The 71,592-nt window shown below is 45.9% G+C and overlaps 5 protein-coding genes and 3 long non-coding RNA genes across 12 annotated transcripts; 5 read left to right on the top strand and 3 right to left on the bottom strand.

Moving 5' to 3' along the window:
* Positions 1-2,597: 2,597 nt before the first annotated feature.
* On the top strand, positions 2,598-3,407 carry LOC117833595 (dirigent protein 22). The gene has a single exon (XM_034713148.2). It carries the CDS (start codon positions 2,699-2,701, stop codon positions 3,230-3,232), a length of 534 nt encoding a protein of 177 aa, XP_034569039.1. The 5' UTR covers positions 2,598-2,698; the 3' UTR covers positions 3,233-3,407.
* Positions 3,408-11,650: 8,243 nt separating this feature from the next.
* LOC117833940 (dirigent protein 22) lies at positions 11,651-12,561 on the top strand. The gene has a single exon (XM_034713533.2). The coding sequence runs from the start codon at positions 11,850-11,852 to the stop codon at positions 12,381-12,383; it is 534 nt and encodes a 177-aa protein (XP_034569424.1). The 5' UTR covers positions 11,651-11,849; the 3' UTR covers positions 12,384-12,561.
* Positions 12,562-23,763: 11,202 nt separating this feature from the next.
* On the bottom strand, positions 23,764-25,359 carry LOC117833711 (uncharacterized). The gene is made up of 2 exons (XR_004635531.2): positions 24,839-25,359; positions 23,764-24,734 (listed from the first exon to the last, which is right to left on the bottom strand). It is a non-coding gene; the product is annotated as an uncharacterized lncRNA (long non-coding RNA).
* Positions 25,360-26,295: 936 nt separating this feature from the next.
* On the top strand, positions 26,296-32,399 carry LOC117833260 (uncharacterized). 5 transcript variants are annotated; one of them, XR_004635381.2, is made up of 5 exons: positions 26,296-26,643; positions 26,750-27,012; positions 27,172-27,312; positions 30,417-30,534; positions 32,021-32,399. It is a non-coding gene; the product is annotated as an uncharacterized lncRNA (long non-coding RNA). The 5 variants fall into 5 exon arrangements; XR_004635380.2 differs by having other exon boundaries at positions 30,410-30,534; XR_004635382.2 differs by having other exon boundaries at positions 26,299-26,643; positions 26,801-27,012; positions 30,410-30,534.
* LOC117833262 (dirigent protein 21) lies at positions 27,908-29,069 on the bottom strand. The gene has a single exon (XM_034712699.2). It carries the CDS (start codon positions 28,693-28,695, stop codon positions 28,150-28,152), a length of 546 nt encoding a protein of 181 aa, XP_034568590.1. The 5' UTR covers positions 28,696-29,069; the 3' UTR covers positions 27,908-28,149.
* Positions 32,400-32,883: 484 nt separating the features above from the next.
* Positions 32,884-33,933, bottom strand: LOC117833264 (dirigent protein 22). Its single transcript, XM_034712700.2, has one exon. It carries the CDS (start codon positions 33,624-33,626, stop codon positions 33,090-33,092), a length of 537 nt encoding a protein of 178 aa, XP_034568591.1. The 5' UTR covers positions 33,627-33,933; the 3' UTR covers positions 32,884-33,089.
* A 4,407-nt stretch (positions 33,934-38,340) lies between these two features.
* LOC117866393 (dirigent protein 21) lies at positions 38,341-39,244 on the top strand. Its single transcript, XM_034750588.2, has one exon. It carries the CDS (start codon positions 38,491-38,493, stop codon positions 39,019-39,021), a length of 531 nt encoding a protein of 176 aa, XP_034606479.1. The 5' UTR covers positions 38,341-38,490; the 3' UTR covers positions 39,022-39,244.
* A 6,759-nt stretch (positions 39,245-46,003) lies between these two features.
* Positions 46,004-48,831, top strand: LOC140223579 (uncharacterized). Its single transcript, XR_011898916.1, has 2 exons — positions 46,004-47,348; positions 48,549-48,831. It is a non-coding gene; the product is annotated as an uncharacterized lncRNA (long non-coding RNA).
* The last annotated feature ends 22,761 nt before the right edge of the window (positions 48,832-71,592 follow it).

The following is a 71,592-nucleotide window of genomic DNA, read 5'->3' as shown; positions in this document are numbered from 1 at the left end:
CAGCAGTGGCGGCCAGCCCCAGGCGTGGGGGTGTGGGCAGAGGGCGTGCGGCTGGCACCAGGCGAGCGGCGCGGGGGCGCGCATGGCGGCAGCGCCTCTGCGCCGCTCGCGGGCAGCGGCCAGCCCGAGGTGCAGGCGCACAGGCAGCCGGCCCCGATGCAGCAGTAAACACAACAATAATCTTGAATCAGACATAATGTTAGATAATTTGCAATGGTATGGAAAAAAACAGAGCAATTACTAAACTGGTGAGGAAATTCCTATTGCTAGCTCAAATTAGACGAATACTAACATCGTGTGTCAGATTAATTAGGAGCATGACAATCATTCATATATGCATGCGTTCTCAAGAAATACAGAAGACGTTCCCAGAGATCACGACTGATGCTTAATTGGACGTTAACATAAAGAGTGGGAAATTTGCTAGACATATCAAGTGACTTGGATCTTGGATCTTGGATCTTAAAAACATGTAGGGAACCTAAATTCAAAAGAAACTCCCGATGAAGTTGCTGTGGGGGCATTGTGATGGGCCAATGAATAACCACGGCCACTAATTACCTTTATCCATCCCGAAAATGATAGCCGATACAAGTTTCACAACATAAAATGCATCAAAACAATAGACGCTGCATATTTTAAAGAAAATAAGATGTTTCTCGCATTTAATAGTGGATTACAGCGTAATTGTCTGCTCCACAAGCAGGAGAGATGTACGATACACTAGTAGAGAATTGGGCTTTAGTCCGGGAAATGTGCGCGTGCGCGGTTCGTGGGATTCGAACCCACAACCTCCAGCCTCGCGCGTAGCTTCCTTGCCATCCCACCTACACACCACATCTGAGTATGTAGGGGATGCTATCCTTTTGTATTAACTCGTGGGGGACCCTTTTATCCCGGTTGGAAACACCAACCGGGATAAAAGACTCCCTTTTATCCCGGTTGGTGTTTCCAACTGGGATAAAAGGGTTCGAGGATTTAATCCCCTTCCAGCCACCTTCCAGTCACCTCGTTGGGGACCCTTTTATCCCGGTTTGAAACACCAACCGGGATAAATGACCCCCTTTTATCCCGGTTGGTATTACAAACCAGGATAAAAGGCTCTTGACCATTTTATCTCGGTTGGTGTTACCAACCGGGATAAAAGGGGGGGTCTTTTTATCCCGGTTGGTGTTTCAAACCGGGATAAAAGGCCTCTCAGAGTCTTTTTTTCCCACTAGCCTTTGCAACCGGGATAAAAGGTCCCGGTTGGTGAGCCCCCACCAGTGACCGAGTTTTAGTCCCGGTTAGTGAACTTTTTATCCCGGGCCAACTTTAAACCGGGACAAAAGGGGGCGCATGGAAAGCTAATTCTCTACTAGTGATAGACCACCATATAAGTTACTATATCGTTGGAACACTCCGAAGGATCGTGAGCTAGAACATTGGTTTGCCTACTCTCTTGCAGATTTGATGCATGACACTAGGAACTTTTTTAACATAAATAGACTGTATGCACATTTGATTCCGATATGCTTTGAGTTATGTTTACACACTTTCCTAGCTAGATTTCAGTCGACTATTAAATCTTTTGAGCAAGTCAAATATGAAAGGTGATTAGAGTTGTTGGCCGGATTTCTGGGTGCTTTGAGAAGTGAAAAGTTGCCGTCGGTTGAGGGCCAGATTGGTGACGGGTGCTGGTACGGTGTAGTGGGCATGAAAAAAAACTGAAACTCTTGACGGGGTGAATCTGATAATCTTAAAACCTTAAGCCTATTGCTACCTAATTGCATGAACTTAAACTCACAAACCATGACCGTTGAACCCTACAATCTTGGCAAAACAACTCCTGACGTCAGACAAGGTCGATCATACACTTTAAATCTGTCAGGTCTTCACTATTGCAAAAATGGTACGTAGGCAGGATGAATACAACATCAAGTTTCTAAGCAAACGAGAGATATGGTAGATTGGTGCTGCAGCATAAAGACAAGGCAAGGTTGAAACATGGATGAGCTGACGAAAAGTGCATTGAAACATATCATGATTCTGGAGATCGATTACTGCCCCTCTATTACTTGATTGGTCCCCTCTCAGTTTCTATCCAAGGTCCCACACATACGCGTTTCTAGGGTCACCTACTGCATGCCGGCGGTTCAGTCCGTGCCAAGTCAATACCTCACCTACTACAGCTGCATGCAGGCCGCCGTGTGCATGTCGGTCAAAATACAGTCCAGTCACCGACGAGGTCCATTCAAATAAAATAGAAACTTAACAAAATAGAAGCTCGATAGACTCACGAGCCACAAGGATGCACACAGAAAACCAAACAAAGAAAAAAAAATAATCGCGCGCAAAGATAACATAAAAAGTGTGACCTGCCTAGATAGTATGCAAGAACGTGAAGAAGGCTCTGAACAAACGACCAGAAATCTTCCGGTCGTAGCAAGCAAGTTGAGCTGCCTGCACCTTAAGCAAGTTGAACAAACGTGAAGAAGGCTCTGAACAAACGACCAGAAATCTGCCGGTCGTAGAAAATTCACTGACACGCGTTTGACAATGCCCAAATACCCAACCACCATGGATAGATGGCACCATGCGTCCATGCCGTACTTTAAATAGAGCCATCCTCGTTGCACCCCTCACCACCCACCTCGAGCTCGAGCTCGCAAGAACCACAGCTTAGAACAATCAAGCAGAGCTCCACCTCGACAATATCATGGCCGGAACCAGCTTTGCGGCTCTCTCCTGCCTGTTCGCTGTGGCCCTGCTCGCCGCCACGGCGTCGGCGGCGGGGGAGAAGGAGACGCGTCTGCGCGTGTTCTGGCACGACGTGGTGAGCGGGGGGCCGAACGTGTCGACGGTGGTGCAGGTCGCCGAGGGCCCCAACTCCAACGCCTCCGCCACGGGGTTCGGCTCCGTCATGGTGATCGACGACCCGCTCACGGAGGGCCCCAACCTGACGTCGAGGCTCCTGGGGCGCGCGCAGGGCATGTACGTCAGCGCCGGCAAGGACTCGCTGTCGCTGATGATGGCCATGAACTTCGTCTTCGTCGACGGCGCCTACAACGGCAGCAGCCTCGCCATCCTGGGCCCCAACCCGGCCGAGCGGAAGGTCAGGGAGATGGCCGTGGTCGGCGGCACCGGCGTGTTCAGGTTCGCACACGGGTACTGCGAGGCGAGGACGCGGTGGTTCGACGCCAGGACCGGCGACGCCACCGTCGAGTACAGCATCCACGTCCGCCATGACTGAGGATGGATCATGCTGCGTGCAACCACACATTTCTGGTCGTCGTTGATCATTTAATGATTTTTTTTATGTTTCTAGAGTCCGTATATATGCTTATTTTCTCGATTCTGGCACTGCTTTAAAGTTTTGTTCTACAGGATTTTTAGCATCTTATTCAAATAAATCATTGTTCCTCCTATACGTTCACTGTTTGAATGGGATAATGGGAGTGGTCATTTAATTTTGACTAAGTCAACCACGTTCATGCTTGTCCAAGCTCTCCTGCCATAAGCGACGATATCCAAATACTCCCTTCAAAGATGACGTTTTGGGACGTGCAGTCAACACATTTTTAGTTTTGACCATCATTACTAAATTAATCTTCAAATTCTTCACCTCTGATAATGGTAGGACTAAATTAATCTTCAACGGTAGTTTAAAAATGTGACATATTTATTATATTTTGAACGGGCTTAATACTATTAGTTTATGATGAAACCAGTGTCTTTGTAACTGTGTCGCTATCTGAAACAACAATTATTTGAACACAGAAGAAATTACATATAGTGGCGAATGTTACGGCCAGTTTGGTGCGGCTTCATGCGGCTCCGGCTCCTTCTGACACGGCACTGTGCAGCACTGTACAAAATGAACTACAAAAGAGGTCCAAAATGAACTACAAAAGAGGAGGAATTGGAGGAGGTAGAAAAAGTGGCTCCTCCAACTCCGGCTCCTCCTCGCTACAGTAGCGCTATAGGAGGAGCTGCACCCTATGGCAGAAAACATATGTCCTGGCGGCTAAAACATATCTGTGCTGACAGGTTTCGCACCTGCCAGCAACTTTTTATCAGCATAAATGCGATTTGCACTGGCGGGTGCTTGACCGTCACCACAAATCACTACCGGAAATAGTAGCTTTGCCATGTGCCCACAGTGAAGCCCAAAAAACACTCGGTAAAGGCTTTGCCGAGTGTAACACTTGGCAAAGAGCACATGACGTCTATAGTGTCGGAAAAAGTTTCTTTGCCGAGTGTTTTTTATCGGGCACTTGGCAAAGATTTTGCTGAGTGCTAAAACCGACGCTCGGCAGAAAAAAGCAACATGATGGTGAGAAGTCGGTCACGGTGTGTTTACCGAGTGTTTAACGGCATGGGCACTCAGCAAAAATGGCATGTTTGCCATGTGTCCGTGGAAAAAAAACACTCGGCAAAGATGGCTTTTTTGCCGAGTGTCCACGGGAAAAAACACTCGGCAAACATGCCCTTGTTTGCCGAGTGTCCCGGCCCTAACACTCGGCAAACATGCTTCTTTGCCGAGTGTCACATCCTGGACACTAGGCAAACACTAGGCAAAGACTGGCCATTCTAGGCCCAGATTTTGGCACATGGCCTCTTTGCCGAGTGTCACTCAGCATAGTGACACTCAGCAAAGATGGCCATTTTAGGCCCAAAATGCACAGATTTTTGCCACATGGCCTATTTGCCAAGTGTATTTTGCATGGCACTCGGCAAAGAGGACTATTTCCGAGTGTTACACTTGATATATCTAGTTTATTTGGTTCGGTCACATATAAGGTTCCACACTCAAATAATATTACATCCATCACAGATAGTTCACAATAAGCATCACAGGCAGTTCATATAGATATATCGACAACACATAAATGCAAGTAAATTTTAGAATCACAAGTAGGTTTGTTCACAATCACAAATGCAAATAAACTTCAGAATCACAACTAGGTTTATTCACAGTCACTCTCCAGGCTCATCATAAATGCAAATAAACTTAGTCACTGTGACCACGGTCAGTCATAGGCTCATTCGATGCCGCAGATTGATTCTGCACAAAGGAGAAGAAATAAATCATTCACAGTGATTAAGAACAAAAGATACAAGTATTAGTAACTAGAAATAGTGATTAATTTTGCGGAAACTAAAAGTAGCTAAGTTAAAGTGATTGAGAAAGAAACAGTGAGTACTAGGTTAACTACAAACTAGAAATTAGAAATTTGAAACTAGAAACATACGCACATCACAAAGTAGAAAAGATGATTCTGCATAAACTAGAAACAGTGATTATAAGGTTGTGAAGTGACTCACAATGCCTGGTGGAGTATTTGGAGTAGGTTGAGGAGGAGGGACTAGCATCGACGGGGGAGGTTGACTGATTGCAGCTTAAACACCCCTCATCATTTGAAACATTTGCAGTCGCTCTGCCTCCATCCTCTGCTTGAGCTCTTACCGTAGCCTCCTTTCTTGTTCGAGCTGGGCCTACAATATTTCATCCCAATATTACAATGCAATGCAAAACTATGTAAAAATCAATGAATGATGAATAAAACAGAAATAACCTGGAGTTCGACCATCTGGAACCGTGTAGAGTCCGACTGAGGGCGTATCGTCAGGCTGGAACTCATGCTCCATGCTCGAAGCTGGAAGAGAGTGGGAGTACTGGTTGTGCCAATTGTGCTGTTGCTAATCCAGAACTGGCCATGCTTCTTGCCTCCTCCTGCCCTCATGATCACTTCTCCATCAAGGTCATGGGCGCTCGGATCGTACTCTAGGCCATGGACCACCCTTGCCATTGATGTGTATCCATCGAGGCAACTGTGGACGGTCTCATAGCTGTACGTCGATGGTGGGTCCTCCAGGTTGTAGGCGACGTCTGCCGTCGCCTTGCCCTTGTGGGCCAAAGCATATGCCTTGAATTGGGAGCAAGGCTCGCCACCATGTGCCGCCGACTGCAAAAAAAAGGCAATATGATTAGAAATTATGCAGAATTGAGTGTTAGAATAAAGAAATGCATTCGCGTACCCATCTAGCCGCGTATCCTGCGAGGTTGAGGTTGCCTTAATGGTGTGGTGGACCTGTCATCAGCAAACGCCGCTCCCGGCAAGCGTTGTGATTCTCCTCCCACGTGGGGTTGCACCACCTCTCCACCATCCGGGCCTAGCACTGCAGATCGTGGGCGCACCACCACGGAGGCACCTACATCATCAAGTACATGACATATAAGAAGATGAAATTAAGCATAATTAATCTCAGAAAAATAAGTATTAATGTTCTATATTTACCTACATGTATTGTTCTCGGGTCAGCTTCATGGTTCTTGCCTCACTTTTAGGGACCCTCACTCTACAGATGTCCACGTGGTATTGGATCACGGCTGGACATGTGCCTCGTAGTGCATGTCCTTGATGAGTTTCTTGGCGGCTTTGTCAGCCACAGCATCCGCCTTGGCCTCGTATCCCTCCTCGCATCTAAAGAAATCCTGCATATAGACGTGATGTATCCGGCCATTATTTCAAGAATGTCCAATCAATGCGATGAGCAATGTAGTGTGAGAAATACTTACCCAAAGCTCGGCCTTGACACACTACATGTTGTTGGCAAATACCCTACCATCCCGATAAGGGGCGTCGGGGATGGCGGCATAGTGGGCGCACGTGTAGGTCGGGGAACTTTTCCCTTATCAAAAACCAAGGATGCCGTTCACATGGCGTGCGTGATCACCCCCACCGACCTTCCTCCAACCCCTGCCCAAGTGATTAAGATAAATTATTAGTTTCTATTGTAATTTTGAACATATCAAATGAAAAATTAGTGATAACATCTAAATTTACGTACTTGTCTCCATCAGGTCGAATCAACGGGCGTCTCTCAGGAGGTATCGGTCGCCTCGGGAGGATCGAGGGATCTCGCAACCACATGCGACGAAGTAGAGGAAGAGGTACCCCTTGCCTCCTCCTCAGATAATTAGTGAGCGGAAGGTACCTCCTCAGACGTCGACGAAGGTACAGGTGACTCTAGCCTCGTTTTGCCTCCACCCTTCCCTCGACCCCTGCCTCTACCCTTGGGTCTACCCTGAGGTCTCCTCTCGGACTCCTCAGCTGCATCGGACCCTATACACATCACTATCACTTTCCAGTAAAGCGACACTATCCTCCTCATACCTCCTACCATTATTCAATCACCTGTAATACAAAAAAAACCAATTAGCACAGATAATACATCAAAATAGATGCAAAATAAATAAAACATACTTATAAAATAACATGGTATGACAAATAATAAATCAATTAGTACGGATCATACATGTATTAGAAATAATCACCATGATCGGGATTAGCTAGATCATAAGTCTCATCATCACTATCACGTGTGTTGATATAATCATCCCCATGCTCCAAAGGAGGAATGTCATAATCATCGTTATTGCTAAAATGTAATCGCTAAAGTAATTCTAAGTCCTTCACATTCTGAACCTCGTCTCCGACGTCCTCATCAGCACCACTTTCATTGTCTACTTCCATACTCTGAGCTTTGGTTAAGTCTATCTCAAAACTCCCTTCGAGCCCATCTTCTTGAAAGAACTCTTCATCATATGTGTTGGGGTCTATGTTATAATCTTCATTGTTTGGGACAGGTAGTTTACCATGTGACGATACCTTGTACACAACATCACAAACCTTAAGACGGTTGATGGTTTGGCACGGGTATAAGAGATAATAAACTTGCGTGGCATATTGAGCCACAATATAGACATCGTCTCCTGGTAAGACGAATGATTGTCGAATTTTGACTAGCCGAAGATTAGGGGTCCGTCTTACTACTTCAGGATCAAACCAATGGCATTTGAATATAACGGTATTAAGAGGTTTGCAACCATGAAACATGAGTTCGTATATTTCTTCAATTCTTCCGTAATAGTCAACCCCCTCTAAGCCTTGCATAAGAACTTCGGTATTTGTAGTTCTTCGATTGGGCTGACTGTGCTTGTGGCTTGTTGTGTGAAAGAGATATCCATTCACGTCATAACCGGTAAATGACCTGACCCTGTAGGCACAACCATCGGCAACCTATCTCAACTCAGCACCAATCATCATCAAGGGTGCAGGGCCTTCAACTACTACATCTTTCATAAAGTTCTTGATGTGATGGTCAAGAAGAAGGAATTGTTGTTGTTTGTCGAACAAAGAATACTTGCCACCGTTCATCAACCAAATGAACATCAGAGATGCCTTGCATACTAGGCATGGGAACTTCCCATGAACACACTAGCCACAGAATATCCCATACATTGGAAAGTCATGCAGGGAGTTTTGGTACCAGACATGCATTTTGAAGTTTGTCTTTGTAGCTCGGTCGTATGTCCATACCCCTTCCTTCTAAGCACGGACCAAATCATCAATCAAAGGCTCAATGTAGACACTCATATTATTCCTCGGGTATTCAGGAATTATCAATGATAAGAATATATTCTGTCGTTAAAAGAGGATGCCAGGGGGAGATTGAGGGGGATAAAAAATATGGGCCAACAAGTGTATGAGGTAGCCACCATTCCATAAGGATTGAACCCATCTGTTGCCAGCGCAACACGTACATTACCAAAGTAGAAAAGGACATGATCGAAATGGAACTAGACCAAGAAGTCGAAAACCTGGACAGGTACCAAGACGAAACACGAAGATGGAGAGACAAACTCATTCGTGAAAGGCAAATCAATGTAGGTGACTTGGTCATCAAAAGAAAGCACAACTGGGAAAACCCGGGCAAACTGCAAGAAACATGGGAAGGCCCCTACATCATTACAAGAAGCAACAGGCCAGGATCTTTTCACCTCATGGATCAGCAGAGCAAAGATCTCCCGCATACATGGAACATCGATAGCTTGCAAAAGTATTATCCATAGAGTCTCCATCACCTTCGGTTTGCACAAGTATAAGCAAAACCGGAGGCCGATAGTTTAGTTCACTTTTCTTTTTTTTATATATTTTGTAATGTTATAGAGTCTGGACTATACTCTTTTCCTTGCTAGAGGGCTCCACACTGGAGGCAAGGGTTTTAATGAGGCAAATCCATGTAATGCTTTCTCAAACTTCAGTATAAAGGAATCTTCCCCTAATTGTCCCCAACTGTTAAAAATTTAATTACAAAAGGCAACAACAAGTTGCATGACCTCGCACTAGTGTGCGGAGGAGTTTAATTATTAAAAGCAACAACAAGTTGCATGACCTCGCACTAGCATGCGGTGGAGTTTAATTACGAAAAGCAACAACAAGTTGCATGACCTCGCACTAGCGTGCGGAGGAGTTTGACTACAAAAGCAACAACAAGTTGCGTAACCTCGCATTACCGAGCAAATGAGTTTTTGACTACAAAAAAAACAACAAGTTGCATGACCTCGCACCAGGGTGCGGACAAGCTTAATTACAGAAGAAACAACAAGTCGCACAAACTCTCACCACCACACGAAGAGATCTAACGGACAAAACATCAACAAGTCACGTGATCTAGCACAAAAAACTATGGGCAACCCGGTCAACAACCAAAACGCAAACTCGCACAGTCACTCCCTGTAACGCAAAATGACCCCACACGAAGCTATCAAAACCTCGCACTAAGAAGCCAACCGCAATAAACCAACTAACATCCTCCACGAAGCCAACGTATCTTAGGGAAATGTTATAATAGAGGGAGCCTTTCTCTCGGCACCCGCCGAACCAAGACCACCGCACATCACTAGTAGTACTCTCACCTTTCCCTATCTACGCCGCGATAGGGGGGTGACTTTTTTTTATCACAAAAAATCGAAGCCAGTTCACGGTTCGCACAGGAAAAGGCAGAAGTAAACAAGCAAAGTTAGAAGCAAACCTCCTCATCACCTTGTTACGCAAATTTCCCCTGCAGCCTCTATAGGGGGAAGACCTTTTTCAAAAACAAAACCCTCTGCACTCCTGCCAGCTAAGCCTTCGGCTTTGCCTAAGCTGTGAAAAGGGGGGTGACGTTTTTTGACAAAGCATTAGGCAAACAATGTGCTTCACGGCATAGTCAGAGTTCCCCTGCGTTCCCCTGATGACTCTCCGCAGCTTCGGAAAGGGGGGTGACGTTTTTTTCGAGCTTAAACCCAAACTTACAGAGAAACAGGGGCAAAGTAATAAAGAACGATCACACTTGAACATGAAACAAATAGTTGAAGCGACTTCAGGTCGTGATATCAACAAACTTTCGCATGTTTAAGTCGACAAAACGCAAGGAGTCGCGTCTCGACCTCGACTTATCTAACTCCATAACAAATGCAACAAAAGACGAAGCTCGAAGAGCCTTTCGTCAAACAGGTAAAGACAAACAAATGATTAACACCAGAATATGCAAGTCACAGTGTATCAAGGTTACCGCACAAATTCAAGTAAGCAAATAATTACATGAGTACAAGATAGAAAGTGCACAGTGTTGTACGAGGTCAACAGAATAAGAAACGGTGATGGTACATTTCCACATCGGTTTCGCTTAATCACGACTTTCGCCAGCTTCGATCTCGGCCTCGTTGCTTGCAGGTTGTGCGTTGAGCCTTTCAAAATGCTCAAAACTTAGCAAAGTGATCACAACCCGCCCTTTCCAACAGTTCAAATACGCTTTCAAGACAAAACAGAGCGGCGTAGTCGTTGAGACCTTCCAAAACTTCAAGCAAGGCTTTGAACTCATCAAATAGCCACTCAAACATTCTGTTGCCACCTTCTTCTAACGGGCAATCATCAGGCTCCACGCGAAAGCCAGAGAGTGAAGACTTATAACGCTCATAAGCCTCCTTAAACCTCCCTTTAAGAAAAGCGTCGACATCATTCAAAAGCCAGAGAGTGAAGACTCCTATCCAGTATCGAAGCCTAGCAATCACCTTGTCTTTCTCAGAAACCTGCCCCTTAAGTCGCAGCACATCTTCCGCCAGACGATCAATCTCATCACCTCGCTTTTCATATTCGTCGCGCCGGAGCTCTTGTCATTCAGGGCCTTTCTCTTGAGCGCGGGCGGCACCACTGCCACTTTCTCGGTGGAGTCCTCGTCGCCCACCACCTTCTCTTTGCGCCGCCGGCCGTCAGCGGCAGCGGTTCCCCCACACACCGCATCCTCATCCTCCCGAGCCCCGTCACGGGATCCTTCCACGCTTTCGAGCACCTCTTCCAGACTAGTGAGGTCCCGTACCACCCCGCCGGCTACATCCCCGCATGTGGCCGTCGCCCGCGCCGTGGAGGGGTGCCGCTGAAGGAGAAGAGGGGCCGTGGGGACGCCTGTTGGATGCTACCGCCCCTTCCTTGTGCTCGTGCTCGTCGGCCAGGAGGGGCGCCGCCGAAGGAGAAGAGGGGCTGTCCTTGCACCCGCCAGCCACCACCACCCCTTCCCTGCTGCTCCTGCTCGCCGATCGAGGCAGCCCGTCCCCACGGCTGCCACCTCTGCCCCTTCCCTGCTGCTTTTGCTCGCCGGCCAGGGCGGCCTGTCCCTGCGGCCGCCACCCCTGCCCCTTCCCTGTGCCCATGCTCGCCGGCCGTGGTGCGCACCTGTCTTGTCGCAGCAACAATGGCAAAACCCACCATCAGTGGGGTGGGTTGGGGAGGGTTGATTAATTAGGTTTTTGGTCGGGGGCAGGTCTGCTTAATTATCTCAGCTGTTGCGGGTAGGGGTGCGTGAGGGGCGGGTAGAGCCCCCCATTAGCAGGCCTACCAACCACCATGGATTGGCACCAACCATGCGTCCATGCCGTACCTTAAATAAAGCCATCCTCGTTGCATCCCTCACCACCCACCTCGAGCTCGAGCTCGCAAGAACCAGAGCTTAGAACAATCAAACAGAGCTCCACCTCGACAATCATGGCCGGCACCAGCTTTGCGGCTCTCTCCTGCCTGTTCGCGGTGGCCCTGCTCGCCGCCACGGCGTCGGCGGCGGGGGAGAAGGAGACGCGTCTGCGCGTGTTCTGGCACGACGTGATGAGCGGGGGGCCGAACGTGTCGACGGTGGTGCAGGTCGCCGAGGGCCCCAACTCCAACGCCTCCGCCACGAGGTTCGGCTCCGTCATGGTGATCGACGACCCGCTCACGGAGGGCCCCAACCTGACGTCGAGGCTCCTGGGGCGCGCGCAGGGCATGTACGTCTGCGCCGGCAAGGACTCGCTGTCGGTGATGATGGCCATGAACTTCGTCTTCGTCGACGGCGCCTACAACGGCAGCAGCCTCGCCATCCTGGGCCCCAACCCGGCCGACCGGAAGGTCAAGGAGATGGCCGTGGTCGGCGGCACTGGCGTGTTCAGGTTCGCACACGGGTACTGCGAGTTGAGGACGCGGTGGTTCGACGCCAGGACCGGCGACGCCACCGTCGAGTATAGCATCCACGTCCGCCATGACTGAGGATGGATCATGCTGCGTGCAACCACACATTTCTGGTCGTCGCTGATCATTTAATGATTTTTTTATGTTTCTAGAGTCCGTATATATGCTTATTTTCTCGATTCTGGCACTGCTTTAAAGTTTTGTGCTACAGGATTTTTAGCATCTGATTATTTCAAATAAATTATCGTTCCTCCTATACGTTCACTGTTTGAATGGGATTATGGGAGTGGTCATTTAATTCTGACTAAGTCAACCACGTTCATGCTTGTCAAAGCTCTCTTCATAAGCGACGATATCCAAATACTCCCTTCAAATATGACGATCTGGGACGTGCAGTCAACACATTTTTAGTTTTAACCATCATTACTAAATTAATCTTCAAATTCTTCACCTCTGATAATGGTAGGACTAAATTAATCTTCAACAGTAGTTTAAAAATGTGACATATTTATTATATTTTGAACGGGTTAAATACTATTAGTTTATGATGAAACCAGTGTCTTTGTAACTGTGTCGCTATCTGAAACAACGATTATTTGAACACAGAAGAAAGTACATATAGTGGCGAACGTTAGGGCCAGTTTGGTGGCTTCAACTCCTTATGACGCGGCACTGTGCAGCACTGTGCAGCATGTAGCGAGGAACAGAACATCAATCGAGGTCCAAAATGAACTACAAAAGAGGAGGAGCCGGAGGAGGCAGAAAAAGTGGCTCCCCCAGCTCTGGCTCCTCCTCGCTACAATAGTGCTATAGGAGGAGCTATACCCTACGGCAGAAAACATCTATCCTGGCGGCTAAAACATAAACATATATGTGCTGCGTTGGTGGGTGCTTGACCGTCACCACAAATCACTACCGGAAACAGTAGCTTTGCCATGTGCCCACGGCGAAGCCAAAAAACACTTGGCAAAGGCTTTGCCGAGCATAACACTCGGCAAACAGCACATGACGTCTACAGTGTCGGCAAAAGTTTCTTTGCCGAGTGTTTTTTATCGGGCACTCGGCGAGTGCTAAAACCAATGCTCGGCAAAAAAAAAAAGCAACCTGACGGAGAGAAGACAGTCACGGCGTGTTTACCGAGTGTTTAACGGCATGGTCACTCAGCAAAAATGGCATGTTTGCTGTGTGTCTACGAGAAAAAACACTCGGCAAAGATGACTTCTTTGCCGAGTGTCCACGGGAAAAAACACTCGGCAAACATGCCCTTGTTTGCCAAGTGTCCCGGCCCTAACACTCGGCAAACATGCTTCTTTGTTGAGTGTCACATCCCAGACACTCGGCAAAGACCGGCCATTCTAGGCCCAGATTTTGGCCTCCTTGTCGAGTGTCACAATGACACTCAGCAAAGATAGCCATTTTAGGCTCAAAATGCACAAATTTTTGCCACATGGCCTCTTTGACGAGTGTATTTCGCATGGCACTCGGCAAAGAGGGTTTTTGCTGAGTGTTACACTTGGCAAAGCTACCATATATATCCAGTTTTTTGGTTCGGTCACATATAACGTACCACACTCAAATAAACATTACATCCATCACATATAGTTCACAATAAGCATCACAGGCAGTTCATATAGATATATCGACAACACATAAATGCAAGTAAACTTCAGAATCACAAGTAGGTTTGTTCACAATCAAAAATGCAAATAAACTTCAGAATCACAACTAGGTTTGTACACAGTCACTCTCCAGGCTCATCATAAATGCAAATAAACGTAGTCACTATGACCACGGTCAGTCATAAGGCTCATTCGATGCCGCAAATTGATTCTACACAAAGGAGAAGAGATAAATCATTCACAATGATTGAGAACGAAACATACAAGTATTAGCAACTAGCAATAGTGATTAATTTTGCGAAAACTAAAAGTAGCTAAGTTAAAGTGATTGAGAAAGAAACAGTGATTACAAGGTTAACTACAAACTAGAAATTAGAAATTAGAAACTAGAAACATACGCACATCACAAAGGAGAAAAGATTGATTCTGCATAAACTAGAAACGGTCATTATAAGGTTGTGAAGTGACTCACAGTGCCTGGTGGAGTATTTGGAGCAGGTTGAGGACTGACTAGCATCGGGGGCGGAGGTTGACTGATTGCAGCGTAAACACCCCTCATCATTTCAAACATCTGCAATCGCTCAACCTCCATCCTCTGCTCGAGCTCCTGTCGTAGCCTCCTTTCTTGTTCGAGCTGGGCCTACAATATTTCATCCCAATATTATAATGCAATGCAAACGTATGTAAAAATCAATGAATGATGAATAAAATAGAAATAACCTGGAGTTCGACCATCTGGAACCGTGTAGAGTCCGGCCGAGGGCGTATCGCTAAGCTAGAACTCATCCTCCATGCTCGAAGCTAGGAGAGAGTGGGAGTACTGGCCGTGTCGATTGTACCGTCGCCAATCCAGAACCAGCCATGCTTCTTGCCTCCTCCCGCCCTCATGACCACTTCTCTATCAAGGTCATGGGCGCTCGGATCATACTCTGGGTCATGGACCACCCTTGCCATCAATGTGTATCCATCGAGGCGACTGTGGACGGTCTCGTTGCTGTGAGCTGAGGGCGGGTCCTCTGGGTTGTAGGCGACGTCGGCCGTCGCCTTACCCTTGTGGGCCAAAGCATATGCTTTGAATTGGGAGCAAGGCTCGCCACCATGTGCCACTGACTGCAAAAAAAAAAGGCAATATGATTAGAAATTATGCAGAATTGAGCGTTAGAATAAAGAAATGCATTCGCTTACCCATCTAGCCACATATCCTGCAAGGTTGAGGTTGCCTTAATGGTGTGGTGGACCTCTCATCAGAAAACGTTCCTCCCGGCAAGCGTTGTGATTCTCCTCCCACGTGGGGTCGCACCACCTATCCACCATCCGGGCCTAGCACTGCAGATCGTGGACGCGCCACCACGGAGGCACCTACATCATCACGTATATGACATATAAGAAGATGAAATTAAGAGTAATTAATCTCAGAAAAAATAAGTATTAATGTTCTATATTTACCTGCATGTATTGTTCTCGGGTCAGCTTCATGGTTCTTGCCTCACTTTTAGGGACCCTCACTCTACGGATGTCCACATGGTATTGGATCACGGCCTGGACGCGTGCCTCGTAGTGCATGTCCTTGACGAGTTTCTTGGTGGCTTTGTCAGCCATAGCATCCGCTTTAGCCTCGTATCCCTACTCGCATCTAAAGAAATCCTGCATATAGACCTGATGTATCCAGTCATTATTTCAAGAATGTCCAATCAATGCGATGTATTGAGCAATGTAGTGCAAGAAATACTTACCCAAAGCTCGGCCTTGACACACTGCACGTTGTTGGTGAATACCCTACCATCCCGATGTAGGGATACGAGGTAGGCTACACTAGCGCAAAACAAAATTTTCTACCGCGTAAACCAAGAAAACTGCCATATATGGATCACGGGATTACCACTCGACGCACAGGTGCGGAAGTTGTAGAATTGCGTCGGGGCAGCGAAGTCGATCAGTGTAGTCGAACATGTCAATGTCCAGCAGCTCCTCAGCAGCTCGTCCATGTATAGCGAGGTCCTCCTCGTGCCGCGGCTCATCGTCGGCTCGTCGTGGCTCGTCCAAGTGCTGCAGGTGTAACACCTCCAAGGTATCCACAAGTGCAGGGAGGAAGCGTCGCAAGCCGGACTGCTAGGTCCACGAGTTGCAACAAGGCGAGGGTGTGGGAGGTGCGGCAGCTGTGGTTCGGCCAAAAGGGATAAACCCTAGGGCGCCCCCCACCCCTCTATTTATAGGGGTATCTTACGGGCCTCTGGGTCCGAGGCCCATTAGTACTCCTAAACCTAGTCCAATTCAGATCATATCCGAATTGGACTTCCAGCCATTTAAGTGTGTAACCCTATAGGTTCATATGCGTATAGACATGGCCCGAGTACTCTTACTCGGCCAATAGTTAGTAGCAGCCTCTAGCAAGATGTGCTAACTCCTATACGCACACGAAGATCATATCAAATGAAACATCACAACATCACGTACATGTTATTCCCTTTGCCTCACAATATTTGGTCTAGCTTCAAGCCAAACACTCTTTCTCGATGCTGTGATTCAGAATCCCTTTTTAGGTTAACTCTTAACCTCACGTAGCATGGCCATGCATTTCCGGATTCGATCACTCGAGGGGCCCAGAGATATCTCTCTCAAATAGAGAGGGGCAAATTCCATCTTGATTGACCATGCCCCACAGCATGCTTCTTGACAAATCCAAAAGCTACCTTTATGAATACCTAGTTACGGTGTAGCGTTTGATAGCCCCTAAGTAAGTCGATCCACATCTTGAGTACATGCGACAGTCTCAGGTCTAAGGATAAAGCGTACACGTTGTGTAAAGAGAGAACTACGTAACTTGTGCTGGGTCAATCCTAGCACATGTCTCCACATACGCCTACATTATTAGTTTGACATCTCCATGTCCATGACTTGTCAAACATAGTCATCAACTAATACATGTACTAGTCTAATATTCATGTGTGTCCTCACATGAACTCCGACTAGGGACAACTTTTAGAATAACCATACAAATAAAGAGTTTCACATACAATTCACATAATTGCAAATCAATTCAAGTAGCCTTTAATGGATATTCAAGGAACACAATATAAAACATGGATACAAAGGAACATCGTCATCTCTACGATTGCCTCTAGGGCATACCTCCAACACCCGATAAGCAGCATAGTGGGCCCACGTGTAGGCTGGCTCGACAGTTTCGCCGAACTGCACCAGGCCAGGGAACTTTTCCCTGATCAAAAGACTAAGGATGTCGTTCACATGGCATGCGTGATCACCCCCACCAACCCTCCTCCAACCCCTGCCCCAAGTGATTAAGATAAATTATTAGTTTCTATTGTAATTTTGAACATATCAAATGAAAAATTAGTGATAACATCTAAAGTTACTTACTTGTCTCCATCAAGTCAAATCAGCGGGCGTCTCTCAGGAGGTATCAGTCGCCTTGGGAGGATCAAGGGACCTCGCAACCACACACGCGACGAAGTAGAGGAAGAGGTACCCCCTGCCTCCTCCTCCTCAGAGGATCAGTGAGTGGAAGGTACCTCCTCAGACCCAGACGTCGACAAAGGTACATGCGACTTTCGCCTCGTTCTGCCTCCACCCTTCCCTCGACCCCTGCCTCCAACCCTTGGTTTACCCCAAGGTCTCCTCTCGAACCCCTCAGTTGCGTCGGACCCTGCACACGTCGTTGTCACTTTCCGGTAAAGCGACACTATCCTCCTCATACCGCCCACCATTGTTCAATCACCTACAATTCAAAAAAAGACCAATTAGCATAGATAATACATCAAAATAGATGCAAAATAAACAAAACATACTTATAAAATAACATGGTATGACAAATAATAAATCAACTAGTACAAATCATACATGTATTAGAAATAATCATCATGATCGGGATTAGCTAGATCATAAGTCTCATCATCACTATCACGCGTGTTGATACAATCATCCCCATGCTCCGAAGGAGGAATGTTGTCATCATCGTTATTGCTTAAATGTAATCACTGAAGTAATTCTAAGTCCTTCACATTCTGAACCTCATCGCCGGTGTCCTCATCAGCACCACTTTCATTGTCTACTTCCATACCCTGAGCTTCGGTTAAGTCTATCTCAAAACTCCCTTCGAGCCCATCTTCCTGAAAGAACTCTTCGTCATATGTGTTGGGGTCTATGTTGTAATCTTCATTGTTTGGGACAGGTAGTTTACCGTGTGCCGATACCTTGTACACAACATCCCAACCCTTAAGACGGTTGACGGTTTGGCACAGGTATGAGAGATAATAAACTTGCGTGGCCTGTTGAGCCACAATATAGACATCGTCTCCTGGTAAGACAGATGATTGTCGAATTTCAACTAGCCCAAGATTAGGGGTCCATCTTACTACTTCAGGATCAAACCAATGGCATTTGAATATAATGGGATTAAGAGGTTTGCAACCATGAAATAGGAGCTCATATATTTCTTCAATTCTTTCGTAATACTCAACCCCATCTAAGTCTTGCATAAAACCTCCAGTATTTGTGGTTCTTCAATTGGGCCGACTCTGCTCGTGGCATGTTGTGTGAAAGCGATATGCATTCACGTCATAACTAGTAAATGAACTGACCCTGTAGGCACAATCATCGGCAACCTATCTCAACTCAGCACTCATAGACGCATCGGTTTGTCCCTACAAGTTCAGAAGGGTAGTTCATTATATTAGTCGAACGTACGAGCAACTTGTAATGTCAAACTAAGTACAAGCCAAATTGGACAATACCTTCTATTTGAACCAAGAAATGAAATGGGCATTCCATTTCCCGCACCCTCTCTAAGAAGGGTCGAAGCTTCCTGCGGGGTAGGTTCCATTGATTCACGCAAGAATTGTTCATGAAATTTCCTGTACCAATGAGAAACAAGGGATTTGGACACAGAATTGTGATTACTTGAGAAAAAAGTTTGTTGAGAACTTAAAGCATGTACGGCTCCACTTCAGATAGGTTGGTCAACACATATAGCATAATAGTGTGCCACTCTTCATGTTTCAAGGTCTTGTTAGTCGCACCACTTGCACTTACTAGTTGCCCTTGAAAAATGCTAAGGTTCAATTCATCTTCACCAGCATTGTAATGAGGGGGTGGATTATGCACGTTAGGAAGATTGTCAGCATAGTATTTTGTTGTGAAGTTTAACACATCCTCCTCCTTTATGTATGCCCCTACTATGGATGCTTCAATTTTGCATTTATTTTTACATTTAGTTCGAAGAACCTTTTGAAATCTCTCAATTGAATAGCACCAACAGTCCTACACAGGCCCCGCATTCGTGCCTCATACGGGAGGTGCAAAATCAAATGCTGCATAGGATTGAAGAAGTCGGGTGGAAAGATCTTCTCCAACTTACAGAGCAACACATGCGTTATTCTTTCCATGTCTTCAACCACGGTACGAGATAACACCCTAGCACAAAGCTAGCGGAAGAAATTGCTCAACTCCTCCAGCACTATCCAGACATGCTCAGGGACATAGCCTCAAACCATCACCGGCAGTAGCTGCTCAAGCCATATGTGGTAGTCATGACTCTTGAGCCCATTGATTCGCAAAGTAGCTAAGTTCACTCCCTTCTTCAGATTCGTTGCATACCCATCAGGAAACATTAAAGTTTGGAAACATTCTAGTACTTCCCTCCTTTGGGCCAACGTCAGAACGAAATCGGATTTAGGCTTTCTCCATGACATGCCGCCTCTGGGAGGTGCCATGTCTAGCTTTGGTCTATTGCATAACCTTGCTTGATCCACTCTAGCATTAACATTATCCTTTGTCTTATCAGGAATGTCCATGATTGTACCAAAAATTGCCTCGGCAACATTCTTTTCAGTGTGCATTACATCAATGTTACGTGGAAGAAGAAGGTCATGAAAATAGGGGAGGTTCCACAAGCACGACTTTTGAGTCCAGGCATGTTGCTCACCATATCCCAGAAAACCATCTCCTTGGTCATTGACCTCGAGAGCATCTAATTGAGCACGACCGCAGCACCAATCATCATCTGGGGTGCAGGACCTTCAACTACTACATCTTTTGTAAAGTTCTTGATGTCTTGTCTGAATGGATGGTCAAGAGGGAGGAATTGTTGATGTTTGTCGAAGAAAGAATACTTGCCACCCTTCATCAACTAAATGAACATCAGAGACACCTTGCATACTAGGCATGGGAACTTCCCCTGAACACACCAGCTAGAAAATATCCCATACGCTGGAAAGTCATGCAGGGAGTACTAGTACCAAACATGCATTTTGAAGTTTGTCTTTGTAGCTCGGTCGTATGTCCATACCCCTTCCTCCCAAACACAGACCAAATCATCAATCAGAGGCTCCATGGACACACTCATATTATTCCCTGGATGTTCAGGAATTATCAACGACAAGAATATGTTCTATCGTTGAAAGAGGATGCCAGGGGGAGATTGAGGGGGATAACGAACATGGGTCAACAAGTGTATGAGGCAACCGCCATTCCATAAAGATTGAACCCATCTGTTGCCAGCGCAACACATACATTACGACCCTCTAGAGCTTTCTCATGATGAATCATATCAAACCTTGTCTATGCTTCACCATCAAATGGATGTACCAGCTTCTCAGGATTTTATCGACGTCCGTATTTGTGCCATGTCATCTGTTTCACAGATTCCACATTCATATAAAGTTGTTGGATCCTCAATATGAATGGAAGGTGTCGTAGGATCTTCACGAGGATTTCGAGCTGCCTCTTCAGACCATCACTAGAGTCTACCTCCAGGAACCTAGAGGATTTACACTTCACACAGTACTTTGATTCTGCATGTTCTTTCCTAAATAAGATGCATCCCTTCGAACAAGCATGTATCTGCTCATATGGCATCTTAAGTGCACGAAGGAGTTTTTTTGCCTCATTCATGCTCTTTGGAATAATGTGACCATCCGGGAGCAGGCTACCAAAAACTATCAGCATAACATCGAAGGCTTCTCGACTCCAGCTAAATTGGGACTTTACGGCCATTAGGCGTGCAATGGCATCCAGTTGAGAAACCTTGGTATGCCCGTGAAGGGGTTGCTGTACCGCAGATAACATATCGTAATACGCTTTGTGGTTGGCTCTAGCTCTTCCTCCCTACATCATTCATTGAAGTGTGCTTCATGAAAGTCATTTAACATGTATCCTACCCCAGCATCATAATCCTTGATGCATTGTCTCACGACCTCATCTCTCACACGATAGGATTCACCATGGTAGATCCACTGGGTATAGTCTGCCATAAATCCATTCTTGCAAAGATGTTGACCCATGACCTCCTTTGTTTGTCGACACGAGTTTGCACAAATACTGCAGGGACACCAAGTGACACGCAGTCCTTTAACCCTTGCAAATGCTAGTTCCAAGAAAGCATCGGTCTTCTGAATCCATTCATCAGTCAATGAACCCTGACTAGAGCAGCCTATGTACATCCACTCACGGTCATCCATCCTCTAATATATCAGCAAGTAATATAAAAATCAATTGCATCTACAAGTTCCTATATTGTCTAATAGGTGAAGATAGGTCCTAATCCCACCAGAGGATGTATAGATGGGGTTAATTTCCATGCTCTACTCCTATCCGAGATAGAATTTCGGCAGCACCTCCCTAATGTTCTCCAAATACATGGCCTGACAAATACAAGCAGGGAGATTGTGTATCAGGAGAACAACAAGAAGATGCTGCTGAAACTCTATCTTGGATCAAAGTAGAGCATGAAAACTAACCTCATCTACACATCCTCGGGCTATCCAAAAAACGTGGACAATTCGAAATAGATACGGTTATAGATATGCAAAGATCTACATATTTCCAATCGGATCTCTTTCGAACGGGAGACGCCTAGCTAGGTTTCACATCATACAGAAAGAGGGGTGTAGGATGCCTCACCTTGCTGTAGGGCAAAGTGACAAGTCAAGGACGGTGGGAAATGATCTTTGCAATAGCCTCTCCTGCAACAAAGAAACATAATAGTGTCAATTCTAAATTTCGGCACCACCTCCCCTGCACAGTGAGGTAACCACAACTAGCAACAAACCAACGACACGATGACCAACAACCACATACACAACATTACAAGGCAGGTGGCCAACAACCACATACACAGTTTATACCTTGCAAAACCACGGCAGAGAGAAGGTTGGGGGGCGGCAGGAGGGTGAGGCACGGAGCGGCGGCCACATAACCTATTAAAACATAAAACAAGTCATGTCACTTGTATTCTGAAATTAAATGTGCGTGTAGCAAGAGAAGAACTTGTAATTTCCCAATGAGCATTTAAATGATTATAGGTTACAATTTTAATTTAGTTGTGATTATTCTTGAAGACAATCCCAAATACAATACTTGGTCCATGCTCAAGCTTATCCCAACACCCAAAACACACAGCAAGAAGGCAAGACTGCTCTTTCCCTTTGTTCACTTCAGAACATATATATATCCAATATGAAGAATTTGCCAATTACAATCCATGGATAAAGAAAATAAAACACGGACCCCATATACCATATCTTCTGCACTACTAACCCTAGTTAAAATTAGGACTTCAATTGCATTAAAGTTTAGCATGAAAGTATGAGGTCAATGACAAACAATATACCAGTATTTTTTCCTCAACCAGCGCATTTTCAAATATTTACAACTTTCACTACATCATCTGTTAAGTTTCACACACAAGATTACAGTAGAATGCTAGTATTTTTAAAAAATAATTAGCTAATGAGAAAAGTTTTGAATTCGATACCTTTACCTTAATACTATTGAGTTGCACCGGCAGGGGGAAGTGTGGCCGGGGGCGAGGGGCCGACACAGGGGCCAGCGGGGCCGGAGGCAGAGCGCTGGCACAGGGGGCGCGGGGGCCGGCACAGGGGGCGGCAGGGCCGAGGGTAGGGGCTGGCGCAAAGGGCTCAGGGGCTGGCGTAGGGGGCCAGCCGCGGCGGGTGCGGCGCAAGGGGCGGCGAGGCCAGGGTAGGAGGCTGACGCAGGGGGCCGGTGGCGTGGCGTGGGTGCGGGAAGTGTAGATAAGTGTGCATGCATGTGAGCGGGCCAGTGCAGGTGTGGCGGTTGACTGCATATTAGGAGGGTTTGCTGAGTGTCCGAGATCTGACACTCAGCAAACCCCAGCTTTGCCAAGTGTCGGATCAGGGCACTAGGCAAACCCCAGCTTTGCCGAGTGTCAGATCAGGGCACTCGGCAACCCAACTTTGCTGAGTGCCCTAGAGTGCCCCAAACCCTAGACACTCGGCAAATATACTAATTATTTTTTCATTTCCTTCTTTTCCACGATGTGTTTTTCTTTTTTTTATCTACTTTGAAAATACCATGTCAAATTGACTCAACGCTATATATATGATTTTTCTACAAATATTATTCCATTATTTTATGCCGTTACAGCTCAAATTTAATTTATATCACTTAAAATTCTATAATTGCACTTAATAAATTAAAATTATCAAATGGATCCAAAAAATTACCAAAATTTCACATCAAACAATATATGTTCTCTATTGCCTATACAAAAAGTTTTGAAGTCTTACCGATTTCTTCTCAACGCTACGAATCTTCTACTGAGATGATTCGGTTTGTAAACATCGTACCTGACAAATTGTGCGAAATCTTCTCAATTTTTTTACCACAGCATCAATGATATCATCACATCATGACAAATCTCATGATTTTCAGACTTCGTTTGCTTTTTTTAGAATTTAAAACCAATTGACCACACGTTTGTGGTCGTGTTTTCTGAACAAGATATTCGAAATTTATTTTCATTTCCCGGGTAAGGCCTAACACTGAACTCAATAACATGAATATCATTTTTATACTCATTTTATTCTATTATTTGAATCACTTACAGTTCAAATTTGACTTATACCAAAAAATTCATAGAAATGCAATAAATTAATTAAATATAGCAAACAGATTCAGAAATATACCAAATTTTAACATGGAATACCACATGTTGTATGTTGAGAGTAGAAAATGTTTCAAGGTCAGAAGAGAAAAAATAAAATTATTTGCCGAGTGCCACAGGTTTACACTCGGCAAACATGATAATAGTTGTACACGTGGCACGTTCTTTGCCGAGTGCCTCCCTTTGCCGAATGTTTTTTTGTCTCTTTTGCCGAGTGTATTTGTTTGCTGAGTGTTTCCACTAACGGACACTCGGCAAACGTACTAACCGACAGCAAATGTACTAATGGATGTCCACGTGGTGGTTCTTTGCCGAGTGTTTTTTTTCTCGTTTGTCGAGTGCCTCTGTTTTGCCGAGTATTTTGTTTTCTTGTTTGCCGAGTGCCAAACTTTGTCGAGTTTTTTTTTTGCCTCTTTTACCAAGTGTAAATATTTTGCCGAGTGTTTTTATGTCGGCACTCGACAAATAGCTTATTTGCCAAAAGCCTGATAGAATGCACTCGGCAAACATTTTAGCACTCGGAACACCCTGTTTCCGGTAGTGAATGCCATCTCCGCTAGTGGATGCTTAAGAAGCAGCGACTCGGCCTACGTCTCTATGCCATGCGCTACCCGCGGAGCTCCACGCGAGCGCGTTGAGCTCAGAGGCGGCGGCGAGCCTCTGATGCCTCCTTCCCCAACTGGAGTCACTGCCGGGCGCATAGGTCCATGTAGAGCTCGGCAGCGGCGGCGTGCCTAATGCCTCCTTCCCCAACCGGAGTTGTAGCTAGCTGCAGCGGCGGCCAAGGACATAAGTAGCACAATCACCTCGTCGGTAGTTCGCTTCATCCCCAGTGCGCATCCGGCAATCACCCTCCACATCCTTGCCAACCTGAGCAATGAATATGAATGGAACAAAAGTGTTGCCGTGATTTTGTTTTTTCATCTACTACAATTAATTCCGGTGCCGTTGTTCTTGCAAGATTGAGCACATACCTCGGACAAGCTGCATGAGCAGCGGCAGAAGCTCGTTGTTGCGCACCGGAGCTGCCCATGGGTCTGCCGACCGCAGTGCCTCTGCGTTGCCAGAGCTGCCTGTGGCTCCAGCCGACGCAGCTCGTGCCCGCACCAGACACCAGCGTGGGGCCACCAGCAGTGACTCCGCCGTCTTCAGTTTGCCGATCATCCGAACCGGCCGCAGCTTCATTGTGGAGATAGATAAGGGAGAGAGATGTGAGGATGGGAGAGAAGTGTGCGGTGAATGTGATAAGGTTGAGCAATGCAAAGAGATAAGGTAGGGATGGAGGAGAGGCACCGGGTAGAGATAAGATATATAAGGTATGTTCGCTTTGCTAGCTTGGTGTCGTTTGGGCTGGCGGGCCACCTAACGTGCTCGCCAGCATAGATGTGTGCCAGCACAGATGCATCACATCCTTAGATCGCCCGCCAGCACAAAGCCATATGTGCTGGCAAGCACTAGTCCGGTGGCGCAGTCACCTTTGTGCTGGCGGGTGCCAATTCCGCCCGCTAGCACGCTAATTTTGACGTGCAAGCACAAATCGTTTCTAGCGTAGTGGCACCAAACTAGCCCTAGGAGGTGAAGCGTGCACTTCAAATTGTAGAGAGCTTCACGTACCGGTAACTGCCACAAATGTCAGCCACATCTAGGAATTGGATGACGCGCATCAGGTGCTGGTCTGTCACTCGCGACATCAGCAGCCTTCCTCTCCAACTCTAAAAAAAATCATAACTTGTAAAATTTTTTTGTCCAAAATAAATTTCAATTACACAATCCTGTCTCTTAGGGCACGTTTGGTTGCAGTCTGGCCCTGCCAAACCATCATCGGCCAGCCAATATTTGGCGGCCAAATCGGCCGCTCCGGAATCAGCTGCGTTCTAGCAAAAAATGAACGCCATGCGCACGGGAGCTAAAGGGCCAAATCACGGCTTGGATGCAAACGCAACGCTTGCCCGCAGTCAACTTCCAAAATTTGGCTAGGCCGGCGGTGGCATCCATCCAAACGCACCTTTAGACAAGGTTTTCAAAATAAGATAGCACTTGCATATGTTTCAAAAACTGTTCTTTACGAAGGTGTGGTGTTTCTTTATAAAATTGGGATGTTTTTTCTTTGAGTGGAACAATGGGGTAAGACAAAATTATTCTAGCTTATTGATTAAATTTTTTTGGTTTTGGAGAAAAAAAATCAGTTGAGAACATGTTTCTAGCTTCATGAGAAAATATTCCAGCTACATAAGAAAATGTTCAAACATTTGGAAAAATAAAGAAGTAGATTGGATCGTGTTTTATCATATTAATTCCAAATAACTCAAAGGTTTTCCAAACAACCATAGAGCGTGTGTCCATCCAAGTATCCAACGACACAGCTGGTCCTGAAGAAAGGAACAATATTGGGCTAAGACCAATGTTGTGCTAGTTGGGTTTTGGCCCGGGTCTGGCTGGTTACACTACATAATATGCTTATTAGTGTTTGCGTGGTTCCTGACTCTTCTTCTTCCTTCTGCTAGCTCTCTACTGTAGCGGCGGAAAGGCTCTTCATCGATCCGGCTTGTCCTCGCCGGTTCCCTGCGCTTCTGGATGCCTTCCCGGCTCCGGTGGTGTGGGGAACCGGGGATCTGGCATCCAGATGCATAAACCTCTTCCTAATAAGTAGTTCTTAGCTAGGTTAGGGTTAGTTACCCATGGTAGAGTCGATGTGGTATGGCCATGGGTTCTTCTCCCTCCCGTCATTCCTTGGTGATGGCATCAATTATGGTGAAATCTCTGATGGATTAGCTGTGAGGTATGTATTCCACTGCTTGATAATGTTGAAATCGGGTTGGTGTGCATGGATCCCCTTTCTGAGTTATTCGTTGCTCCTCGATTGGGTCTTGCCATTGAGGTGGCAGGCGTCTGTTCCTGTTCTTTGTGACGGAGTTACGGGCGATGGCCATCTGCAGGAGCGTTCAGTGGTTCAAGTGCACGGTCACTTGCTTACCGTGCCACTCTTGCCGTTTTCAAAAATTGAAGCATCTTCGTCCGCTAGGGAGTCGGCTTCCAACCTCTTCCTTGGTGCTTTTCTCTGCTTCCTGCGATGGGGAAGTACCGAGCAGAGGCGGATCCAACCGGCGGCACCGGGGACAAGCATGGAGCTCCATAGAAGGACTTCAATGTAATTTATTTTTCTTTGAGGGGTTCCCTTGCAAGGAGCTGAATGTAAAAGGATTTTGTCATATATAATACCAGTCCAACCGGGTTTTCTCAAAAAAAACACATAATATGCTTATTTGTGGCTCGATAAAATGACCTGCTTTGCTCGGTCCAATTTCAGCTGCTTATGTACTTCGCCGGCTTCAACAAGCAGATTTGGGCTTTTCCTCTGCTGCATCAGCAACATTGGAGAGAGACGAGGGCAATGGGCCTTCAAGTTACTCTGTGCTAGGCTGATGGGCAACAAGTCAGCTGGAAAAGGGTAAGTTCATCTCTCTCAAATGTTCATCTGACTAAATTCAACAACCCACTTTGTCCACTTATATTCTATATAAAATTTAGTTTAACTTCTCCAAACTATTTCAATGGATCTAATATATCCTCAAACGAGATTTTTCTTTTGTTTCTCCATGTGGGCAAGGATCATATGGGGTGCTGACTCATCAGGACATGTTATCCTATATTAGAGAAATCCTTCAATTTTTTTTAAATTCTTTCGTACAATTTTTATTTCTATGGTTAATTTCATACTAGATGCTCCTAACCTAGCTATGAAGATGATCATGAAACAATCTTATTAAGTCCGTTATCACTATACTCAAAATTCTAACTCCTCAACTTGTACGCAAAAAACAAAAAAGACACAAATCTCATCAAGACTATATTAGACTAATTGAAGTAGTGTAGGGCATAAATGGAGCCAAAACTTTATCCACAAGGCTAAAGTGCTACTACACTTCCTGACGTGGACCACTCACCTGTTTGTTTGTTTTCCCTGAGCACAGCTCACTTGACGTGTAGACCACTCAACAACACATCAATCATTGTCCGTGCGAATCATTCAACGGCCACAAAAGTTGGCAACAATTGTTTTCCCCCTTTTCCGGATATGAATGAGAACCGTGAGTTCGTGAGGCGAGAGATTTTTTTTTTTTACCAAAGAAGACGAAGAAACCAGCATTACAGATAAAATGTGACCTCTTTTTTTCTGGATAATTTGACAAGAACAAATCACGAAAACGATGGAGGTAGACGACGTCGAGAGAGTGCCAACGCGCGCGCTCTCGCTAGCCACTCACGGTGTGCGCTATCCATCGATCTAGTACTTGCCATGGTGCATGAGCACGAAGAGATCGACCTCGTTGACGTCGGTCTCCGGCGTGGGCTTGCTGATCATCTTGAAGAGCATGTACCCGCGGGCGAGCCTGAACTTGCCGGTGCCGCCGACGACGGCGCGCTCGATGGTGCCGGTGAACCCGAGCACGGGGCCCTGCACGGACAGCGTGCTCCCAGCGTGCTCGCCGGCGGTGAACACGAGCGTGACGGACGACAGGTACCCCGCGCCGAGCTGCAGGCTCGTGCCGAAGAAGACGGCCTGGTACCGGCCGACGAGCTGGGAGGAGCGGTCCGGGCCGACGCGGATCTCGTCGTCCACCACGCCGATGCTCCCGAACGAGGAGTTGGCGCCGAGCGGGGACTGCAGCACCGCGGCGGCCGTCGCGTTCGCGCCCGTGTACGTCTCGTGCACGTAGAGGTGGATGTGCGTGAGGCCGTCGTGGCCAGCGTCGCCGGCGACGTGGACGACGGCGACGGAGGCCAGGAGGGAGAGGAGGAGGGGAAGCTGAAGCTTGGGTGGGGCCATCATGGTGACTGATGCGGGTGCAGGACAGGAGGAGGACCATGTTAACTTGCCAGCGGCTTTATGGGCGTGCACATGGTGTGGACGTGTGTAGCAGTTGCGCGCCAGCTGCTTGCCGGCCGCCGGCCGGTGAGCTTCGCTGGCTGGTGGACCCCGCGTCACGGCGACTGGTTGACCCGAGATGGTGGGGGAGCCATGACGGGGTGGTACAGGACGAGAAGCCGTCCGCTTTAGGGCCGTTTGACAGGCCGCTCGGCTCAGCTTTATGGGCCGGTAAGAGCTAAGGGGCTATTCCCTTCTCAACTGTGATTTTACCCTCGCTTTTTTTCACTTTAAGATTTTACCCCTATTATTTGAAGATGAAGCCTCGTTCACCCTGTTAGTTCCATTTGTAATAAACCAATTTAAAAAAATAGAAAACCCATTCACAGTATGATGAAAAGACACGAATACCCTTGAGGTCCACCAGCTCACCGACGGCCTTGAGCAATGAGCTGACCCACGTATCAAAGCAGCCGGACCTCACGCCGCCGCCGACGAGAGGGCGGGGGCGGCGGTATGGCGTGGTCAGCCTGCGCGGGAACCACCGGTGGCAGGGACGAAGTCGGCATGCACAGTATAGTGCCGCTGGCAGATGATCACCGGGCGGAGACGCGGCGAGGACCAGCCCCCCGACGCGTGAGATGGGGCCGCGGCACCTGGAATCCAATCGCTGGGGCCTGGGGGAGCATCGGCAGCAGGCCAGTCCGGAGCGGCCCGCGCCAGGCTGAAGCTGGGCATCGGGGAACGAGAGACGGCATGCGCGAGAGAACCGGATAAAGAAGAAGAATAAAAGGTAGGAAAGAGAACAAATAGAACTGGATAAAGAAGAAAACTTAAGGGGAAAAACAGTACAGGAATCCAATTATTAGCTACTATATAATCTACTCCTCTGTCCCAAATTACTATTTGTTTTGTTTGTCTAGATACATGTCTCTTGATCTATACGAAGATATATATTATGTCTAGATACGTTGCAATAATGATGTATCTAGAAAAACCAAAACGAATAGTAATTTGGGACAAAGTGAGTATTCATTAATATTATTTTATTTTATATAAACATGCCCTAAGTGTCGGTCAGGCTCGGGAGGAGGTGGTGGGAGGAGAAGGAAGAGAAGAAGAGGAGGGCAAATCTGTTTTTTTCTTCCAGCTCATTTAACACCGTTATATGCTATTCACGGAGTAGGACGAAACTGAAGAAAAAGTAAGAGTAGAATCACAAAGTGAAGAAAAATGAGGGTAAAACTACAATTGAACTTCAGATTAGGAGTAAGAGTGCAATAGCCCTAACTACTATATAGAATACCTATCCAATATGTCTAACTAACTCATGAATTGCTATAACCCGGCACCGCCTCCTGCCATTTGTTCGATGACCCTACCCCACCTGCTTATCATGGCTCTGCTTTGGCCTCGTCACGCACTCACCATCTCTTTCAACCCCGATGCACCACTCCACTCCAGCTCCAGGGCTGCCAGCCCGCGCGCCTAGATTAGGCATGGCAGGTCCCATATTATGATCACACCGACATGCGTATTTTGGGTGTAATTTTTGCGAGGTTAAGGAACATCCTAATAGAGCAGGTGGGAGAGGGGTGAGGAGCTGGTGGGAGCTAGTTTTTATTTTGTCTCCGTGAACGCAGTAGTACTAAAATGGCTCATTTGCATCATTTCCAAGGTTTCAGGAGAAGTCGGTGCAGGAGCTGCTCACAAAGTCCTACCAAGCAATATCTTAATGTGGCTATCTAGCCGGCACATATCAAAATAGACTAGTTATAGTACATGCTCCCTCCGTTTCAAATTGTAAGTCATTTTAATTTTTTTTAAAGTCAAAGCATCTCAAGGTTGACCAAATTTATACAATAAAGTACTAAGATTTATGATGCCAAATAAGTACTATTAGATTCTTTATTAAATATATTTTTATAGTATATCTATTCAGTGCCATAAATTTTCGTAATCTTCTCTATAATTTTGATCAAACATAAAATGGTTTGACTCTCCAGAAAAATTAGAATGATGTACAATTTGAAATGGAGGAAGTATGATACATGAACACGGTCGGTAGTCTCACCTTACAAATTTAGGGTCAGTTGCCTGCTAGGAATCATTTCAACCCTTCGAACTAAGAAAAAATTTGTGAATGGGTTAATTAGTTTGAGTGCGTGGTTTATAATTTACACGACATTTTAGGCAGTAGGCACCTCACATGTAACACCCACCTCAAATTGTTAGGTGGACGAGACTTCGTACTTTTAAAAATGTGACTAAATTTTTAATCCCCTGCAAAAATATACATTGCTCAAGTAAAACACTGATGAAAATAAAATTTATTAAAAACCAATTGATAATTTTAATGTTTGTACTTTGACGATTTAGTTGTTTGGCATCAATTAGGAGCACAGGACCTTATAGGTCGAGCATGTATGCGAGCAATCTCTATTCGTGAGAAAGAGCCTGGCTTTAACTCAGCCATTAAGTAGTTGTGTAGTACTCTCACGTAAAGAGTATTGGATCGTAAGGAGTATTGGATTGTATTTGCAGTAGTACTGTATGTAACTAATTATAATAAGGAGTATTGAATTTTCATTTAAATCATCTACTTATAAAACGTACTCGCGTACCAGAATGGATTTCAGATTTGAAATGAAAATTCTTGTCGCAATGCTATTTTTTGTTTTTTCAACTAAATTGTTTACCAACAAGATAGTTTCCAAAAATCCAAGAAAAAATCACTTAAATTCATGTTTGAAAAGAAGTCTTTTAACAAATTAACTCCTATTATAGTTGCTACTATGGTGTAAATTTATTTACCTTCACAAATCACATGTTAAAAAAAGGTTGTCAATTTAAAATTAAGTCTTAAAGCATTCCAATAAGGCTGAATTTTTTTTCGATATATGCTACATATGATCTCATGTATACCTCGTGTCACATGCTTATTACGATTTTTGTGCTGGTGCACACAGGCTTCCATAGTGAGGCTTCCGTAGATAGAGATTACTATCAACTAAGATTTTTTTACTTTCTTTTATTTTTAGTGGCACATCTCGGTTATTTAGTTGAAGATTGGATTATTACTTTAGATTATTTTATTTATAGTGGCAAATATGGGTAATTTATATGTAAATTTACGGGATTATTTTAGAATCTTTTAATAAGTGGGTAATTTACAAAACTTAATAGATCTGGTGGCTATTATTATTAATCGTGATTAAAGTCTACCAGATTGATGGCCGGATGTTTCTAATTTTTGTGAGAATTTTTATAATTTTTCTCTTTTTTCTAGAGTATCTACTGTGGAGACTTCAAAAGAAACCTCTAATTGGTAACAGTGAGTTCTCCAGATGAAAACATAACACCAATTCAACAGTAGTAGTTGAGAAAACAAGCATATACAGGGACAGACGGACTCTGACGAACAGAAATACTGTGGTTTCACACGGCATGATCCATGTCAGTCGTGGCGGATGTGAAGGTTGTACTCGACGGTGACGTCACCGGTTATTTTAGAACCTTTTAATAATAGTAGAATAATAGTAGAGGTGGGTAATGTTTTAGAAAACATAATAGATCTTATGGCTATTATTATTAATTGTGATTAAAGTCTATAGATTGATGACCGGATGTTTCTAATTTTTATGAGAATTTTGTAATTTCTCTCTTTTTTTTAGAGTCTCCACATATGATCTTTGGTGGCTTGGGTTTGCATCATAGGTGGCTTGGCTTTGCGTGGAAACGGCTTCGTTCTCAATAAGCAGATGATGCTCAATATCTTAATCTGGGAAAACGAGAACGGGAAAGTGTCAAAGTGTTGTTGATGCATGTGACTGGGAGGGACGGGAAGAAACGGATGCTGCTCTAGCTAGCTCAAGGGCCTGCCGCCTCGGCCAGTACAGTACTACCAGCAGTGACGACGACTTGACAGCCGGAGGAGGCTTGGGGATGAGTCGTCTCATCTGCAGTTACTACAGGATGGCAGTTGGTCTATGAGCCCCCTTGCCAACCATGCAGTTCCTTGACTTCCTTCTGAACGCCCGAGGGGAGTGGCTCAGGAAAATGTTATAAAGAGCAGCCACACTTTGTGGAGAAAATCTCTTGACTAGCATGAACATGAGTACACGATTGACGAAGTCAAAATTAAATGAGATATCACTCCCGTTCAAACGGCGAAGGTATATATGGACGGAACAATTATATTTATATGAATACCCCATTATTCTGCATCATCTCACGAGCTCAAAACTTAAAACCAGTGCTACAATCGAGAAATTAAGCTCATATACGAACTGCCATGTAAGAAATCAGCAACCAGAAATAATAGCGCGGTTGCACGACGAAGCATGCATGATCCATCCTCAGTCATGGCGGACGTGGATGTTGTACTCGACGGTGGCGTCGCCGGTCCTAGTGTCGATCCACTGCGTCCTCGCCTCGCAGTAACCATTGGCGAACCGGAACACGCCGGTGCCGCCGACCACGGCCATCTCCCTGACCTTCCGCTCGACGGCGTTGGGGCCCATGATGGCGAGGCTGCTGCCGTTGTAGGCGCCGTCCACGAAGACGAAGCTCATGGCCATCAGCAACGACATGCTGTCCTTGCCGGCGCTGACGTACATGCCCTGCGCGCGCCCGAGGAGCCTCGACGTCAGGTTGGGGCCCTCGGTGAGCGGGTCGTCGATCACCGTGACGTAGCCGAACCTGGTGGCGGAGGCGTTGGAGTTGGGGCCCTTGGCGACCTGCACCACCGTCGACACGTTCGGGCCCCCGCTCACCACGTCGTGCCAGAACACGCGCAGGCGCGTCTCCTTCTCCCCCTCCGCCGACGCCGTGGCGGCGAGCAGGGCCACCGCGAGGACGCAGGAGAGAGCCGCCAAGCTGCTGCTGCCTGCCATGGTGGTCGAGGTGGAGCTTTGCTTGATGGTTCTAAGCTCTGGTTCTTGCGAGCTCGAGCTCGAGCTCGAGGTGGGATGGTGAGGGGGTGCAACGAGGATGGCTCTATTTAAAGTACGGCGGCAGGGGGTGAATCCATGGTGGTATTCAGTGAATCCATGGCTCTATTGTGAAACGTGTTCAGTGAAGTTTCTAAGTTCTCCATACGGATTGTTGAAATGCATGCAGGTATAGTTCAGCTATGGCTGGAAGCTTCCTGGTCGTATTTTCAGGGTCTACTTCACGTTCTCGCATCCAGACGTCACATTTTGTGTGATATCGTCGTCGTGGCTGAGTTATTGTTTTTCTTTTCTTTTCTTTTGTGTGTGTACATGCATGCGAATGAGTTGATCCTGGAATTATTCGGATTCTCTTAGATTTCGCTTTTTGAACGGACTTGGTCGGTGACTGGACTTGGAGCAACACAGCGGCATGCAGGAGGTGATCAAGCTACGACTTGGCACGGCATGGCTGTGAACTCCGATTACGTCGTCGGCGAGCCGCGTGCAAGTTAATTAGTTGACTGATGATACTATGGGCAGTTTTTTTGCTGTACCGTACGTCCGTACCCTTCTAGATGACAAAATAAAGAAACCTATCGCCATTCGTGTAGCTGCTCTTTCCTCCTGGCTCCCTCCATCTCCTTTTTCCTATTTTCATTTATTCTTCTCCATTATTTAGCTCGTGCTTCAGCAAAACCGTCTATCCCAGCAAGATGTGCTCTGCTCTCACGTGGCCGGAAAAAGATTCGTCAGGGCTCTCATCTCTGATGGATGAGGCTAACGCTTTTTTTAGAAATTTTTTTATTACCAAAAATCTAGTTTTTATTAATTTTTTAGAAAGATTCGTAAAACTAATTTTTTTTATTATAAAAAACACATCGATACAATCGAACTTTGATTTTCAGATGTTCAGTTTTGGAAACTATGGTACAACTGTTGACATCATGAGAAAAAGAAATTATTCTTTTAACACATGAAAACTGCTTCATGCAACCTTCTAAGACACCTTGACTCCTAACACTACATGCTACGTACGACACCCCCAGGATAACCAAACTCTAAACAGTTGGATCATCCACGTAGTAATCGATCTAAGGAAAGGTTAAACCAGGCGCTCAGAGAAGAAAGAAGAAAGCTGCAGCCTCGGGCCATTGTTGGGCCAAACCCAATATTATTGCTAGTTGGAATTTGGCCCGGGTCTGCTCCACCTATGTTTTTTTGTGGCTGCTTTGCTCGGCCCGGTTTCACAGTTATTAAAGTATTTGGGCCTTTAGCTGAGAGTAGTAGTGCATGGTTTATGGGCCCTATTAATCTTCAACCAAAAAGAAAACAGTTAGCCTGCTACACTCTCTCTTTTGGGCAGGGTCGACTTTAATTGATCTTGGCTGAAACAACGGCCTCGCGTTCCAGTTGTGTTAAATGAATATTCCTGGGTGCATAAAACTTTTTGTTAAAATTGTAGATGGATAGTGCGTGCAATCATTATCATCATCATACAAAATTTGAACTTGAACAGAGACTTATGCTCAAAGTGGGACTTATTATTTTATTATAAGAAAGTATGCACTTTTTAGAGGTGGTGCAACCTCAAGTTGGTAACACAGCAACATCCTAAGATAAAAGCATACTAGTGAACTAGCTTCTTCCGTCGCGAAAGGAGCATGGCTCAGCCGATAAGATTTCTAGGATTCGAGTCCTTGTTGTAAAGTGGCATACCGATATGTCAATTGTCTAATCTTTTTCATCAGATTTAATGTTTCAGTTGATCGGTTTATACAGCTGAACACAGTATTTAAGAGCTGGAGATGTTGGATTGAAGTCACGGCCAACGCCTTATACATACTGATGTAAAGTCGCATTGCAATATGTGAATTTAATTTCCATTCTTTTTCGTGGCTTTAAGCTTTCAGATGACGATCGGTTTATGGCTCAATATAATATCTAGAGCTCGAGATAGATGTTGAATAAGAATCTCATTACAAATGCCAATGCAATTATTAATAAACAAAATTATTCGTTCAAAAAAATTAATAAACGGAATTTGGTTTATTAATTGGTGCATAGGCGTGGTAGTAATGAATTTGAACCGCAAGCAAGCAAGGTAAAGAGACCCTTTTTTTATCATCGGTTTGTGTTTAGTTCATAGGATGAGATATGATAGGATCATTATTTCATCCAATTTTGTTTCATGTGTCTGATTGATAGATCAGTTGTGATGCTAAATACTACATCAGGTCTCGTAAATTGATAGAATCAAGCCATCAAACTTTGGATGTGAGAATAACAGTGGATGTGGAACGGTCCCATGCCGCAATGCTGTCTAACCAAACACATTGCTCGGACGAGAGGATTATAGGCAGTGACGGACCAAGGCCCGGCCACCGTGGGCCGTTGCCTGGGCTCCCCGGCTCACCGGAGTTCTGCTCTGCCTATGCGGATGAAAACGGGGCGAGGCAGGGTGGTGGCTTTGGCCTTTATCCACCTCGTTGCCGCAGGGTCAAAGGTGCCAGCAGCTGCTTGAGTTCTTGCTGCAGTTCAACACGTTGCTGGAGACGTGGCACGCCAAGCTTGATCCGTTGATCGGCTGTACTTGAGCAGCAAGCAGGCTTGTAGATCATGGCTGAGGAAATACCAGTGAGGGATCGTTCAAGACGTGATGGATTTACCATTACTAATCTTCATTATTATCGTATTGAGATTTTCTATGTTGTTCTTGATAAAATATGTGCTGAGATGAATCATCGGTTTAGTGAAGTGACAATGAAGCTATTGATGTGCTTTTCTTGTCTTGATCCAAAGAACTTTTCTCTAGTTTTGATGTCAAAAGCTTGCTCGGCTTGCTGACATTTATGATGAAGATTTCTCAAATCATGATCATGGAGTCATAAGGGGACAATTGGAGACCTATATTCTTCATGTAAGGAGGCATGCTGCCTTTGCTAATTGCAAAGATATTGCAAGTTTGTCCCAGAAAATGGTTGAAACTGAAAAACATTTATTTTTTCCATTGGTCTACAAGCTCATTGAATTGGCATTGTTGGTGCCTGTGTCAACAACTGTTGAAATGGCATTGTTGGTGTCGGTGTCAACAACAACTGTTGAAAGGGATTTCTCAGCTATGAAGACTATCAAGTCTAAATCCCGCAATAAGATTGCTAATGATTGGTTCAACAACTTAATGGTGTGCTATATTGAGCGAGAACTATTCAATTCACTTGATGAAGCTACTATTCTTCGACGGTTTCAAAACTTGAAGAGTCGCAAGATGCAGCTGCCTCGTAACCCTGCTCGTGTGCAGCCGTAGTTACCAAATAGCATTAGATTTATCTTTTGTGTTTCATTATCTAAGTCTTGAAATTGTGTACTGAAAAATCATTTAATATCTTAATTGAATCTATCATGGTTTTCTAATATTATATGTATGTTATATAATAATAATGTACTCATGTGCATCACTTGTCATTGTTAGCTTAACGTATTATAGGAGTATGAACATGAGGTAATTAAAGGTCGGCGGCAAATGCTTGAAAGCAGGACAGCTCTACTTTGGTAAGGTGTGTAAACTGTACGAGCAGTACTGCCGCTCTCTATTGGAGTTGGTTCCTTGCTTCATGCACAGGGTTCGTCGTCAGGGGAGATGCTCAAGGACAAAGACAGCAACTACCAACCACTCAATACAATACAAGAACAGATGCACCCCGGGGTTGGTTACCCTACAAGAGATCGAGGCACAACAGATATAATACCAAAGTACAATTATTGTGCAGGGTCGTCATCATGCGTTCCACCAAATCTCTGAATGATTTTCTTTACGCTGATGGATACAAACAGGGACACCAATGGATACTTGCACCCCTGCTTGACGCGCGTCCGATTGGTACAAATATAGCAACCTTATAGTTATGAATTAGGTAGTGACTCTTTTTTAAGCTTCCTGCTATAAAATAGAAGCATCCTAGAAATTCTTAGGAAAAAAAGTCAAAACATACAACTACCAATTGTGTATGGCAACCATAGGTATCAAAACATACAACTGCCAATTGCTTCTAAATTATGCTCCACTGTCATTAAGAAAAATTTATAGTGAAAACGTAAATTTCTGATAAACTAGTCACTGTTGTGATGATGACAACGAAGATGACTACTCTATAATTGTGTAGGTAAATTAACCATTATATAATAATCTAAAATAATTTCTAAATCTATCTGCCATCATTAATGACCTAGAGACTAACTTACCCATCTCAGCCTCTATAATACAAAAAAAATATGAAAAGTATCTAATTATATATATATATATCTAAATCAGCCACTTGTACCATTACTAATATATGGAAAAAATAACTTACATGGTGTGAGAGTAAAGATAAGAAATTTTCATTAGCTAGAAATGCTAGTTTCGTAAATTGGTACTACACGGAAAGCTAAGTTTTGGTTGCGTTCCCGGTGACCCACCTCTGCCACGGGCCGACGGGCGTCATGCCCGTGACTCGTCAGTGCCCAGTGCCCTTGCAGCCTCCACCAATGCCGTCGTCAACGCATCGTTGTTGCTGGACAGCGTGGGAATTGAATAACTACCAAATAAAGTTGCCATCCATGTAAAGGAAGAAGACAATCCATGGCGACCTCACCTACCGGCCCCAGTAACAACAGCAAAGCTGGCGACCTGCCGCAGAGACCCGCCAGACCGCGACTGCTTATTCACTGTATCACCAACCACTCCCACAGTCCCACCCTTACATATCCTGTAGCTAGGTGCCTCATCTTCATCTCGGCCACCTCCTGCCGCAGCACCCAGCCATCCATCACCCACACTTCCACCACCATGGCCATGGCCACCACCGTTCTCCTCCTGTGCGCCGCCGTCGCGCTGGCACCCACCCCGTCCTCCGCGGCGGACGACGCCGCCGGGTTCACGACGTTCAAGCTCTACTTCCACGACATCGTGGGCGGGACGAGCCCGACGGCGATCCGCATCGCGCAGGCTCCGTCCTCCAACTCCTCCTCCACCTTCTTCGGCGCGGTTGTGGCCATCGACGACCCGCTCACCTCCGGCCCGACACGCGCCGCCGGCACCGAGGTGGGCCGCGCCCAGGGCACCTACACGTTCGCGGACCAGAAGACGTTCGGCCTCCTCATGGTGATGAACTTCGTGTTCACGGCCGGGGAGTACAACGGGAGCAGCCTGTCGATCCTGGGCCGGAACGAGGTGCTCGACGACGTCCGCGAGATGAGCATCGTCGGAGGCAGCGGCAAGTTCAGGATGGCGAGAGGGTACGTCCAGGCACACACCATCGACTCCGGCGCCACCTCCGGCGAGACCGTCGTCCAGTACACCGTCAACGTCAAGGCCTAGTATAGCTGGTAGAGCTCTCCGGCCGGCCGCCGGCCGTGGCTCCGTGGCTGATGGCCGTGTGTTTATATGGTTTGCAGTCTTTGTATTGTGTATCGAGCTGGTTTCTACACCGTGTCGTTCTTCAGTGTTACTAGCTTGAGATGAGAGAATTCAGATGAATTCTTGCCGGAACAATTTTAACGGGATTCGGATTTGCAGAAATACGAAATGATTCTTCGGAATATTTACAGAGCTGGACGAATCGAATCGGCTGCAAAAGGACGAGCATGTGGCTGTTGATGATTGCATCGACTGTCCAACCGAAACAGCATGTGTGCTGCAAGAAAAAGGTGCCCAAGTAGTAGGTGAGCGGCGACTCCAAAGTCAGTCAGTGAGCCGTGCATGCCGGTGGTGCTGTCGGCGGGTCACTCGCTTTCCAGATCCGATCCAATCGCATTGCCCAGAAAAAGCAGGGGAGTCCAGCCGTCCAGCGTGGGGTGCTTTCATCGTTTCTCCGGACAAGAGCTGCTTCAATATCTGTGAAATTTGCGCAAAAAAAAACTTGCCTATAAACCACGGGGATTTCAGAAACCCCTACAGTTTCCTATCAAAATTTAGTATCTCATCCATGTTACGCTGCGAAAGTTTGCTCTCACTTACTACTACCTTAGTGGCTCCGTGCCAAATTATAAGTCGTTTTGATTTTCCTAGATGTGTAGATATCATTATGCATCTAAATATATAGCATATCTAAGTTCATAACAAAATTTGTGAATTGAAAAAAAAATAAAACTACCTATAATTTGAAAAAAAGGGGGAATAGTTGTTAGTATGTCGATGCTCCAATGTTGCCGACTGTGCACCATGTACCTTTTTCTTGTGGGCTGCAGTAAGTGGCAATATTGCCTTATCTTTTCTCTGTCTCACTCATGGCGTTATCACTACAATATTTTTCGGATTATTTTGCCGAAACTAAATGATACCTTGTTCACGACAAGTATGCATTGGGAATCGTGTACGAGATTTTATTGGTTTTGCAGGTTAAATGGAAAAAACGAGTATGAAAGAAAAACAAAATGAAAATGACTTAGCCTGCTTTCAATAGCTTATTTCGAACATTGTTGTTATAGGCCAGGATTTTATCGTGGTAGAGGCCTTTATAGCGCGGTCCAAGCTAGCTAGGTCCAATTCTTTCTCCCCTATGCCCAATTTCCTCCGAGCAGCACAATTGGCCATGAAAATCATTCCCAACCCAGACAGGATTCCCTTCTCTTTTTGTTTTTAGTTTTCGAACTAAACCCGCATACGACTATTCTGAAATTGATATCTAACTCATCTGAACTCTGAATGACTTTATTCTCTTTGAAATTATTATCCTTTCGTTCTAGTTTCATCCAAAAAAAGGTTCATTTTTTATTGATTTGTGCGCATTTAGTCAAAACATAGATTGGTAGTGTTATGTTTAATAGTTTGATGTTCTTATAAACATCGTTATCATCACCGAAACATCACTTTGATAATTTTTATCGTTATCAATATGCTTTAGATTGAATAGTTTTGTTTCCGATATCTTACCAAAGACATATTAGTTTGTAAAAGTATCTTTTTGGGGCATTTGTGTTCATACCCTATTTTGAAATGTAATTGCGATTTTACCCTTTTTTAACTTTGTGATTTTGCCCTCGACTATTCACAAGTCAACACAATTTTACCCCTAGTCAACGGTAAAAACATGGGAAAATACGCAAAGATCAAGAGCAAAATCACAATGACTTGTGAATAGTCGAGGGTAAAGTCACAAAGTTAGGCTGCGTTTGGTTTCCCCTTCTTTATTTTTAGGGACTAGACTCCCCTTTAGTCAGGGACTAAAGTTTAGTCCCCCCTGTTTGGATGTAAGGACTAAACAACATTTAATGTTTGAACAATGACCACATTACCCCTAATCATTGCTACCTCTCCCTTTTTACCCTCCTCCCAGGTTGTTTCTCTCCTGCCAGAACTTCCTGGCGCTTCGCGCTATCTTGCTGGCGCGCGCCCCCTGCGTGCACGTGCGCTGCTTCTCTTCCTCGCCGCAAACTTCTGTGCCTTGCCACGGTGCTGGCCGGCGTAGCTATTTTTTTTTCATTCAATCCAAATAATGTTAAGAGAAACACAAATCTCATTGTTACAAAATAAAGGAGCTATGACCTATTGAACAATCTATCGGCTATCCAATCTTGAAACTGATTCGTATTTTGATATCTGTCCCCGTGTTGGGTAGTACCTTCATTTCCTTGAGACGACGATGCTTCCGTCGGTGCAACATAGTTCTCATCATCATCCGCCATCTCGAAGTCCACATCCCCAATAGCACTCTCTCTAATGAAATTATGAATTGCCATGCAAGCGATAAATATTTGACTTTGCTTTGCCATTGGATAAGCCGGTAAATCGCGCAAACTCCAAAAAACCGCACGATGACATTTCTTAATGACGAATATGCATAATTGAAGAGCTCCTTTGTACCTCTTGGAGCTGGTCCTTATTGAAACTTCAGGAGATGATACTTTGTACCCTTGTATGGTGAAAGATAACCTAGTCGGTTTGGGTACCAGAGTCCACAAGATAAAACTTTTCTGCATATCCATATTTCTCATGTTACTTACATGCAAAGGATTGCAACTATGTGAAGGATTGGAGCATAGAACAGGAATGTGGAAACTTGCCGCCATACTTGTTCAACACATCTTTGAAGACTCTCATGTCATGGACCGACCTAGGCCATCTCGCAACAACAAAAGTAAATCTCATATCAAAGTCACATATGGCTAACACATTCTGACTGGTGTACCCATGTCGTCCCGTATGTTGGACGACCTTGTCAGTTGGTACTACAACAGGCACATGTGTCCCATCTATTGCTCCAATGCAATTATCAAAGTATGGAGAAAACCGAAGAGGCTGTAACCTCTGGTGCACAGTACTAAACGTAGGGTCTACTGGCCTAATGATATTAGCTGCAAGCTTGCTAACACTGCGCAGTAATTTGTCAAACTTCTTACTGCATGTCTCGGTTAACCTAACAAATCAATCTTCAGCTTGTCTCATGCTTTGAGGGCACTACAAATCCATAGAAACATAGCTAAAGACTCTACTAATGACATTTTTCTCGTTGACTTCAATCCATAAGACTCGACAAATACATTGTGAAGCCTATCTGTTGACGCCAGATTTTTTCTAGCGCCAACACTATCAAACACATCCCTATTCATCCTAAACATGTTGTAATAAGATGTCCTATTTCTTAGTGTTTTAATCACCCATTCATAACCAGATTTTGAAGGAACCCTATAATCTGCTTTGTTCAGGTATGTATCATAATAGTACATACCGAGCATGGCACCAACAGCAGCAATTTCTCTCCTCGTATTTTGACTTCTCATCAGGTACTCATCATTGGAATCAGAATCAGAATCCTGTGCAAACATAAGAATTTTGATCAGACATCATGTACAAAGCTACGAAAAAGTTAACATAAATATTCAAATAGTTCACCGAAGACATCACATAGTTGACATAGACATGCAAATAGTTCATACAGGCCATCACATAGTTCACAAAATATTGAAATAGTTCACACACACATGACACTACATGGGGAAAAACTAAACAGAACAATTTTAGTCGACAGTTCAGCCAAACCAACAACCAACTTTTATCTATTGTTGTCCTTGCAACACCTTGCTAACCAATAGAACCTTGCTTCACTTATCTTCATGGAGCAAAATATGATTCGGTTATACTTTTTTTCAAACAACTTTGTAGCCATATAGAACTCTTCTGCCTCTCCTGTTGCTCCACTTTCCTCAGCCAATCTAATGCATTGTTTTATCTCCTCATCCTCCTTTTCTTGATTCTTCCTCCTTTCTTCCATCTCTATTTCCTTTCGCTTCCTCCTAAATTCCAACTCTATTTCATTTTGCTTCATCCTTAATTCCATCTTTATTTCTTCTTTCTTCATTAAGGTGCTGGTATCTAGGGAGCTGCCGGCTTGCAAGGTGTCTATGAGCCCCTTGAACACCTTTATAAATGGACTCTTATTCTTCTTGGGTGGGCCTTGTTGCTGTATCAGTTGTGCTGCTTCCCCTCTTTCGGCTGCTATTACTCATTGGGTTGTTTTGGATGCCATTTCCATCTCCAAGGTCCTCATCATCAGCAGCAAAGTCCTCATCCTCATTCACACCTCCAAGGATGCATGAGCTCCTTCCAACAACAACCACACCATAGAACATCTCCTGTAAGAAATCAATATAGGCAGGTATGCTAACCCTGAATTTCCTACACTCTGCTCTTTTCTGTAATGCATACAAAATAGGACCTCTGTAAGCCACTCTTCTCTTTTCAGTAATGCATACAAAACAGGACCTTTGTAAGCAGTAATGCATACAAAAATGAGAATGCAATTCATTTGCAAAACAGTACCTCTCTGTCTGTTTTCCACCAATCTTCATCTGCAATTATTGCTCCATCTGGGGCTCTACGTAATCCTGATTATAGCAAGGACCATGTGTGAAAACTATATGGTGTCTTGCATTGTGTCCATCTGTTTCTGAATTGTTTGACTTTATGGTTGAGGTTAGTCCTTTTTTTGAATCTTTTTACTATTTCCTTGTTACCTCTACTAGTCATTGTCCCACCAGGGCAATTCCCTAGCCGCATTTGTTCAACAGTAAGTTCACAAAAAATATACGTGTTCTTTTCGCTCCAATTTGTCTTCTAAAACTTATTCTAATACACAAAATGTTCAAGACATCTCAGTTGAAACATCTTACAGATAACTACGCTAAGCAAAACAGCAGTAAGATGAACATTAGCATGCAAAGATAGAAAGGGAAGGATGCTTACCGAAGGAAAGGAGTCCTCAGCTTCATCATCCATGTTTTCATCATCCCCTGGGTTCCTGACCGAAGGAAAGGCGTTCGTACTGGGAAAGGATGCTCCACGGACAAACAACCTCCCACGACCTCCACCTCCCATCCCACTATCGGAACCCAGAGGCGAGTCACCAACGCGGAGGGGAGGACTTCCACCATGGGGGCCGGAACCCAGGGGTAGTGGATGGGATGCAGTGTTGATGGTTCCATGGCCACGGCGACCACGCGCAGCCACACTTCTTCCATGGCTGGATCCAACACCACCACCGCTCAGTCGAGGTGGTTGGAACGTGCTAAATCTACCGCCATCGCCACGACCTCTTTCACGCTGTAGGATACCCGAGTACTCTTCGAGGAAGGGGAAACCGTCATCCATGTGCACCCTCCCAACCAAGAGGCTTGGGGCCGCCGGTGCGTACGACGACACTTGCGACAGGAGGTCCAAGTCATCGGATTAGGGGATGGCGGCGAAAGGAGGGAAGGCGGGAGCCGTTGAAGAAGATGCTCCCTATGAGAAGTAGTCACGGTAGCCATTGCCATGGCCGTCCATGGTGGATCCGGCGGAGGCGTGGGGAGGAGCGGTGGCGGTGGTAGCTTAGGGAAACAGAGGGGCAGTGGTGGCGGATTCGGGGGTGGTGTCGGCGTAGGACGCGGTGGGAGCGGATCGGGGGGGGAGGGAGCGGGGGCGCGGTGGCGGAGGTGTAGGGAGGAGCGGGGACGCTGGCGGGAGCAGTGGGTGCGGCGGCGGGGAATGGAACAGGGCAGAAACGGATCGGGACGGGTGGGTGTCGAGGGGTGCGGGGGAGGGGGGTTATAAATGTGGGCAGGAGGTGTCCAGGGTACAAGTACCCGTAAGCAACCCCTTGGTGACTTATGGACTAAAGTTTAGCCCCCATAAGCAAGTCTGTTTGGCACTTTAGGGACTAAAAGGGATTAAACTTTAGTCCCTAAAGTTTAGCAAGGTGAAACTAAATAGAGCCTTAGAAAAACAAGGGTAAAAATATAATTGCACTTCAAAGTAGAGGCAAGATCACCAAAACATCTAACACTTTTGTTTTGTTTTTTATGGAAAATTTTGAAAGTGAAATATTTTGGGCTCTAATTTAGAGTGGCATGCGGAGCCATGGTAGCGGCAGGAGAGTTGTATTGCACATTTAGTTTTTTCCTAGGGGAATCCGGAAAATATCTAACAACTAATGTTCTTCCTTTATTTTAAGCAAAACAGGGCGGGAGTCTGAAAAAAAATGGCAGCAAACATTAACGCCGTGCGCCATCCACTATGCTTGCATATGCAGGTCTGCTCCACCTCCTGTTGCTATGCGGTTCAGATGGGTTGCACGAATCTCAAACAAGTAGTGAAAAAAATTCCGAAAGCCACGTAGGTTTGCTGCAAAAAGTTGACTCTGTACTTGGGCTTTTGAAGTACAGCGGCCCGACAACTTTCCACACGGGCTGCTTTAATTCAAAAGGCTAGTCATCGTCGACAGCAGCCCGACGACACACAGCACCACAGTCTTTCCAGACGGCTCGAAAGCCTAAGCCTACAATGGGCCGCCAGTTTCGGAGGTAAAATGGAAAGCCTAAGTTCCAGACGGCCCGTTAATGTTCATTTTATATGGGTCACGCCCAATTAGATGCCATCCGGACCTCCAGCTGCCCCGCCCGATTGCTCCACTGTAAACTAAACAAATAAACTACCTCCCGAGTCTCGAGTGCCCGAAAATTCAAATCCAAAATTCACTCGAATTCAAAAACTCCAAAACCTATTTTCTAAATTTAATTTTAAAATATTGCACAACTATCCCTGAGCTCAATTCCTTTTCATCCAAAATCCATACCAAGTCTAATGTCCCCTTTAATTCATTTGTCTTTCCAAATTAGTGCCAACAACTTCTCTCTAACCTTCCTATTCTCTCGAAGCCATCACCATCAACCTGCTAATCCCTTTCTTCATCCGTGCTCACACGCACAAGCTTGCCACCTTGCCGCACACAGCTTGAGCATGCACACAACATGCATCGAATGCACATACAAAGCAGCACAGAGCCACGGACAGCAGCAACACTAACGCCGCATGCAAGCTCCACACGCTAGCCCCTTGCCATGCTCGCTCTGCCCTGCTCAAGCGGTAGCCCAGCCCCGCTAGGTAACCTGCACTGCCATTCGGCACCACGCCGTGCCGCCCCTTGCTGCGTTCCCACCTCAACCACGCCGCTACGTTCAAGCTTGCCAGCCCTGTCGCCTCGTCGCGCGCGCCGTCAACACCGCCATCGCCTCAACACCACCGCCACAGCAAGCGGACGCCCGCTGTGGCACCACCGCAGGAACGCACGTCACCTTGCTCCACCTCCCACCTCTGCCACGCCGTTGCCTCAGCGCCACTATCGTCGCAAGCTGCTGCTCACAAAGCCGACGCCCGACCACAGCGCGCCATTAAAAGCGAGCGGTTGAGCCGCTGCCACAGCTCCGCCCTCACTGCCTATAAAAGCCACGCTAAACTGCTCTTCGTTGCCATCCCAAGCTTGCCGAGCCGCCCAGCTCCACCGCTCATCTCCCTCCTCGCTCCAATTTCTCCCTCCTCTGTTCTTGCACAGAGGAAGGTCTTCCTCATCAATCTCTGACGACAAGCTGCCACAGCTCGATTAGTTCATCAATGAGCACCTCCATACCCTCCCCCTACCCTACCCAAGCAACAACCATCCCTATCCTTGCCTACACCAAGCTCCCCAAGAACTCCAGAGCCGCATCCATGGCCTCCTGTGGCCGACCTCCTTCCACCCTCTCACCCCAGCCAAGAACCCCCCAGAACCGACTCCCTTTATTCTCCTCCCTCTCCCTATACCCTTGGATTTGAAAGCGGTGGCCGGAATCACCCTACGGCAAAGCTCCAGTGTGCTTCGACCACCTCCCATGATGGACGAGCTTGAGGAGCACAAGCTCCTTCACCTCCCGTCTCCCCCTGTTATTTCTATCGTGGACCCTTGTTGCTCTTGTACGTACCTCACTAGCTCAAAATAAAACCATAGCCCAAACCAGCACCTCAAACCCATCACGGGTGAACCAGAGGCCATGAGCTCCTCCTGGAATTAAGCTATTTTATTCATTTTCGAAATTTAATTAGTAGTCAATTTTTACACAGCCATATCTCACCTATCTAAACTCCGATTTCACTAATTCTTTTTCCTAAATTCCTCTAAAATCATATTCTATCTAATCCAGCTATTCTCATCTCTGTTTGAGCTCATTTTATTTTGTGTTTATGCTTGTTTTGTTCATTTATCTTTCACACCATCGTTGCTGGAGCCAATGGAGTTACCGAGGAGGAGAACGAGTTTGGAGGCCAGTACCGTGAGCTGGAATACGAAGGCCAAGATTGCAAACCAGAGCCAGAAGACCCGTACCGCGAGCAGGAGCTTCCGTAAGGCTTTGAAGATGGCAAGTCCAACCTATTCCCTTTTGGTCATATTTATCTCAGTCTTCAAACACAACCTGTAGAAGTCTTTTTATAAATTGCATCCAGTTATATATATGATTATTTTACTACTTGATTTAGTTAAAACCCATTTGGATAGCCACTCCTTGAATTGATATATCTTGATTATACCTCAATGACATAGATTTATCGCTAGACATGATACACTGTGTTTAGCCGAGAACCTTGATATTAACAGGCTTAGAAACTGATTACTCAACATCATTACTACTCGTTTTACAAATGCAATGGTTTTACAAAAGACAAAATATGTTGAGTGTGTTGGTGTGAGTATGGATTGAGATTTTGGAAAAGTGATAATAAACAACTGGTGTTGGTGATTATTTAGATGGGGCGGATTAGGGTTCCTTGTGTAGGATGCCTTGGAGTATTGGCTCGTGCCTGTGTGACTGAGTATGGAAGATATCTGTCTTGTCTTGATTAAGGACCAAGTTGATGTGTTATCTTGCCTAACCTAACTTATCGTACAACCACTCGACCTTTGTGTGTGGCAAAGGCTTAGCATAAATCCCATTAGCAGGTGCGCAACGGGGGGCCAAGGAGCAGGCGTAAGCAAGTACTGGATTAGTGGCCCGGTTGAAGACCTCGTAGGAAGGTCAAGGACCCCTTGGTTAGCTCGTGGGCGACTAGGCAGGACTATGCTACGGTGGGTAATGGCTTTGATGGATCTGCACCGGCACTACGGTGATCGTATTGCGGTACCCTACTTGTGGGTAAAGTGTACACCTCTGCAAAGTTAAAACCGATTCGAATAGCCATGTCCACAGTCTTGGACAAGTTATAGCTTGGTCACATAACTAGTTATTTAAGATGGGCAAACCTTTTGGTGTAAATTGGATTTTGGAAATATCCAGCAAGTGTGCTGCGTGCTACTGTGGACGGGGTGTCCAGTAACACTTAAATTTGAATCCTTTGTGTAGGATCACCCCACTCTTTCATAAATATTGTAATATGAAAAGTACGTGTCTTGCAAAAATCACTTTATAAAACCAAACCTTGCATGTGTATAAAATATTGCTTTCTGCAAAATAACCTCGACCTATTCCTTAAGTATCCTTATGCATGTATTCTTATACCCCTTCCGTAGGGTGGGGTTGGATTTCCTGAGTACGTATGTACTCACCCTTGCTTTGTTGATACAGAGGAAGACCCAGACTACGTCGCTGGTGAAGCTTTCGAGTAGAAGGTCGTCTCCGCACCCAACTTGCCTGTGGCGTTGGTCTATTAAGGATGCTTCCGCTGTCGTGCGGTGCTGCTTGCTGCTTATGGACTTGGATGTCCATAGGTTGCATCTACAGCCTGCTTGTGTTATACCTCTTTTAGGTCTATGTTACCCGACCGTTTCCTAAAGAGTTGTGCGGCTTTTGAACTATCTGTTGAATAAATATGCGTACTAGCCTTTCTAGGACTAGTATTTGTATCACATTTAGTCATGTGCAAATGGTAGCGGTACATAAAGTGAGTAACGCTTGCATTCTAATCTATCTGGTAACCAATCACTAGTCTATGCTATAAAAAATAAAAAAATTAAAAAAAATTTCACCTAATTAATACACCTCACACCCACTTGGGGTGGATGGGGCGGGAGAGACTGCAAACCCATCAAAATGGTAAGATAGAGATGTTTCTATCAAAGACTAATTATTTTCGCTCCATACCGTCGTACCACTTGACTCGTCCCTGCCGCCGCTCCCCTCCCATCTGGACCGCCGAGCCACCGGAACTCCTTCCCGCCCGTCCTGCCCTTGCCAGACGTTCTCTCTGGATCATGGCTCCCTACCGCCACGCCTCCCCGCCGGATCTCCTCCCTGGTCACCCTGCCCCGCCACGCGCGGCCAACAAGCGGAGGTCATGCCTTAATCCCCTCTAGTTCGGCTCTCATCGATCGACGGCCGCCCGGTAAGAGCCGAGCCGGCCATGGATGCCTGAAGGCAAGGAGCTTCATGCAAAACCAAGTGCCGCGCTAGCTTTTCGTATCGGCCGCAAGCTGTGGCGTGGCAATAGGAGGCGGGCAACCAAGCGGCCCCCTCTTCGTCATCCCACCGCGAGATAGATCGATCTGCACGCACGCATCGGCCAGCGTCGCCCTCCCTCGTAACGACGGCGCGCTTTCCGCGCACGCACCCAGCACACTACCGCGTAGCCAGTGCGCGTGTGCCGGCCGGCCAGCCGGTCGTCGCTGGTGTGGTCGCTGCTGCCTGTTGCCTTCAAATCCCGGCACCCGTCGCCGGAGAAGATGAACAGCACCCCTTGGAACCTAGAACTCACACAAAACACTCAAGAACGCTAATGAACGCGAGTAACACAGCTCAGTTTTGGTGTCGAACGAACTGGTATTTTCTGGACTCCCAAACTCAATATAAAGATCCGAAATACAAGTAGATAGTGGCCCAAACTCACAACGACGCTGCGATCCCCTCGCCTCTGCATGAAACGCGCCATCCCACGTTTCAGAGACTTGGCCATCACCCCACCTAGTCCTACGACTCTGCTGAAAGAAAGGAGGGCCGGTGCATGAACACATGCATCAACGGCCTGTACAGACGCTCAAAGAATTTGAGTTCCTTTATTCTAGCTAACTAACACTGACCGAGCTTGTATTACCCAACAATCTCCCCCTAAGACATGCTCGGTCTTCACTTCAACCTGACAACTCCGATTTTGTCACGAAGCTCACAGAACCGTGCTCGCCCCAATGACTTTGTCAGAATGTCAGCTAGCTGCTCCTGAGTGCTCACATGTTCCAGGCTGATTCTCCCATCTTCCACACACTCTCTGATGAAATGGAATTTGGTGTCTATGTGCTTGCTCCTGTCATGCAGCACTGGATTTTTGCTCAAGGCAATTGCTGATTGATTATCCATCTTCAAAATTGGCTGCTGAACATTCTCCCCTGCAATGTCACTCAGCAGCCTCCTGAGCCACACAGCTTGGCATGCCCCAGCTGCCCCTGCCATGTACTCGGCTTCACATGTGGATAGAGCCACTGTCTTCTGTTTTTGAGAACTCCATGAGATTACCATCCCTCCCAAGAAGAAGATTACCCCTGCAGTACTTTTCCTCTCATCCACATCTCCCCCCAAATCACTGTCAGAGTAACCAATGAGTCTGCTGTCTCCTTTTGTAAGCTTTGGATAAACAGGCCCATAATCAATAGTGCCTGCAATATAACGCAGTAGGTGCTTGACAGCTGCAAGGTGTTCCTGTCTTGGCTTCTCCATGAATCTACTGACATACCCCACAGCGAAAGAAATGTCTGGTCGTGTATGAACCAGATACCTCAAACTCCCAACCAAACTGCGGTACATTGTTGCATCCACTTCCTCTGAAGTGCTTTTGCTGGACAACTGCAATCTGACCTCCATTGGTGTACTACAAGGATTGCAGTTCACCATTCCTGCCTTCTCAAGCAGCTTCTTTGCATATGCAGGTTGTCCCAGAGTTATACACTTGTTCCCCTGCTTGACTTCAATCCCCAGATAAAAAGACAAGAAGCCAAGGTCACTCATCCTGAAAGTCTGCCTCATCTCCTCCTTGAATTTCTCTACTACTGCTGAATTGGCACCAGTAATAATAAGATCATCCACATAGACTCCAACCACTACTCTAGCCTCTCCAGCACCCCTGGTGTACATTCCATGCTCACTTGCACACCTTGTAAATCCCTTGACCTGCAAACTGCTATCAAGTTTCACATTCCAAGCTCTTGGCGCCTGCCTCAATCCATACAGGGCTTTGTTTAGCTTCAGTACCTTCTCTTCATGTCCAGCAGCTACAAATCCAGGTGGCTGCTGAACATAGACTTCTTCCTTGAGTTCACCATTCAGGAAGGCTGATTTAACATCCATGTGATGTACAAACCATCCTTCTTGAGCTGCTGCTGCCAGTAACATCCTCACTGACTCCATTCTGGCAACTGGGGCAAACACTTCATCGAAATCAACTCCTGCTTGCTGCACATAACCCTTTGCAACGAGACGCGCTTTGTACTTGGCAATGTTCCCCTCTTCATCACGCTTAAGCTTGAACACCCATTTCAAACCAATAGCTCTATGACCGCGAGGGAGACTCACCAGGGACCAAGTGTTGTTCTGCTCGATAGAGGCCATCTCCTCTCTCATGGCCTTGATCCAGCTCTGGTCACCCCGTGCTTCCTCAAACGTGGCCGGTTCCCCATCACCCACGGCCACCATCAGCTCCTGCTGCTCCACTGGATTGGTGCTAGCGAGAAGGTCATCCAGTCTCCTGAAACGCAGTGGAGCCCCGTCATCGTGGTCGGTGTCGAGGTCGATGCCATGGCTTGGTGGTGAGACGAACTCCACCCCAGGTGGTGTGGCCGGAGCGCTTGGCGTGAGTGGAGCAGGTGTTCCGCCCAGAGCCTGCTCCGTCGGTGCTGCAGCTTCTGTGTGTGCACTTGGCACCACGCTCTGGGCCGCACTCGGCCTGCTCGATGTCACACTCGGCGCCCTCGATGCTGCGCGCGGTGTTGCTGCTGCTCCAGGTGCCGCCGCGCCAGGCGTGTAGACGTACTCATACTCGACGTTGAACGGGTCGTCGTCGCCGCCGTCCGTGCTCGCCGCGCCATCCTCGTCCCACTTCCAAGCACGCCCCTCCTGGAACACCACGTCCCGCGAGACGTGCACGCGGTCCGTCGCCGGGTTGTAGAGCCGGTAGGCTTTCGTGCCCGGCTCGTACCCGATCATCACCATGGCCGTGCTTCGATCGTCGAGCTTCCACAGATGGCCTCCGGCCACCTTCACATGCGCAACACAGCCGAATGTGCGAAGGAAATGAACAGCGGGCTTGCGGCCATACCATGCTTCATGCGGCGTCTTGTCGTTCAGAGCTCGAGTAGGTGCCCGGTTGAGGATGAAGACTGCCGTCGTCACAGCCTCGCCCCAGAACCGCCCGGGTACACTCATGGATTTGAGCATGCACCGTGCCATCCCCAGCACGGTCTGATTCCGCCGCTCCACCACGCCATTCTGTTGCGGCGTGTACGGCGCGGTGAGGTGGCGCTGAATGCCCTTGCCGGCGCAGTACTCCCCGAACGCCCGCGCCGTGAACTCGCCGCCCCGGTCAGTGCGCAGCGTCCCCAGCTTGTGCCCGACCTCCGCCTCCGCTCGTGCCTGGAGACGCACGATAGCAGCCGCCGCTTCATCTTTCGTGGCCAGGAGCACAAGCCACATGTACCTGCTCATGTCGTCGACGACGAGCAGGAACAGCTTCTTGCCGCCAGCCGTCGGTGGTGTGACCGGCCCACACAGGTCGGCGTGCACGAGCTCCAGCTGCCGCGTCGCCCTGAATTTGCTTGCCGCTGGGAACGGTGCGCGCCGCTGCTTGCCAACGAGACACCCGTCGCAGACCTGATCCACATGCTCGATCCACGGCAGCCCGCGAACCATCTCCCCTTTCGATAGCTTCTGGAGTCCCTGGAAGCTGAGGTGGCCGTACCTGGCGTGCCACCGCCACGACGCCTCTTCTGCGTGCGCCGCTAGGCACACTGGCTTGTCGACGTTGGTGTTGAGGATGTAGAGCCGGTTTGCCGCGCGCCGCACGATCGCCACCAGTCTCCGCTGTGGATTCCAAATCTTCAGAGCCCCGTCCTCCAGCAGGATCTTGAACCGCTTCTCCTCCAGTTGGCCCAGGCTAATGATGTTTGCTGTCAGCCTGGGAATGTGGTAGACGTCCACCAGCTTCTGATGCTCGCCGGTCTTCCCCTTGAAGAGGACAGTACCGCGCCCCTCGATCGCCACCGTGGAGCCATCGCCGAAACGCACGGAGCCATGAATGCTGCCGTCGAGATCCGCGAAGGCTGACCGGGCACCAGTCATGTGATTGGTGGCGCCCGAGTCGAGGATCCATCTTGTGGTGGCTCCGTCGCTCCTCTCGCCAAGCTGGACGAAGAGGTGGCTCTCGTCGAGGTGGATCGGCGATGGTGTCGCCGTCGCACCGGCCGGAGCCGATAGGGACGGAGTGGCGTTGACCTCCTCGACGGCCGTCGCCAACAGAAGAGTATGGGCCTCCTCTTCCTCTTCAGCCTGGGCCAGATGGGCTGAATCCCGCCGGCGCTTCGGGCACTCCTTGGCCCAGTGACCGCGAACGCCGCAGTAGCGGCATTCATCCCGTGCGACGTCGTGGTTGTTGCTGCGCGCTCCGCCGTTGCCCTTCTTTTCCCTGGGAGCCCCATCCCAGCCCTTCTGCCGGCCACCACGGCCAGTCTTGTCACGGCCACCTCCGCGACCGCCTCCACGACCGCGTGGCTGTCCTCCCGACGAGCCGCTCGAGCTCCCCGCTCCCTTGTCGGAGTTGATCTGGAGGCGCTTGGACACCCGCGCCACGAGCTCGTCCTCGGTGAAGTTCAGCTGTGCAACGCCAGCACCGCCGCCGGTGAGCTCATACCTCTCCTCCGCAGCCTTGAGGCGCCCCACCAGATCCTCGAGGGGAATGTCCCCGAGCTCCAAGAGCGTCTCGATCGACATGGCGATCTGGTGGAACTGCTTGGGCACCGCCTGCAGGAAACGGCGCACCACCACCGTTTCGTCGAGGTCGTCGCCGAGGGTGCGCAACTGCTGTGCGATCTTGGTGATCCGCACCTGGAAGTCGCTGACCGACTCGCCGTCCTTGAAAGACAGGGAGTCGAACTCCTTGCGGAGTGTTTGCGCCTTCGCCTTGCGCACCCGCTCGACGCCGAGGTTCGCCGTCTTGATGTCCTCCCAAGCCGCCCGCGCGCTCGACTTGTTCGCCATGACCTCCACCATGTCCTTAGGGACCGCCTTGCAGATGGCCTCCAGCGCCATCTCGTCCTCGTCTTCATCCGCGTCGCAGAGGTTGACGGCGTCCCAGAGCTTGCGCGACTTGAGCATGACGCGCATCATAGCCGCCCACGCGCCGTAGTTCGTCTTGGTGAGCATCGGCCACTTGGCGCTGCCGATGTCCTTGAGGCGACGCTCCACCGTGCGCTCGATGATGATCGTGCCGTCGCGGTACCGCGGGCGCGGCTGGTGCCGCGGTGGCGACGGTGACGGCCGCCGGCGCCCCACCGGCGTCCTTGACCTCCCGCCGAGGTTGGGCAGCGAAGACATGGCTTCCCCGGGTCGTAACCGCTCTGGTACCACTTGTTGCCTTCAAATCCCGGCACCCGTCGCCGGAGAAGATGAACAGCACCCCTTGGAACCTAGAACTCACACAAAACACTCAAGAACGCTAATGAACGCGAGTAACACAGCTCAGTTTTGGTGTCGAACGAACTGGTATTTTCTGGACTCCCAAACTCAATATAAAGATCGGAAATACAAGTAGATAGTGGCCCAAACTCACAACGACGCTGCGATCCCCTCGCCTCTGCATGAAACGCGCCATCCCACGTTTCAGAGACTTGGCCATCACCCCACCTAGTCCTACGACTCTGCTGAAAGAAAGGAGGGCCGGTGCATGAACACATGCATCAACGGCCTGTACAGACGCTCAAAGAATTTGAGTTCCTTTATTCTAGCTAACTAACACTGACCGAGCTTGTATTACCCAACACTGCCTAGCTGCACTCATGCGCCGCGTATTAGCCGTACGGTTGTGCTGGTGCTCGAACAGGTCGTAATAGGCTAGCTGCTAAAACCTAGGAGGAGCTAAGGAGTGTAGTAGCGTCACTCTCGACTCTCGAGTTGATTCTCGATCGCCAGCGTCTCGATCGTGCGCTCGCTCTCTGGCTGACCGCTGGTCGATCGCGTCCGCGTGCGATTCTGGCCGGGACGCACGAAACTACGGACAAACCCTACTGATGCCTGGACGGCTGGGCCTGCTACAGACCTACAGTTACAGTGCACGCGCAAATGCACAGTACGCCGGCAGGCAATGAAGCATCGGTCGGGTTCTTGCGCGTTATCCACAAAGGGGTTTCCATCATCCATCCGATCCATGGATGGATCCATCGGTGGGTGCGCAGTGGCCAGTGGGTGGAAGAAGGAAGGACCATGACGCTGCACCCGGTGGGCCATTATTAGCTTGACAACGAGGAGAGTACAACAGCAGCAGCAGCAGAGAGCTTGGAGCATTAGTAGGGTTTGTCTGCTGCTGCTGCTGCTGCTGCTACGAGTGAGAAGTCTCTGTCACTGTGCGCTATATATCCACAGCTACAGTAGTCGCTCAATGGTCATCGATGTACGCCACCTGCTTGCCCCAGGCATGCACGTACGCGCACTACACGTAGTACAACGCGTCTAGCTATATGGCTACGAGCATCTGCCGGCAGCATATATACTGTAGCAGGGGACATTCACATCGTGCACTTCGTTTCGGTCCCCACGCGCAAATGTAGCTCCTTTTTACGCCACGGGACAGAACAGTAGTGCTGCACCCCCTCAACCAATTATACGTGCAAACGCGTTGGACCCAAACACTAGTGTTGCACTTACTTGTCTACGTCTTGAAACGCCTCATGCATGCTCAACTGTACAGTGCCATATCATGATAAAAACATCACTGCCGCCGAGTCGACCTGGTGGTGGCCGGCCTTGATCATCATCAACATAATATAGAGTAGCTTCTTCCTGGCTCTGAGCCTCTGACCATCGATCGATCGGTGCGTAGTCATTGGCCCTGGCCAAACCCAGTAGAGACCTGAAAGTGGAAGCCTCTCGCTAGCTCGCTCACCATCACAACGACGTACACTATGCTGGCATTCCACACATTGCATGCACGCGCACATCCAAGTGCAACACATTCGTCCAGCTACATTCCTACGTACTTTTGCACTTGTAGCCCGGCCCTCAACTCCCCTATACCTGCATGCACGCGTTTGATCGATGATGCACCTGTCAAGATCTCCAAAGTTCCAAATGCCTCTTGATGAACACTACAACCGTACCGGGATAACAACACGTCACAAGGGCCGCGTCGAGCTGGTAGTGTGTACGTCCTCGATCGATCGTGCACATCCAATAATTCAGAAGACATGTTTTGGCCGCCGCCGCCAGGGAAGAACGAAGTTGGAGCTCTGATCCACGCAGGACCGAATAACGGTGTGCAGGCGGCATAAGAAACTTCTCAACATGAGAGAAAAAGAAGAAAGGAAATCAAGTTAGCTTCATTTTAAAATCATGCGTGCGCAACAACTCCTATATTATTGTTAGTTGCTTGGGATCGATCACAAGAGACCACTACTGCACAATTCACGACAACGCAGCGTCCACTATACCGCACGCACTATTATATAGAGGTCGCCGGCTTGTTACATTATTCAACATTGAGACCTGATGAACCTATCAATTCCAATTTCCATCTCCCACAAAGTCGGGGAGCCGCCGCCTCCCATTCGCCGCCGCGTGCCCCCGGCCCGGCGAGCCGCGAGCCTCGCCTTTTTGTTTTACGTGTGTCCTACAGGCCATTTCCGGCGACCAACCACCATGGCACTTCTGTGCAGGTGGTCACGCCACACGCACCAGCAAAGCCACCCGGAAGACAAGTGTTAATTAATTAACGCTTGCTTGTGCTCTCGTGGACGCCAAATTGCTAGGCGATGATTGGTGCAGGCCAGGGCAAGTTTGTTTATTACTCCCTCCGTTCCAAATTGCAGGTCGTTTTATCTTTTTTAGGTTCGTAGATATTATTATGCATCTAGATGTAGTGTATGTCTAAGTGCATGATAATATCTATGAACCTAGAAAAGTCAAAGCGACCTACAACTTGGAACGGAGGGAGTACATATGATACGCTGACTTTCTACTTGTTTTTTGTTTGTATTCTTCTCTTTGGGGGATCGTCCCGGATCGAGGCTAGGGCGCACTCTATATCTACTCCGATAGTATAGCTTTTGATGTGGAAATCTACTCATATGTCTCGTTTTCATACTCGCATATATCGTGTTGTATCTTTGTTGCTCGATCGTTATTCGTGTTGGCATTGAAAACAAAGCGCGACCAATCTGAGTCTGGTGTAGGCAAACAAAAAATGCTAGTGCATGCCGATTTCTTTTCGTTGTCTAGCTCTGGGTATACAGATTGGGTCGATGCAATGGCGAATGCGACACGGAAACGTAGTAGTTTATGAACAAAAATAATACTCTCCCCGTTCTGAATATTAACATATAGCATATAGCAGGCTTGTCCAATTTAAACGTCATATATTTGAGAACATAGTTAGTATCATGGATCGTGTAAGAGTTCATGCAATTGCAACCTCGTCAGTAGGACCCTTGGTGGATGCATATATATGTAGTCAATAATGTACTAGGCTCTGTTTAAAATGCAGTGATTTCATAAGGAACACGTTGAGAACAGACTTTTCCGTCTCTATGAAATTCAAATGTACGACCAAAAAGGTTTTTGACCAGCTTGAGTAAACTTTTGAAAAATGAACGCTCGTAGTGCTAGCAGACATGGATATAAAATGTATTTGCAAAAAAAGACAGCATGGATATACGATAAAGTGTCGCACGTCAAAGGAAGCACTAGGGTGCATGCATGGTGCAAGGATGTCACCCTATGGTCCACTGCTTTCGTCTAAAATATCATTATGGATCGATCAGAGGCTAACAAAGGAGGATAATGGTGCACGATACATGGGTGCAAGAAAATAATAAGCTTCTACTTTCTACAAGGATAGAGCAAGGCAGCGCGCGTACGTCCATTGTTGGCACGAGAGGTCGCCTTCTGATATTTTCCCCGCCTCAGCAGCAGATAGAATTGAATAAAGATTTCATTGATGATTCCTCAGTCCTTTGATCCTAGAAGAAGGGTAGAAATTTAAGGATAAAGAAGCTGTTTTATTTCTGCTTTTCAAATCTCTTTGATCGGGCCAGCCAGACCAAGAGAGTGACTGGACAATGAAATTTTCAATATTTCTGGCCGACCAAGAAGATTGCAGGGCAAGGCAAGGTACCTACGCTACTCTTCTGCATGCGAGCAAGCTATGTACCTAAATGGATGCACCTGACATCAAGTGGTTCATGTGTGGCTAGCTAGATATGGATCGATTTAGTGCTTGTCCAATCGTCATCACAACTCAAAATCCCACTATACATGTCGGATTGCGAAGTTGATTTGCTAGCATTGTCGGTTCGGTGATTCATATGATTCATGGGTTGTGAATTGTGATGCAAGTACACGACTCTTCATGTTACTTACGGTTTTTACCCGTCTCTAGATAAAGATGTAGAGGTCAGTTTGAGGTCGACTTTATTGCATACAAGTGAAATGGGTTGTCTTCTTGATTTGGATGCGCGACTCTTAGCTTTGTGCTTGTGGTTTCTTTTGATGATTCTAAATGCAGGGTTGCGACATACATAACCATTGTTTTCGGTTACTTTCGGCATTATCCATCTTTGAAAGTAAAATAAAGGTCTTTTCTGTACGAAACCGATGTGAGTCGGTCGGTTCATTTTCTTTAAATCCATCCTTGTATAATCTTTGTCCTGACTTAACTAGATGAATTATCTACTGCACTTATCCTACCTTATCTTTAGGGGAGCTTATCGGGACTGCTGTTCAAAGAGAAAGAACAATTTGTCATGCTTGGCATTGGAGGTTGCTACCATGGAATTCTTTGCCTAACACGAATACAAGTTACGTAATAAGCTATGATATCTTGGTTGATACATCAAAAATGGTGTGACTTATTATATCGTTGCTTTGAGACTTCAGCTTCGAGCATAAAGGTTTGCTTTGCATTATGCAGAAGGCCGAAATAATTTCATTCTTCTAAAAACTCATACCAACACTTCTGTAAAAAATGGCGTCCCAGCGTGCGTGCAACAAAATTATTTTAGGTTTTATGACTACAAATATAGTTGCAGAATCAAATTTGCTTACACCACACGATTTGTACTTATTGCCGAGAGTGTTAGCAAAGTGTGGCCAACGGGATCTAGTACTTTAATTTTATCCTGTGTCGTAGGTAATTGCTGGTCGCCAATTCATATATAGTCAGGGATTCAGATTTCCTCTCAGGAAATGCTTTGATGACACTTCATATCCTTCGGCCATTGGAGGCAAAAAACAATAAAGAAATTGACCCTTCAGCCACTCCAAGAGAACCGTCAGCAACTCTTGTAAATCTTGTAGTGTTAGTATATATACGTGCTTGGTCCTATTATTTGACCATATCATAAAAGAGTGTTGCAGCATATATTTGTGACTGAAGTTGTATGTGTACAGACTGTATCTGAAAACCAAAAAAATTATGTCAGTATTCTTTTGAAGTCATGTGGCATTGGAGATAGTGTACCAGATACTAGCCTCCTAGTTGTCCGATAGAAATAAAAAAGTGTTTATAATAGTAATTTGGATTCTGAGCCACTTTAAATTAAAAATAAGTAAAACTATACGTTTGTGTAAAGAATAATATGCATACTCTGTCAAATCAATCTCCTTCCCTGATAACTATTGGGCTCAATTAATTTTGTACTTTCATGAAAATATATATCCATATGACCATGATGACAAAAATCACATGGAGGATATGATTCTTAGGAAACAAAATCTGCAGCTTCTGTTCCCCTAGCTAAGCTACAATAGAACAATTAATTACAGAAACAAAAAAAATAAAGATTTCTTAGAAAAGTAGTGAGACAAAGAAGGTATAGGTTAGCAGTGTGCCTCTCGTGTGTGTACTATAGCTTTCGATGCGGAACCTTCAACTTAATGTCCACACATCTTGTGTCAAATTGTGTCACCCTTAAACCACCACAAAAAACCATATGAACCCTTATACTGCACTCGCTTAAAGAATCCTATAGTGATTACTGAAAAAACAAACATCAGTGCTCTCTAGGCTAGGTGTGGTCAAATTTAAACCTTGACAGCCATAATATTCTTAAGAATAATTACACTTTCTTAGGATAAAAATTTATATATTGTATTTAGACCATAATATCATGCATTACATTATATAGAGACCATAATATCATGCATTACATTATACTGAGACCATAATATCATGCATTACATTATATTGAGACCATATGAAAACCTAAAAATATCAGTTTTTTGCATCTAAATGTAGTATATACATGTATGTATTCACCTAGTTGTTTGCTCGGAACAACCTGGTAACTATTGGACTCAATTATTTTTTCACATAACCTTTGTATATATAAAATTAAATACACCTGCCAAGAAATCTATATATGTTCTTTTGTGATAACTATTGGACTCAATTATTTCTCACACATACACAACAAGAAGCTAGCACCATCCCATCACAATATGATCATGTGTCCACAAAATCATGCAGGCCATAATTCTTCAAACTAGTAGTGAAATGAAATAAGAATCTTAATTGTTTTATTCCAAAGCCCTCCTGCTATGGGTTTCAAGGGCTAGTGACTCTGAGAATTTGTCCCATTGTCAATCATTCCACATGACCTAGCTAGCTCTAGCAATGCATATATACCTTGAGTGGTGGTTTGTAATATAAGTTCTAGTTTTCATAAATCTGCCTTCATAGACACTACATACTACAGAAAGCATGTAGTGAATTTGACTTTATTAACATCGTATTCAAACATTTCGAATTAGTAAGCACTCCTCAAGACGGAAACAATCAAGGCAAGAATAACTCAGTGGATTTCTTCTGGACAAGGTAGTAAATCCATCAGGGAAGTTCCATAATGATGGATCAAATCTGAATCACCGTCAGGACTCGGGTTCAGAATAGTTGATCCAAATGTTGAACTTCAAGTGTTGGTGTAATGTAATATTATTCATAAATGTGAATGCAAAAAATGTCTATATATATAATATTATATCAAATGTAATATTATAGATAAATACAATTTTATATATATTAGCGTATTAGAACTAGCATACGTAAAGGAAATAAATACAAAATACTAATATAGAATAAAGAAATAGAAAAGAAAATGAGAAAAGAAATAGAAAATAAAAAAGACCTTTAGTACCGGTTGTTTATACAAACCGGTACCAAATTGGTTGTGCAGCCAATTTGGTACCGGTTGGTATAAACAACCGGTACTTTAGAGGGGTTAGGATCCGGTACTGAAGGCGCTTTCACCAGCAGTGAGTTGATCTGTGGTTGGGACTCAATGTCACTGCTGGTAAGCGGCCATTAGGATTGAGCAATTGGTGTAATAAACTTGATATATATTAAAGGGGGAAAGGAGAACGCTTCAGCTTTGAGCTTTTGTTCCCCATTAAAACAACTTTGGATTTACAAAAGGATCGAATCTGCTCCGAAGAAGGGATCAGAAAATGACATCACTGCGCATGTCATCTATGTTGGTAGGATGCATTTAGTAACCTATCATGGTTTTTGCTAGGTCTGGGTCCTCCACAGCAAAACTTTTTTTAGATTTTAGCTTTGCCATTACTTTTACATTGGCATGTGATGCTGAAACGTCAGGGCTGGACCCAGAGCATGGTGGGAGTGAAAATCAATTTGTATGTTTTTTTAACAAAAGGCATACTTAGTGATCATGGCACAAATGGGCAGTAGAACTCCATGCCTGATGAAAATTTTAAAATGCTACAACTACCAACCTAGCTAGATTACATGGTATAAGCCTCATTTTGAATGCTGGAATCCAAAACAATATAATGGGAGAAATGCAGAGATCCGCACTACAAGACTAGCAACATTTCCTAATGGTCTTTTTTTTTTTTGCAAGTGGCCAATGCTTCATATCTATTTTGTTTAAGTATCCACTGTAAGTCTATAACTGTGTGGGAATAGTTTGCTCTATTGGTATTTTAGTAATTTCACCTACAAAATCTTTGCAAATGCCCTCACAAGTTTTTTTTTAATATTTTACATTGGCAGTTGATGCAGAAATTTCTTGGCCAGGCCCAGAACATATAGTTAATTTGGATTGCAAAAATAAAAACATGTTTTCTTTTACAAAAGTCACCCTTAGTACGTACTGATCATGGAACAATTTGGCGATGAAAACTGCATGCTCCTGATTTGGAAAGCTGGAATCCAAAAAAATATAATATAAGAAATGTTGTTGAATCTACGTATATATTGTAGGCAAACAGTGACCATTAGTCAGTCCATTGATCTCAGGACCATTATTAGGTGAAACCATGCCCAAATCAGGCTAGAATTATCTAACCTTGGTATCAAACACCTTTAAAAAGAATAGCCTAGAAATCGTGGACAGTTTCAATCATTCTGGACGGTTCCATGCAACCGACAGGAAATTAAAGTCCTACTTTTGTGACCTTTTACTTGGCGAATAACCGGAGCTCTCTGCTGAAAAATCAATCTGTGGGATCATTGGCATGCTGGTCACCATGAATATTCTGATTCTCAGTGGTTTAATAAGAATAGCATTTTAAAAATTCTGATGCTGGACAAGTTCTTGTCAATGCGGACCGAGCTATAATTCCAGACTAAATATGCTCTCTTCTTTTAGGAGGATTATTGATTACTTTTGGGAACGTCTGTGCATGTGGCTGTGTGGGGGCTGTGCACGAGCAAGTTGAACAGGGCCTAGGCTTCCACGTGCAGCGGCAGCTGCGGTACACGGAAAAGGTTGGCCGTCCAGGTGCAAAGGGGCGATCGACCCGACAAAAGCAGACCAGATCAACGTGCAGGTGTAGCGTATCCTGATCTGATCAGTGATGCATGAGCTAGCTGAGATCGTAACGGAGCAGCCAGGTGATGAGCAGGGTAAGCTCTCGCAGAGCTCGACATGCCTACACGCATGCTAGCTGTTTTTTCCTTTCATGTCACGTATGCTGATGATATGCTGGTGCTTTTCCACGCAGATATGCTCTGGAAATTACATAAAAAACGAGTTTCTTTTCTGGAATAATCCATACAGGATATGCTATCTTGATCAGCATCTCCAAAATTCGCCAGATTGCGTGGTCGACAGCCATGCAATGTTGCCGTGATCAAGTGCAATCAACACCACGCTGGCGATGTGTTCGTTATTAAAGTCATTAGTTGGCACGTATAATGATGACATAATAAAGGGAAAAAAAAGCAGGATGAGGGGTTAAAAAAAAAGGCTAGCTGCTGCTTTTGGAGGATGGCTACTTGTCAAAGCGTCTTGCATTGGAAACAAACGCAGATCACGCAACAACGTGTAAGCATCTAGACATCGAAGCTTTTGTCCTACCTGTTGTAGCTTGGAGCACATACATCGGACCAATGATTGAGGCCACAGGGATCGGTCCATCAAGCCAAGGGTAAGCAGATAGAGCACTTTGCTTCCAAGCATGACAAGTTTACGATTCCTGGTGATTGATCCAGAGCATAATTCTGTCCCTCCACTCTCCATCCTGACACGTCAGTTGTGCTCCATCAATCGGCACAACTGCAGGGGCAAATGCTTTTATTTGAGCACCTGACCAGTTTTCGTCACTAGGACAACAACTGTGTGCCTTTGTTCATTTGTTCGGCAGGGTCTGTCTTATCGTATACTGTTATTTCCTATTTCCCTGCACGGATCATTCAATTATATATGTTTCAGCAGGTGTACACCAAATTTTTGAGATCAAACACTCTTACAAATTTTTAATTAGTGATGTTTTTTTTTAAAAGTGCCATTATACTTATTTTGAGTAGATGTGGGCAGTTCCTAGCTTCATCTCAACAATTGAGAACTTTCCTCTTCAAGTGATTAAAAACAAAAATCTTGTCCTCCTCTTTTGACCTTTAATTGATAATTCTATATTATCCAAGAGATAGAATACAGAGTTATCCAGCATTATTGGCCACCAAAAGTGCTAGTACTAAGTAGCTAGCTAGCCAACTATTTTGAACGGACCAAAATAATGTGCAAATGCATTTGGCCTAGCCTTATTCAGTTTCAATAATTCCATGCACGATGGAGCCATCTGAAATTAAGACGCTGGATATGACTTATGGCATAACAATCCATCAGTTATCGTTGTCAATTGTGGTAATCCATTGATCTTATCTTATTTACTAATTTGAAACTCTTTTGGAGCTTTATATTAGTCCTCATGAGACGCTGTGGAAAAAAAAATCTTGAAATGGTAGACTCTAAGCATCATCGACAATACTAGCCATATATAGGATATGTTCAATTATCTTCAAAATTACTCACCCCTACCGTATATAAAAGTAGTCTAAGATAACCCAAATCTATATTTAATTAAATTGCCCATCCCTATCAGTCACGAGGGCCTAATTAATATATGATTGTATAAGAAATTGAAATAACATTCACGAACGAATTTCTTTTCACGTGGGCAACAAGAATTGATTTCTTTACCATTTTATTTAACTAATAGCCGACAATGTTAAAGTATATTACTAGAGTCATTCCCAAGATCAAGGTGAATCAGCCACGAAAAATTCCAAACCAACAATCATGAACAAATACTGAACAATGGACTAAAATAATACGGAACAAACAGCCAGTAAATGATGCTAATCCTACCATGGTGAGTCAATCCTACTAGCGTACTATGTTCCATTGCAATCATCAGAACAATGGAAACCATGAACATTCTCCATAATAATGCTACACGTATCGACCTATATATATCTTGCATGGTTACCATTGCCCATCCATCCATGGTTCCATGCATGCACCAATAAAACCCATGGTTTCATGTTCACTGCATATTCCGTGAAGCACACAGCATACCGCCATCAGCCGCCCAGGAAGATTCGACGACAGATACGGGGCCTTGAGCTGCTGCCACATATCAGGCCGCCTCCTCTAGGCTTTAGCTTTTGCTAAAGCCAAAAATGGTGGCGGTGCAGAATAAGCGGATGGGACGTGTGCTCCTGCATGCCCTGCATGATATGTGGCTCAACTCAAAATTGTAGCGAATATGGTCCGTTAAGTCATAGTTTGTGATTTTGATGATTGAGTGACAACATAGTAGTTTGTCTAGTATGTATCTTATATTATCGGTTCTCTAAGTCCCAAGAATGTAAACCAAATCATGGCAAGGTCCAAATCATGGTATCTTGTTATCCAAATCATGACATTCAAGTATACAAATCATGGTATTCTTGATGGGTCTTGATCTCCAATGGACTCCTGCACACTCCTGCAACTTCAAATGGGCAAGTGGAGGGTATAAATAGCCCAAGGAATCAAAGAGCCGTTGCTCCAACGACTAGTTAAAGTATACCATCGGATGTTCCGATGGTCTATTTTGGCATGCATCGGAACATCTGGTGCAACTAGCTGTTGGTCTCCCCGCGTCCAAGTTCTTCGCTGACACATCCAAAGTTCATCCAATGCTTCATCCGACACTTCATCCGTTGCACCGTTGAAACATCCGGTGCTGAAGGAGTTTCGCCCAAAACCTCTCTGAAACTTCGCAAAGTAAATATACTTTGTCCAACGCCTCCAACTCCTAACCACGGGATCATCCAGTGCTACATGTCTTTTTCTCTTTTTCTACCTTCTTCGAGAATTGCTCTGACGCAACTAAAAAACCACCCGTCGGATCATCCGGTGCTTACTGCAACTCAAGTTGATTTTCCAGTTGTACCAATTCCTCCGACGCTTGCTCCGATGGTCCATCGGAACACCCGATGGTACTGAATTTTTCTGAGTTGAATACCACCACTTGCACACTGAAGATACTGTCATTTAGATTTTCTCTATCATTTGGATGCTTGAATAACATAGAATAATACTAGATACCATGACTTGGTCACTTGAATACCATAGCTTGGATGCTTGAATAACATGATTGGGATATCAAGAATATCATAGCTTGGATGCTTGAATACTATGATTTAGATCTTGCCATGGTTGAGTATACTTGGGACCTAGAAAACCTACAACTATTAGTTTCAATGACTATGTTATCACCTAATCATCAAAATCACAGACTATAGTCTAATGGGCCATGTTCGCTACAATGGTGATTTCTGGACATACAACTATACAAGCGTAGCTTATCCGAGACTTGGCTTGGGCTATACAAGACTTGCTCTCCTGTACAGCTGGGCCTGGCTCAAAATGAAGTCGAGAGAGGCCTAGCTTCACGCATGCACAATCATATTCTTCCAACTGGAAACAACAGCATCGCCGGCACTGTTCATGATTACTTCTTCAAATCTTTGTCATGTCGGACTATTCGATTTAGTTAGTCATCCTACACACATATGCTGCGGCCAATGAAGCTCCCAACACGAACTTTCTTTGTACCTAATCATCAGATCGTCTCATCTCACGGTCCAATCGAAAATTGAACGACCACACGGAACTTTGTACGTTGAATGGTCATCGAGCTGCTTGACCATCACACACCTCAAGTGGTGGACACACTCATTACTGGCCCTGGCCAAACCAGGAGAAACTTGAAAACCTTGCTAGCTCACCAAGAGAGACTATTCGCACTCAACTCATGCGTCCATGTAAGTGCATGCGCACTGCACGCGCTCCTCTAGCCGTAGCAACGTGCATCTGCAGCTTGTTGTAGGGGACAATCCGGTTCTTTTCCACGTGCAAAAGTTCCCGTACTGTCCATCCACTCTCGGCCTGATGATATAGATCCTTTTTACACTGGATAGCGTTGCACCCCTCCTCATCAAACTAACCACTACATGAACACGATGGATCGATTGATAATCGATGCACCTAGATCTTGAAATGCTTCATGATCAACAACAATGACGAAACCATCGATCACCGCCGCGTCGACCTTATATTCTCCTCATCAATTGCGCACATCAAACCAGCTAAAGCGAAAAACTGGAATAATCCATATCCCGCGTGGCCTAGGAATGAAACTTCTGAAAAATTCACAGTAAGCTACAAAACTGCTTAAATTCGTTGCACACATTCATATTCTGACATTTTCCTGGCTTAGCATTCATCCATCAGGTGCCTGCAGGTGCTTTTAGAATCAGCATATATATGCCCGGAACTATCTCAACTATAGCTCCAACTACATAAATCCTTGCAGTTCTCGTGCATACGACAACACAGCGTCCACTAGTATACATCAGCGATGTGGACGTTGTCAGCGTCCAACAAAAACTTGAGCCGATTCCCACAAGGCCGGGGGCCGGCGTCACCCAGCCGCTGCCGCGTGCCCCGCTCACCACCGCACTTTTCGACGTGTCTTCAAGGCCATTTTCCGGCGACCACCGGCGTGCGTGCGGTAGTGGTGGACTGGTGGTCACCACACGCACCAACAAAGTTAGCAGAAGACAATTGTCTAGCTAATTTCCTAGCATTGATTGGTCGAGAGACGATCGAGAGTTTTTTGCTCGGTATATAGACTTCTCTACATCTGTGTCAACGTTCTTCTCGTGAGGATCATCGAGGAGGGCACCTTTATATCTACTCATGTATGTCTCGTTTTCATTCTCGTATCATGTGGTATCTTTTGTTGGTCGATCTGAGTTGGCATTGACAGAAAAAGCGCGAGCTATGTGAGCCTGGTGTAGGACAACACAAAAGCTATCAAGTTTGCCGTATTTCTTTTGATTTCATGGCTGCTGTAGGGACCGATAGAGTAATGCGGAAAGGAGAAAGGGCAGGGCTAGAATGTTGCGAATCTGGTAGCTAGAACAACAAAAAATGGAATACGCATAACGTGATTTAACTGCACAAACCAGTCCTCTAAGGAGTTCATCACAGGGACTGCAGGCCGTACATCGCCGTTGCAGCCATACAAAATTAAAATGTACCAAACAGATTTCTGTCTATGAAATACAGCATGTATACTGCTCTGTGGTTGTTTGACAAACTTTTGAAACATTAATTATCTCGTGGCATGATCGGCATGGATATAAAAGTAGTAAGTCTCCACAAAAGAAAGAGACGTGGATCGATATAAAAGTGCCGCCGAATGTAAATGGAAAAGGCACTAATGGTGCAAGGATGTCACCGTATGGTCCAGTGCTTTACACTATGAGATACCATTATGGACCGATCAGAGGTTAACAGTGGCAGATAATGGTTAATTTAGTGATCACGTCCTATGCATGCAAGAACATTATAAACTGAATCTAGTGTCTGCGAGGATAGACCATGGAAGCGTCCACTGTGGACACGAGAGGCCGCCTTCTGATATTTTTCCTGCCTCAGCAGCAGATAGACTTGAAATGCAAAAGTTGCAGCTCATGCAAGTCCATCGTGATCCATTTCTTTATCCCTTTCAAAAGCAGTGTTCATTGGCTACACCATAGCACATTATTTGATGTACATGTGACTCTCTTTTTTTCCTTCCACCCGGTGCCACACTTGCTGAATCAAAGGCAATGGACGAATAAAGAGCCGAATAAAGATTTGATCGATGAACCAATCAGTCCATACATCAATCCCATATGAAGAGTGGTAAAATATAAAAGATAAAAAGCTGTTTATTCCTTTGAAAACACTTTGACGTGCCATATCCAGAGAGTAACTGGACAGTGAGATGTGCAATTTTTCTGGCCGACCGTGAAAGACTGGCAGGCAAGGAACCTACATGGACTCAGGGAGAATCAAGAGGTTAATGTGTGGTTATATATCTATCTAGATCCAGTGCTTTGCCCAATTGCGCTGTCAGCATCATCCCACAATCCCACCATTTCGGATTGCAAAGTTGATTTGCTTGCATTGTCGGTTTGATGATTCAAAATGCAAGGTTGTGAGATATATAAACGCATTACTCTTCATGTTACTTACGGTTTTTATCTGTCTCGAGCTTGATGCAAAAGTCACTTTGCATAAAAGCCTGGTGAAATAAAAGGTTTATCTTTTTTTGTTTATTTCGATGTGTGGCTCTTAGCTTTTTATTTGTGATCAGGATAGCAGTATCTCCATCTCGGATTACTCGATCGATCAATTTAATACTTTTATCTCTTTTTGATTAATCTGAATGCTAGGTTGATGTGCCACACATTACCTATCTTTGATTACTTTCGGCACGATCCATTTTCAATGGAAAAATAATGACTTTGTTGCGCAAAAACATACGTGTGTAGGTCAGCTAATTAATTTTCTTTAGATCCACCCCCTGACAAAGCTTTGTGCAGCTTCATCACCAGATAAAATTATATATATGTACGACATGTGCACAATACTACAATGCACCACCAAATTTAAAATTGACAAGTTCAAACATAGTTGCGGATTTCAAAGACTACTTGGAAATTAATGTACCTTTTTGTGGATTTCAAAGACAACTTGGGAATTAATGTACCTTTTTATTCATATTATTTGATAAGTACTACGTTTCCAGTAAATATTTTGTGATCGACGTATGAAAGATTTTATCAGTAACTAAATATTGCCATTCTTCTTTGGAGTACTAGATTCTATCCTCCGAGTTCATTAGTAGGAGTAAAACAAAAGGCCCATATAACTGTTGGTGTTTTGTACCGCCAACTAGCGATTATACACCGTACTCTCCTCACTTCCGGTGGCTATTGCACAAGAACAAGGGATTTATATTAGTTTGGAAGATCCCTACATCCAGTTTTAGCAGGAGTCGTGTTCCTTGAATTCAAGTGCACTGGTGCTAACAACGGGGTGCTTGCAAGCAAACATTGAAGCGATGAGTGTGGGAGAATGTGCGTGCGTGAGTCGTGGAGTCGAGAGAGGAAGAAAGAAGGCCATGTTCCCTTTATATAGGCTAGGGACCGAGTGACAGTTTTGAAGTAAGGAGGAGGTCTCCCTACCTCGGAGGTCAGGGGCCATAGGATGGTCGGAGGAGTAAGGCCCGAGTTGGTGATGCGGGGCCCTTCCAGTGGGACCTCTTATCTTGTTCTCCTTCGTCGGTCCTGGGTCCGTACGGTTAGCATGGTAGCTCCTGTGCATGGAGTGCTTACGCGCGCCGTGGTCTGCACCAGGGCACGCCTCCGTCCTGTCTACCAACCCTGTGGCAGAGAACGGGACGGACACTGATGCTGACGTCCGTAACGGAGTGGGTAGGTGGCCGGGATGAGGCGTGCCGCTCACCCTAGCTTTCCCCGACCTACTGGGCGTCCTCACGGCCACCCGACGCCATGAGGTCTAGTCCTAGGTCCCGCCTCATACGTTGGGTCCATACCAAACCTACATGGCTGCCTTACCCTGATCCCGATAGGCCATTATAGAGGGGCTGATCATGATGATGTTCTGGGACCTGTGTGCGCGTACGGGCCACATCGCCTCTTCCCTCGGGTCATCCTAGTGCGGTTCGAAGGGTGTAGCTTCACTCTTGGACCCTCTGGTTAGAGGTCGCCACCCCCTGCCTGGTCCCGTCCCTGTACGTGGGCCGTCATGGAGTGGTCAGGGGTGCCATGTCTCGCAATTATTGCGCCGGGGACGAGGTTGGTCACCCTTGCGGGCCCCATGTGAGCCCCATGCCCGAGTCCCATCCCCGAGTCGATTTATATGGCGGATGGCGGTCCATCGATGCCGACCTTGGGAGGTCGGGAGTACGAGCCGCCTTTAGGACGTTCCGTGCTGTTAGGCCTTGGGCCTTTTTATTCGTTAGGTGTCTTGGGATCCTCCCATGGGTACCTAGTACTGAATCCGTCAATAACACTTTTTACTTAAAAAAGACATAAAGTTTAACTTTGGTAACAAATAAATAAAAAGACTACGAATGAAGTCTATCTACATTATTGATAACTATTGGGCTCAATTATTTTGGCACGGTCCAGACAAGATACTAGCAGCATCTCAATATATATGCATGACCATGACAACGAAATCATCTATTGAGTGTAACTAACGAAATGAAATGGGCATCTTTTGATTCGGTCCCTACCTAAGCTAGAATAGAACACAAACTAAAATACAAATATGTTTTATTTTTTTTAAAAAAGAGTGAGACAGAAGAAGAGTACTTAAAATAAAACTTACGCATTGTAACTTTGGGCGTGGATCCCTTCAAATTAAGGTCTATAGTATTATTTGGAAAGGTTTTCCTTGAGTCTTAAAACATATAAATAAGCATGCAAAATTTAAATAGTTTGGCTAAACAGAAATCTACATGATCCCTTTTTTGACCCAAACGAGTGCCTTTCTTGGGGGGCCACACGAGCCCTTAGCCGTGGAACGTGCACAGGCACCAAGAACAGGAGAAGGGCTTGTGTTTAGTTTGACCACCTCGTACGTTACTTTGTAAAGAGCAGCTAGTCTGTTTCTACGCGTATTGGCGAGCATCTTGCTTTAGCCCTTGGGCGCTAATTAGCTAGCAGCGCATGCAAATCCGGAAAAGAGGATATTTGCCTAATCAAATGATACAGCCATGTTCGTTAATAATAAGACACCAAAAATATAAAGGTCCCGTTGTTGACAGT

This window comes from Setaria viridis, chromosome 8 (genome assembly GCF_005286985.2).
Source record: "Setaria viridis chromosome 8, Setaria_viridis_v4.0, whole genome shotgun sequence".
NCBI classification, from domain to species: Eukaryota; Viridiplantae; Streptophyta; class Magnoliopsida; order Poales; family Poaceae; genus Setaria; species Setaria viridis.
This window is presented reverse-complemented; position numbering and strand designations above follow the sequence as displayed.

Coding starts and splice junctions, on each gene's coding strand:
- LOC117833264 (XM_034712700.2), bottom strand. CDS start 33,626: ATGGCAGGCAGCAGCAGCTTGGCGGCTCTCTCCTGCGTCCTCGCGGTG.
- LOC117833595 (XM_034713148.2), top strand. CDS start 2,699: ATGGCCGGAACCAGCTTTGCGGCTCTCTCCTGCCTGTTCGCTGTGGCC.
- LOC117833262 (XM_034712699.2), bottom strand. CDS start 28,695: ATGATGGCCCCACCCAAGCTTCAGCTTCCCCTCCTCCTCTCCCTCCTG.
- LOC117866393 (XM_034750588.2), top strand. CDS start 38,491: ATGGCCATGGCCACCACCGTTCTCCTCCTGTGCGCCGCCGTCGCGCTG.
- LOC117833940 (XM_034713533.2), top strand. CDS start 11,850: ATGGCCGGCACCAGCTTTGCGGCTCTCTCCTGCCTGTTCGCGGTGGCC.